Genomic DNA, 72089 nt, shown 5'->3' with positions numbered 1-72089 from the left:
GCATACCATCCCCTTTCCTCACCCTCACTGTTGGGGTCCCAGAGGGAAAGCACCTGTCCGCGACCTATCCAGACACTTTAAACAGCCAAAGAAGTGCATGCTCTCAGTAGGCACACGCCAGGTTAATGGCAACACACAGCTCAGCTCGCAGCTAATAAGATTTAAACACAGGCTAATGACTGCATGTTTTCACTTTAATCAACACACAAATCACCCTTTTATTATTATGTTTTTTTTCCCAATTTAATTTATAATTGAATTATGCTCAAGACCATAATTGTTGATATAATCCACCTCTCAAATTTCTAGCTCAGTTTATGCGTCACCCTAACCTTTTTCTGAGCTGTGGAGAGGGGGCTTAGTTGCACAGTGGGTGAGTTAGTGCATTCATCTGCTGAGAGCTAGATTCCCATGTGGATCTAATCACATGAGAAATGAGTTTGACAACCTAACTCTAGTAGATGTTTGGCCCAGTTGCAAATGCCTTGTCTACACTGGGAAAATGTACCATATTAGCCCTGGTCTACACTACAGAATTACTTTGTTATAACTACATTGCTCAGGGTTGTAAATGATCCACTCCTTGAGCGACATAGTCATACCGACCTCAGCGCTGGGGTGTAGACAACACTATGTCAGCGATTCTCTCCCACCAACATAGCTACTGCCTCTCACGGAGGTGGATTAACTAAGCCTACAGGAGAAGCTCTATCCTGTCAGCTTAGAGTATTTTCATTATAGTGCTACAGCAGCAGTGCTTTAAATGTAGACCTGCCCTTAGAAACACACCTGAATAATTGTGATGCTAAATGCAATTTTGCCCTTGGTGTGCACAAAGACAGCCATGCTTGAAAATATGTTAGCTTGTCAAGGCACATTAGGGTTAGCCATGACCAGCTTATGTATTTAAACATACTTGTCTGCTAAATCCCATTTAACAACACATTAGTTAAAATGTGTTAATTAACAAGTTTAACATGGAAGATTGCAGCAGCATAGACGTGATGCAGGGCATGATTGAGGTGCATTGGCAGAGCTGTGTGGGGAGCCCAGGACTGGCATAGCAATGGAAGTTATAAATGTAAATACCTTTGAGAATCTGGGCCTATATCTCCACAAACTAAATGGGGGTAGTTTTATTTTCCAAAGTCAGGCCTTATCTGGGTGGCAGAGTTGGAGCTTGATGCAAAAGGCTGGTTCCCTTGTCAAGAAGCTGACATCTCTTCCTTTTCAGCTGCAGTGAGTCCCTGTGGTCACAAGCCTCACTGTCTCAGTCTCCCCGTTCAGGGATGGCCTGCCAGACAGTTAGTCCTCTCATAGGTAATTTGTGGCAGAGAGCAACTCAAGAGCTGTGTCCTCTGCTGATGCTGCAACCCAACACCCTGCAGCCAGCTCTCCCGTATAACCCCCACTCTTCCTCCTCTTGGGCTCAGCTCACAGGTCTGGGCAGTCCTAGCCATGCCCAGGATCTCTGGCGCCTGCAGCTGGTCGCCCTGCTTGTCAGTCAGGCTTCTGGTCCAACACCGCCAGCCAATGTGCATCCCTCCATTACAGGCAAGACAGGCCATGTCAGTTCCAGTCTGTTTCTGTGCTGCTCTCTGAGGGAGCTGCTTGCATCAAGTCCTCAAACTGGCAAGAGGTTCCCCATAAGCATTTTGTCACCCTTTCATACCTGCCAAACTGCAATAATTTCCCTCTCAAACTGACCAAGACCAACACACTCTGTACATGCCTATCTTTATCCTTGTACCATGCTGTGGCATACATGCACTCTAGTCAGCAACAGAGGTCACACCTAAGCCTTTCTGCCCTGAAAACGAAGGTTTTGTTCATGTGAACTAACGGAGAGCTACTTTAACCATGAGTAAGTAGCTGGCAGTTAGAATTGCTAGGTTCAGCCACTATAGGGACACGCACAAATCCTGTGTAACTTATCCTGAACAAAACAATCCTGGTGCAATGCTGGGATGCTGCATCTCACAGCGCTTGTGTCTTCCATACTCAACGTAAATTCATGGCTCCTTCATTATCCTGATCCCAAGTTAGGCTTCCAGGGTATGGGACAGACCCATCAAAGTTAAGCATGCTCCCTGGTGACTGCAATGAAGATTGTAGCCATATACCCCCATCATGCTGGCTGGCAGAAGCCTCTCATATTTCAAAATGGTTTTATGTTAAGGCTACCCAATGGGGGCTCAGATACTGTGCTGAATGACCCAGATGCCAAGGTGATGGGTGCCTTTATTGAAGCCATAGACAGAAAGCTGCTATCTCCCAAATGTCTGTTTGGGAGAGCAGGGAGGGTGCCAGGGGAAGACAATAAAAATACAGTCTATTCGCCCGACTGTGGGATATATCTGTCTTGTAAAACATTTGGCTACAGATAAGGTTCAAATTCTGGCACGATCAGTTCAGCCCTTCATCCTATCTGGTAGATAAACTGCAGGGCAGTTTACTGTGTGAGGGTCTTTGGAGGAGACCTTTTAAAACAAAAGTCAACTCCTGTCTGCACTGTGGGGATAGTTATAATTCCATGACACTATAAGAGAGTCGGTTACCCTGACATCTTTGGCCTCTCTCCCCTTGACATCTAGTGGGTTTGTGTTCTGCTTGGCTGGTGTACTCTGCCCCAGAGGCAGCGGAATTTCAGCAGAATTGTTTATTAATAGCTTTGGGATCCTTTGGAAGAAAGATACTAATTGCAGGTAAAGCCTCATTATGCCGAATGTGCAGTGGGTTAGGAAAACCGGTTCACCTCCTGCCTGGCTGCAGGTGATGGTTCCGCAAGCATCCTCCAAGAGGCCAGGCCCTGCTGGCTCTGCAGCAGCTCCACTTTGGCCATTATAATAAGTGTTATCTTTACAAATCTATTAGCTTTACCAGTCCCATTAAATGGCCATTAGACTGCCCATTAGCAGCTGCTGTTGATAGTTTCATGCAGAGGCCTCAGCATGGGATCTCTCACTGCTTAGGGCAGGAGGAAGAGAGTGGGATGGAACGCTTGGAGTAGTCACTGAAGGAGAGAGAGAGAGAGAGAGAGAGAGAGATCACCATTCCATACTGCGCTCCCCTAGAGATTGCCAAAGCGGGAGCTACCATATTCACATCCTTGCCCTGATAGGGCAGGGACAATGCAGGACACAATTTGAAATAAACTAACTTTGCCAACCACCCAGCAGGTTTTCCGGACACAGTTCCAGGGTCCAGTCCTGTTCTATGAATCTTCAGGGCTGTCAATCCTGCCCCTCCCGTCTTCACCAAAAAAAAAAAAAAATCACTGCAAAATATTTAAAAACAAACCAACCACACATGCAATTATTGGGCTAGGAAGAGTCAGGCAAAAAGCATTAGAAGCTTCTAAGAGCCGGCACTCTGTATTGCAGGCTTTGCAAGATGCCAGGCAACTGGGTCAACAGCTGCAGCTATGCGTGGTGCTCTTTGGAGCCCTGGGATTGGTCCAGGGACACACAGCCCCAGCCAGCATCAGAACAGCTTTCATTGGGAGAACAAACCCTGCAATTACCCCAGCCTTGCTCTGCTCCATGAAATTGCCTCTTTGCATTTCTGATCTAGAGTGACCAGATGTCCTGATTTTATAGGGACAGTCCCGATTTGTGGGTCTTTTTCTTATATAGGCTTCTATTACCGCCCCCCCCATCCCCATCCCGATTTTTCACATTTGCGGTCTGGTCACTCTATTCAGATCACCTGGAATTAGCCCTAGCCTCTCTGCTGTACCCCTTGAAGAAACCACTAAGCTCTCCGGGCAAGCTTTTCTCCTCATAGCTATGGCCGAATGGCAAGGTTGCACTGTTAAGGGGCAGGAGGCCAGGGCTGGAGTGGGAGGCAAGTGGGCAGTGGTAAGAGGTGCAAGGGGGACAAGAATTTTTAAAAACAGTTTTATTTTTATAGAAGAGGAATTTGAAGAATATTTAAATCTCTTATGAAGATTTATAGATCTGCATAAATATTTGTATACTAATAAGAATGGCCATACTGGGCCAGACCAATAGTCCATCTAATCCAGTGTCCTGCCTTTTGACAGTGGCCAGGGCCAGACGCTTCAGAGGTAATGAACATAACAGGGAAATTTATTGAATGATCCATCTGCTGTTGTCCAGTCCCAGCTTCTGGCAGTCAGAAATGTAGGGATGCCCAGAGCCTGGGGTTTAATCCCTGACTATCTTGACTAATAGCTATTGATGGACCTGCCCTCCATGAACTTATCTAATTCATTTGAGGCCAGTTATAGTTTTGGCCTTCACAACATCCCCTGGTAATGAGTTCTACAAGTTGACTCCGCATTGTGCGAAGAAATACTTCCTTGTGTTTGTTTTAAACCTTTTTTCATTGGGTGACCATTGGTTGTTATGTTGTGTGAGGGGGTAAACACCACTTCCTAAGGCACTGCATTTAGCCATATGGAGTGGAAATCCATCAACCTCATTAAGAAACTTGCACAAGTACAGACAGATATCATCTTCCTTTCCAAATGCAAATGGATGGACATCATACCAAACGGACTGAAGGTGAAAAATCCATTGCTATCTACATACTGCACAGACCACAGAGAGAGATTATGCCATACTCTATCAAAGAAACTGAGGAACCACCTGATCAGCATCCTATACAGCAAACAGGAAAACATCAAAAAAGAGCTCTCCAACCTGGAGACTTTCATAAATAACCAACCTTCCACACAAATGGACTTTACTAAAATAAGAAAGGAGATCTACATTACGCACTTCACCTCTCTATAAAGGAAAAAGGACCGTAAGCTGTCTAAAATCCTACCTGCCACATGGGGCCACAACAGTGGTACCCCTAACTCACCCAGCAATATCATCAATCTATCCAGCTACACACTCAACCCGGTAGAAGAGTCTGTCCTATCTCAGGGACTCTCTTTCAGCCCTGCCACCCCCACAAAGATGATACAGTTCTGCGGTGATCTGGAAGCCTACTTTTGCCGTCTCCGACTCAAAGAATTATTTCAGATAACACTGAACAGCGTACTGATACACAGATACCCTCCCACCAACAGCACAAGAAGAAGAACTCCACATGGACCCCTCCTGAGGGTCAAAATGACAGTCTGAACCTATACATAGAATGCTTCTGCCAACGTGCACAGGCAGAAATTGTGGAAAAACTACATCGCTTGCCTCATAACCTAAGTCATGCAGAACACAATGCCATCCACAGCCTCAGAAACAACCCTGATATTATAACCAAAGAGGCTGATAAAGGAGGTGCTGTTGCCATCATGAACAGGTCTGACTACCAAAAGGAGGCTGCCAGACAACTCTCCAATACCAAATTCTACAGGCCACTTTCCTCAGATACCACTGAGGAATATACTAAGAAACTGCATCATCTACTCAGGACACTCCCTACACTAACACAGGAACAAATCAACATATCCTTAGAGCCCCAACCAGAGTTGTTCTATCTACTACCCAAGATCCACAAACCTGGAAATCCTGGATGCCCCATCATCTCTGGAATTGGCACTCTCACTGAAGGACTGTCTGGATATGTGGACTCTCTACTCAGATCCTACACCACCAGCACTCCCAGCTATCTCTGTGACACCACTGATTTCCTGAGAAAACTACAGTGCATTGGTGATCATCTAGAGAACACCATCCTAGCCACCGTGGATGTGGAGGCTCTCTACACAAACATCCCCCACACAGATGGAATACAAGTTGTCAGGAACTGTATCCCTGATGATGCCACAGCACAACTGGTTGCTGAGCTCTGTGACTTTATCCTCATGCACAATTATGTCAAATTTGGTGACAATATATACTTCCAGACCACTGGCACCGCTATGGGCACCCGCATGGCCCCACAATATGCCAACATTTTTATGGCTGACCTGGAACAACGCTTCCTCAGCTCTCGTCAACTCACGCCCCTTCTCTACCTACACTACATTGATGACATCTTCATCATCTGGACCCATGGGAAGGAGACCCTGGAAGAATTCCACCACGATTTCAACAGCTTCCACCCCACCATCAACCTCAGCCTGGACCAATCTACATGGGGGGTCCACTTCCTAGACACCACAGTACAAATAAGTGACAGTCACGTTAACACCACTCTATACTGAAAATCCACCGACCGCTATGCCTACCTTCATGCCTCCAGCTTCCATCCCAGACACATCACATGATACATCATCTACAGCCAACCACTGAGGTATAACCGAATTTGCTCCAACCCCTCAGACAAAGACCAACACCTACAAGATCTTCACCAGGCATTCTCAAAACTACGATACCTGCACGAGGAAATAAGGAAACAAATCAACAGAGCCAGACATGTACCCAGAAGCCTCCTGCTGCAAGACAAGCCCAAGAAAGAAACCAACAGAACTCCACTGGCCATCACCTACAGTCCTCAGCTAAAACCTCTCCAATGCATCATCAGTGATCTACAACCCATCCTGGACAATGATGCCTCACTTTCACAGGCCTTGGGTGGCAGGCCAGTCCTCACCCACAGACAACCTGCCAACCTTAAGCATATTCTCACCAACAACCACACACCGCACAGTAGTAACTCTAACTCAAGAACCAATCCATGCAACAAACCTCAATGCCAACTCTGCCCACATATTTACACCAGCGACACCATCACAGGACCTAACCAGATCAGCCACACCATCACCGGTTCATTCACCTGCATGTCCACCAATGTAATATATGCCATCATATGCCAGCAATGCCCCTCTGCTATGTACATCGGCCAAACCTCATGTGGAAAATGTTCCATACCTGTAATCATTTGTGGTGCCCTTCTCTGTACCTTTTCCAGTTCTTTTTTGAGATGGGGTGACTAGAATTGCACATGGTATTCAAGGTGTGAGCATACTATGATTTATATAGTGGCATTAAAGATATTGTGTGTCTTTTTTTATCCCTTTTCTAACGATTCCTAACATTGTCAGCTTTGTTAACTGTTGCTGCATATTGAGCAGATGATTTCAGAGAACTATCCATGATGACTCCAAAATCTTTCTTAAGTGGTAACAGCTAATTTAGACCCCATCATTTTGTATGTACAGTTGGAATTATGTTTTCCATTGTGCATTACTTTGCATTTATTAACACTGAATTTTGTCTGCCATTTTGTTTCCCAGTCACCCAGTTTAGCTAAATCCTTTTGTAGCTTTTTGCAGTCAGTTTTGGATTTAACTATCCTCAGTTATTTTGTGTCATCTGCATACCTTTGCCACCTCATAGTTTACCCCTTTTTCCAGATCATTTATGAATATGTTGAATAGCACTGGTCCCAGTACAGATCAATGGGAACCCCACCGTTTACCACTGTCAAAACTGGCCACTTATTCCTACCCATTTATTTCCTATCTTTTAAGTAATTAATGCTTACTTTGCCTAAGCGCCTTTGATGTGGGACCTGATCACAGGCTTTCAGAAAGTCCAGGTATGCTAGATCCACTGGATCACCCTTGTCTCCATCAAAGAATTCTGATAAGTGAGGCTGATTTCCCTTTACATTAGTTGTGTGAACTCTTCCCCAACATATTATGTTTACCTCTATCTCTGATAATCCTGTTCTTTACTATAGTTTCAGCCAATTTGCCTGGTATGGAAGTTGGGCTTTGTTAGGGTTCTCTCCCCACTCTGAACTCTGGGGTACAGACGTGGGGACCTGCATGAAAGACCCTTTGGTTTTTAGGACACTAAAAATTAATCAGGTTCTTAAAAGAAGACTTTATTATAAAGAAAAATAAGTAAAACAATTACACCTGCAAAATCAGGATGGAAGGTAATTTTACAGGGTAATAAAAGATTTAAAACACAGAGGACTCTCCTTTAGACTCAACTTCACAGTTACAAAAAACAGGAATAAAACTACCTCTTAGCATAGAGAAAGTTCATAAGCTAAAACAAAAGATAATTTAATGCATTTCCTTGCCTTTACTTACAATTTCTGTAATTTTAGATGTATTATTCAGATATCTTTTTTAGGAGCTGGTTTACCTGCTTGGTCTCTCTCTTTGTCCCAAAAGGGAACCAACAAAGAGCATGAACAAAACCTCCCTCCCTCCAGATTTGAAAGATTCCCCCCCCCCAATTGGTTCTTCTGGTCAGGTGCCAACTAGGTTAATTGAACTGATTAACCCCTTACAGGTAAGTGATTTTGTACCTCTGGCCAGGACGGATTTTATGTTGCTGCATACCACATCACACGATCCACTGTCTACAGCCAAGCTCTAGGATACAACCTCATTTGCTCCAATCCCTCAGACAGACAAACACCTACAAGATCTTTATCAAGCGTTCTTAAAACTACAGTATCCACTTGATGAAGTGAAGAAACAGATTGACGGAGCCAGAACTGTACCCAGAAGTCACCTACTCCAGGACAGGCCCAAAGAAGAAAGAAACAGAACGCCACTAGGCATAACCTTCAGCCCCCAACTAAAACCTCTCCAGTGCATCATCAAGGATCTACAACCTATCCTGAAGGACGATCCCTCACTCTCACAGATCTTGGGAGACAGGCCAGTCCTTCCTTACAGACAGCCCCCCAACCTGAAGCAAATACTCACCAGCAACCACCACACAACAAAAAACACTAACCCAGGAACCTATCCTTGCAATAAAGCCCGTTGCCAACTCTGTCCACATATCTATTCAAGGGACATCATAGGACCTAATCACATCAGCCACACCATCAGAGGCTTGTTCACCTGCACATCTACCAGTGTGATATATGCCATCATGTGCCAGCAATGCCCCTCTGCCATGTACATTGGCCAATCCGGACAGTCTTTACGCAAAAGAATAAATGGACACAAATCAGACATCAAGAATTATAATATTCAAAAACCAGTCGGAGAACACGTCAACCTCCCTGGACACTCAAGTACAGACCTATAAGTCACAATACTCCAACAAAAAAAACTTCAAAACCAGACTCCAATGAGAAACTACTGAATTGGAATTAATTTTCAAACTGGACATCATTAAATTAGGCTTGAATAAAGACTAGGAGTGGATGGGTCATTACACAAAGTAAAACTATTTCCCCATGCTAATTTTTTCCCCTAGGGTTACTCACACCTTCTTATCAACTGTTGGAAATGGGCCATCCTGTTTATCACTACAAAAGGTTTTTTTCCTCCTGCTGATAATAGCCCACCTTAACTGATTAGTGTCATTATAGTTGGTATGACAACACCCATTTTTTCATGTTCTGTGTGCGTGTATATATATATATATTCCTACTGTATTTTCCACTGCATGCATCTGATGAAGTGGGTTTTAGCCCACGAAAGCTTATGCTCAAATAAATGTGTTAGTCTCTAAGGTGCCACAAGTACTCCTCGTTCTTTTTGCTGATACACATTAACACGGCTACCACTCTGAAACCTGCATACATAAAGGTTGTTACCCTCCCTTTTATAGTTATGACATACACCCCAAATCACAGAAGGTGATGGACAGTCTATTCCACACTGGCTGTGATTTCTTCCTGGAGCTCTAGGAGAAAACGGAGTTAATAAGACACAAGCATCTTTAGACATACTACTGATTATATAAAAATCTAACAATATTTTCCACATTTTAAGGACGATTTTAACCAGTTGATTCTGGGAAACTTTTATGAGAGAGTGCATTAGCCACTTTGTTAGAAGCTTTTGAAATGTGTTGTATTTTAAAATTAAAATCTTGGAGAGCTAAACTCCACTGAAGAAGTTTTTTGTTATTTTTCTTGACAGTATGAAACCACTTCAGTGCAGCATGGTTGGTTTGCAGGTGGAAACACCGTCCCCAAACGTATGGGCATAGCTTTTCCAGAGCATACACAATAGCATAACATTCCTTTTTGGTGATTGGCCAGTGGCTTTCCCTCTCAGACAGTTTTGTGCTGAGAAACACAACAGGATGGAATTTTTGATCCGGTCCTTCGTGCATTAAAACTGCTTCCACACCATGCTCGGACACAGCTGTGGTTACTAGGAAAGTCTGGGGCCCTTAGATTCATAGATTCTAGGACTGGAAGAGACCTCAAGAGGTCATCGAGTCCAGTCCCCTGCCCTCATGGCACGAACAAATACTGTCTAGACCATCCCTGATAGACATTTACCTAACCTACTCTTAGCACAGGGTCAGACATGAGTGTTGCTTTAAGCTGGTTAAAGACCTTCTGACACTTTTTAGTTCACTGAACTGCATTTGGCTGTTTTTTTGATCAGGTGGGACAGTGATTTGGCTATAGTGCAGTACAAATCGCCTGTAATAGCTGGCCAAGCCTAAGAAGGATTGGATCTGTTTCTTTGACTTTGGGACAGGACACTTTTGGATAGCATTTACTTTGACCTGTAGGGGGTTAATAGTTTCTTTACCAACCTGGTGTCCAAGGTACGTTACTTTGTTTAGGCCTATTTGACACTTTTTAGCCTTAACAGTTAGTCCTGCCTCCTTTATGCGCCTGAAGACTTTTCGTAGATGCTCCAGGTGTTTTGCCCATGAATTAGAAAATATGGCCGCATCGTTAAGGTAGGTGACTGCAGATTCTCACAATCCTGCTAGGAGACTATTTACAAGTTTCTGGAAGGTGGCGGGTGCATTTCGCAGCCTGAAAGGGAGCACATTAAATTTATACAGACCCTTATGGATGATGAAGTCTGACCTTTCCTTGGCAGATTCGTCCAGTGGTACTTGCCAGTACCCCTTCGTTAAGTCTAAGGTAGAGATGAACTGGGCATGTCCCAGTTTCTCCAATAGCTCATTGTGCATGGCATTGGGTAGTTGTCAGGACGAGTTACAGCATTTAGCTTACGGTAGTCCACGCAAAAGTGTATTACCCCTATCTGGTTTCGGAACTAGAACCACTGGAGATGCCCATGCACTGTTAGAGTGGCGGATTACCCGCAACTGTAGCATGTCCTGGATCTACCGTTCTATAGCAGTTTTGGCTTGAGGAGCCACTTGGTAAGGTTGGTCTTTAATTGGGCAGGCATTACCTGTGTCAATGGAGTGGTATGCCTGTTCGGTCCATCCTGGGGTGGCTGAGAACATTGGTGCGAAGCTAGTGCATAGCTCCTTAATCTGCTGTTGCTGCATACGTCCAAGGGTCATGGAGAGATTCACCTCTTCCATGCCACCATCACTTTTGCCTTCATAGTAGACACCTTCAGGCCACTCAGCGTCATCTCCTCCCTGTGCTGCAAACTGAAGAACTTTTAACTTTTTGGAATAAAAGGGCTTTAGAGAATGAACATGGTACACTTTAGGCTTTAGGTTGGGGATGCTATGAGATAGTTAACAGCTCCCAAGCGCTGTTGAACCGTAAATGGCCCTTTCCACGACGCTTCCATCTTATGGGCCTGGAGCGCCTTCAAGACCATGACCTGGTCCCCTACTTTGAAGGAACGCTCTCTGGCATGTTTTTTATAACAGGCCTTTTGCTCTTCCTGAGCCATCTTTTAGGTTTTTTTCTAGCTAGGGCTAAAGAGTCTTGGAGGGTGTTTTGTAGGTAGTTTACAAAGTCCAGAATATTAGTTCCTGGAAAAGGCATAAAACCCTTCCCTTGCTGCTTCACCAACTGTAACGGTCCCTTTACCTTGCAGCCATACACAAGTTCAAATGGTGAAAACCCTAAACTGGGATGTGGTACAGCCCTGTAGGCAAAGAGCAACTGCTGCAACACTAGGTCCCAGTTGTTGGAGTGTTCATTTATGAATTAATGTATCATGGCCCCCAAAGTTCCATTAAACCTGTCCACCAGGCCATTTGTTTGATGGCGGTAAGTGGTGGCAAATAAGTGGTTCACCCCATAAGCTTTCCAAAGGCTTTTCATGGTTTCTGACAGGAAATTAGTTCCCAAATCCATAAGGATGTCAGAGGGCCAACCTACCCTGGCAAAAATGTCTGTTAATGCCTGGCATACATTTTTAGCCCTGGTGTTGCTTAGAGCTACAGCTTCTGGCTATTGGGTGGCAAAATCCATGAAAGTCAGTATGTACTGCTTTCCTCTGGGGGTCTTTTTTGGGAAAGGACCCAGAATATCCACAGCTACTTACTGAAATGGAACCTCAATTATGGGGAGTGGCTGGAGAGGGGCTTTGACCTGGTCTTGGGATTTTCCCACTTTTTGGCACACCTCACAAGACCGGACATAGATAGAAAACATCCTTGCCCATTCCCTCCCAGTGGAAGGACTTCTCCAAACAGTCTTTGGTCCTGTTCACCCCAGGATGGCCACTAGGATGATCGTGGGCTAAGCTTAAGAGCTTTACCCGGTACTTAGTTGGAATTACCAACTGTCTTTGAGGATGCCAGTCCTCCTGGTGTTCACTAGAAAGAGTTGACTTGTATACAAGTCCTCTTTCTACAACAAACTGGGATTGATTAGAAGAGCTGAGAGGTGGTGGGTCACTCTGGCCCGCTGCCCAAGCTCACTGGAGGCTTTTATCTGCTTTGCCTGGAACTGTTCCCTTGATGCTGGAGACATCAGTTCCTCACTGGATTGTGGACTTGGGCTTGGTTCCTCTGGAAGCGATGTAGGTGATGGGGCTGTTTTCATTGACTGTGAACCATTCTCTGCTGGTGCACTATGTTGTATTTCAGGCACCAGCTGAGCCTCTTGCACAGGTTTAGCTGCTGCTGCCATTGCAGGCTTGGTGGTGCCCTCTGGTGTTGGAGTTGCAGATGAGGTTGCAAGTGCTGGATTCAGTGCTGGTAATGGTTCTGGTGCTGGTTGCACCACCAGTTCCGGTTTTGGGACTGGCTCTGGCTGGGTCTCTATGACTGGATTCACTACAGCTGTCTCAGATGTTGGCATGGGGTCCAGTTCCACCACCTCAGTCTGGTCTCTGGTCACACAGACTGGGCCCTGGTAGACAGCTCAGGAACAGAGCTAGATGTGAAGTCTTGCTTAGCCTGGCTGCGGGTGACCCTTCCCACCCTTTTGGCTAGCTTCACATGGTTGGCCAAGTCTTTCCCCAGCAGCATGGGAATGGGAATAATAATGGGAATTATTAATATAATAATAATTTTGTTATCAATGTGGTCATCTTTTGATCTTCATGGATTGCATGGAGAGTGCAGAGTCTCTCAAAGGTGATGAAATATTCGGCAATATCACTGGATTCATCATACTGTGGACATAGTCCCTCCCATTTGTGGATTTTTGGGGACATGGAGCCAGCTGCTGAAGGGTTCCATCATTTCCACTCCATCACCTCCAGTTCATGCTTCCTCTTTCCTTACCCTTCTGAGCATGCTGCCTCTCTTTCCTTCTCCTCCAGTTTATGCTGCCTCTCTTTCCCTTTCCTCCCTAGGAGATTTTTCTCTGGCCACTTGCACATCAATCTCCATTCATTTGAAGTTCAGTTGTCTTTCATGTTCCTTCTGTCTTTCCGCAGCTTCCAGTCTGGTTAATTCCAGTTTTATCTGGACCTCACTTTTTGTCATCCTAGCCTTCCTGCGCTTAGCCTAGACCAACCCGAGAGCTAGAAGAAAAAAAAAGGGGGGGACCTCCCTGGTTTTCAAGCAAATAAAAGGAAAAAAAAGTGTCCTTTTAAAATCCTGTGGTCTGTGCTTCTGGTTCAAAATGATCCCATCGCGCAGCCACCATGTCAGGGTTCCCTCCCCACTCTGAACTCTGGGGTATAGATGTGGGGACCCACATGAAAGACTCCCTAAGCTTCTAGGTACCAGCTTAGGTTAAAAACTTCCCCAAGGCACAAATCCTTTCCTTGTCCTTAGACGGTATTTCTGCCACCACCAAGTGGTTTAGACAAAGATTCAGGAAAAGGACCTCCAAAATATCCCCCCCAAGACCTTTCACCCCCTTTCCAATCAGGTTCTTAAAAGATGACTTTATTATACAGAAAAAAAGTAAAAGGATCACACCTGCAAAATCAGGATGGAAGGTAACTTTACAGGGTAATAAAAGATTTAAAACACAGAGGACTCCCCTCTGGGCTCAACTTCACAGTTTCAAAAAACAGGAATAAAACTCCCTCTTCACATAGGGAAAATTCACAAGCTAAAACAAAAGATAATCTAACTAATTTCCTTGCCTTTACTTACAATTTCTGTAATTTTAGATGTATTATTCAGGTATCCTTTTAGGAGCTGGTTTATCTATTTGGTCTCTTTGTCCCAAGAGGGAACCAACAAAGAGAGCACAAAGAAAACCTTCCCCCTCCACCCAATTTGAAAGTATCTTCTTTTCCCGTTGGTCCTTCTGGTCAGGTGCCAACTAGGTTAATTGAACTGATTAGCCCCTTACAGGTGAGTGATTCTGTACCTCTGGCCAGGAGGGATTTTATGTTACTGCATACATATATTTATATTTATGACAGGCTTACTGGACTATAATTACCAGGATTGGCTCTGGACCTTTTTTAAAAAAAAATCAGTGTCACATTAGCTATCCTCGTCATCCAGTACAGAAGCTGATATAAATGATAGATTACATACCAGTTAGTAGTTGTGGAGTTACATATTTGAGTTCCTTCCTACTGCAGGCAGATGTTGAGCAGACTTATACTGCACCTCTTTGCCAGTGTCCCTCACTCCTGCCCTGAAGCCCCCTGCTTTTCCAGTCCTGGGCTTCCCACACACAGCTCTTCCAATGCCCCTCTCTGACCTTCAGTTCTCATAGTCTCTCACCCTTCCTGTTAACATACATTGGTAGAGCTCTGTCAATGCACCTCAGTCCTGACCCTTGGTTAGGGTTGCCAGATGTCTGGTTTTTGACCAGAACACCCAGTTGAAAAGGGACCCCGTCAGCTCTGTCAGCACTGCTGACCAGGTCATTAAAAGTCCAGTTGGTGGGGCTGTCAGGTTCCCTACCTGTCTCCACGTGGTTCCTGGAAGCAGCGACATGTCCCTCAGCTCCTAGGCAGAGAAGCGGCCACGGGTGCTCTGTGTACTGCCCCCACCCTGAGTGCCGGCTCCACAGCTCCCATGTGTTGCCTGGAGCCCACACCCCACTCCCCCTCCTGCACCCCAACCCCAGCCCTGAGCCCTCTCCCACACCCAAACTCCCTCCCAGAGCTTGTACCCCTCCTGAACCCCAACCCTCTGCCCCAGCCCTGAACCCCCTCCCACACTCCAAACCCCTCGGTCGCACACCAGAGCCCACACCCCCATCCAGAGCCCTCACCCCATCCCATACCCCAATCGCCCTGCCTGGTGAAAATGAATGAGAAAGGGTGGAGGAGAGTGAGCAGGGGCAGGGCCTCGGCGAAGAGGCAGGGCAAGGGTGTTCAGTTTTGTGTTATTAGGAAGTTGGCAACCCTACCCTTGATCCTTCTAGTTACACCAGTTCCCAATATTCTCTCAGTCTGAGCAGAGTCAGCCAATCATGCAGGATTGTGTTTAGCCGAGTCCGGTTATTGTGATGCTGAGAAATGAGGAAGAGATTGAGGCCATCAAACTCATTTTCATTGTCCATTGTAACTCCAGAAGGGAAAGCTAATGGATTTAGATTGGTTGCTAACATGGAAGCCTCATCAAAGAGGCTTTTCCCCTAAGGGCATTCAGTGCAATTCACTGACTGATTGAAGGCTTCAGACACTGAGTGTGGATTTGTGCTTGAGCTGGACAAGGCATTCAAGGGAAAATCTAGCCTGTGCTTTCAGGTCTGCTGAACTGCCCCAGAATACAGCAAACTCAGAATTAGCAGGCAAACCAGCAAACTTAAAGGCTGGGAAATGCTCAGCCATGAGCACAAACTTCATTTCCCCCACCTTCCCCAAATGCAGGCAGCAGGATGGGGGATGGGGTGGGGAAGACATTTCCCCATGACTCACCAAACAGGGCCTAAACTGCAGCAGAAGTCTTTCCCTGTGGGAGAGATACAGAGATAGCCCTTCCCCATATCAGGCAGAGGGGGCATCAGGGGTTTTAAAGAGTCTAGGTGTAGTATATAGACAACACATGGAGTTTGATTCCCCTCCCTGCAATTCCATTTCTGCTCTGTCAGAAACCCAGATGAGCTACAGACCTGTGGGTGCTTGTCAGCATGCCTGCTGCTGCCATGCCAGCCCATCTTCTGTTGGCATTCACTCTGGTGGTTCACTTTTGTCTGCAGCACAAGTAGTCAATCACATGGAGAACCTAATTATGTGGTAACGAACCCAGGTGTCCTACTTCTCTCACTGTAAAAGGACATCTGCTGGGACTCCAAGAGCACTTTGCAGTGACTGACTAACAATGGCTTTAATGTATGGCCATCAAGCGCATTCAGAGAATCGGGACTAGAATGTGGCTGGGAAAGTCAGGGCTCTCAGCAGTTTTGCACAAGGGTGAGACATCCAGTGCCTGAATCGAACCGTCAGACTGTAACTCTGGCCCTGAGGCACCTAGGCAGCTCAGATACAGTGAACCCCCATGGAAATGTTGTGCTTCACATGGGACAAAAGAGACAGGACTGGGGAAGCTTTATGGAGGCTGCTGGGCATGAAATGATCCCGTGGACCATGGTTCTCCCTAATTCCATATGGATTGGGCAGTACACCCACAATCATGTCCTGGCCTGGGCTAAACAGTCATGAAAGGACTGCTGAGCTGACAACTCTGCTAAAGGCAGCTGCCCTGTGGCCAAATCCTGCAATCCTTGCTTAGTTCTGAGTAGAGCAAATCATTCACAAGCAATAATCTCTTGGCTGAATTTCATTTGCCTTTCTGTCTGAGCAAATAGATTGGAATTTTCCCAAATCAGTCCCTTCAAACGTTCTCAAAATGCATTTGTTCTATGGCTTGTATGACCAATCACAACCAAGCAATGAGGAGTTGTTTCTCCTTCCATCTCATAAGGCAGTCAGGTTTCTGGTGAGAATACTCAGAGAAAGAGAATTTACGGTTCACTCTACATAGATATTTGCATGTGTGAATGTAAAATTCATTTCCCTAGAGAATGTCTGAGTAAAAATCCATCACACAAGCATAAAAGGCTCTGTATCCTGTCTCTGAAAGTGGCCAGTGTCAAAAGAACCAGGGAGAGGCACAAACCTCCCTCCCTGAATCATACAGGATTGTACTACGAGAGGGGAGGGCACGTTCTTCCTGACCAGAGCTAGAGATCAGTGAAAGCCCTGAAGCAGGAGGATTAATTATACTAACATGTATTGTAATAAGCATAACTGCAGAAGCTGTTCCTATTCATAGTACTGTCTACTTCCATCTGCTTGGAATTTACCAAACCCTATCACTGTAAGTGAACAGGATACAAATCCTGTTAATAAATCCAGAGCTCCCTCTCTTACCCCATGAAAATGCTTCCTCCTTATCTCACTGACAAAAAGGCCTTGAAAGTAGAAGTACAATGAGGAACACTTTGTGCATCTCTCTCCCTCAGGCAAGGAAGGAATTTTGGAAAGTGCTTCAATAAGATGTTTGAATGCCTTCTTGTTTAAATTGCCCCACATTTGCTAGTGTTTAAACAACATTAAGCCACATCCTAGGCTTTTCTCCTTTCTTTTCAAATGAGTATGTAAATTTCATGCTCAGGAAGCTAAGTGACTAGATAAATAGATAGATAAGATAGATAAAAATGATTAGAGTGAACATATCAATGGAAGGGCTCCCCACCCCCACCCCATCAGCTATTCCGGCTCTGTCGCTACACTAGCCACATGTGATAAAGTCTTATTTCATAGCCATAAATGTCACCAGCTTGAATCAGCAGCTGTTTTGAACTCCAAACTCTTTGAAACCAATGGGAGTTGTGTGCATGAAAAAAAACTGCAGGATAATCAGGCCCCATCAGCTCAGTAATGGCACAACACAGCAATGTATTTAAATATTTGGATTATTTGTTAGGTGCCAACACCATGCAGATATCACTCACCCTGAAAGATAGACAACATCCCCTGAGGGGGACATTGCATGTTGATAAAATAGCCATGTGACTAATACCAGTGTTGAGTGCATGTGAGAACACATTAAGTCCCTTCCATACCAATGCTTAACAAATGTTCATAAATTAAGGCGGACATTTTCAAACATGGCTCACAATTTGGGGGTCTGATGCTGGTAGACCACGTGCCAGCTCATGCCATGGTCTCTAGGCCTCAAGTGAACACTATCAAATGCACAGCTGGAAGCCAGTCTGACTCACCTATTTCAGAGGCTGGGAAGCTGGGCAAGTCACTATGCATCAAAGGTCACAAAGCCATAAAAACGGCCATACTGAGGCAGACCAATGGTCTATCTAGCCTGGTATCCTGTCTTCCGACAGTGGCCAATGCCAGGTGCTTCAGAGGGAATGAACAGAACAGGGCAATTATTTAATTATCCATCACCTGTCATCCAGTCCCAGCTTCTAGCAGTCAGAGGTTTAGGGACACCCAGAGCATGGGGTTGCATCCCTGAGCAGCTTGGCTAATAGCCATTGATGGACCTAGCCTCCATGAATTTAATTCTTTTTTGAACCCAGTTACACTTTTGGCCTTTTTTGGGGTCACACAGTGAGTCAGTGACTGAGCCAAGCATAGAACTTAAGTCTCCCGTGGCCTAATCCTGTGCTGTACTCACAAAACCATCCTATGCCCTGTGATACTTGCCTATCCATGATGCTAGTTATACATCTTATTCTTGGAGTGAGAAAACCATCCATGAGTACCAAAGTAAATATCCAGTATGCAGAGAAGAACTTGACCTTTCTATTGTTATCAGTTGCAAGTAGATTTTGAGATCTATATGGTCTTTTACCACTGGAGCTCTCTGTATCCAAAAGGAAGTATTTTATTAGAACAATTAGTGTCTGGGACTCCCTGTGGCTTCCACTTGGTCAACAACAAAGCAAAGCACAAATGGAGAGACAATTCTCCAGGGAACTGAAAGGAACCAGTGGGATATTTTTAAGCTTCTTCAGGCCATGGTAGTTCTTTCTATGGTGGCATCCCTGGTGATTGGTACAACACCTCCCTTCTTTTCAGGCACTGGATAAAAGGGAGCCTGTGATGGTTCCCCTCTCTCTAGTTCTCCGCTCAGCCCCAGTGCAAGTCAGAGCAGTCAGCTGAAAGTAGCCAGAATGTGGTGCCCTCCAGATACTCCTCCTCCCCTCCCTGTTGCTACTCCCCTCACTCTGCATGGGGCCAACCATGCCAGCACTATCTCTACTGGGAACTCCCCACACCAAGGGAATCCTTGTAGAAAGAGGAGGGGGCAGAGGCTGTGTCTCACTGTCCATGTCCATTTTTCATTTCATGTCCCCCCACATTATCTGTCCTGTCCCTCTCCTCCCTGAACTTGCAGTCCAGGTCCCTTCTCCTCCGCATGCTTCCCTTCTCCCCATGACATACTATGCATCTCCTTTGTTCTTTTCTTCTGCTGCTGGTGGCTGGCAGCCTCAGTCCCCAAGGATGTTTCCTCTTGGCTATATAATTAAATCTTTGTATGCAGTGTCCATTGATTAGTAGGGGGCTAGCCGAGCTGAAAGTTTCCACCTACCAGATTGTAAAAAGGTTTAGTGGCATTTCTGGCAAAATTAGCCTGAAACCCTTTGACAGTATCACACCTCTGCATTTGCTCCTGTTCAGTAGACAGCTGATGTAGAATCACTTGACACCCAGCTTTGGAAAAACCTCACACAAACAGGAGCTATTGTGTCCTCCAGCAAAACATAAATCCTGATTAGGATTCTGAAAATTCAAGCTGGCGATTTTCCTCCAGTCTGCGTTACACATGCCAAATCAAATACCTATGGGATCTTGCTGGACGACACTCAATCTTTCAGTGTACTATTGACTACATGACAAATAAGATTTCTTCCAAATCGAACATTTCTCCTGAAGATTTAAACACTGTCTTTGTCACAATTGGCAGCGTCTTGTAGAACACTCAATTCATTTGCTACACCTCATCTGGGCTTCCAGGCTCTGGGCTTTAATACGTCAGGAAATACTTGCAAACCTTTGAAGTGCTCTGCATGCAGAAACAGCAGCAGTGCTGCTGCAAGGTACAGCTTGGTGGCTGCTGCTGGCAACCTCATGCAAAAAAACATGGGAGGCAGTGTGTGAAGAATGAAGCTTTGCAAGAGCACCTACATGATTTAGGAGCACAACTCCCATTGGCTTTCAATAGGACGTGTGCTCTTAACTTTGAGTTGCTGTAACAGGGTGGGGCTCACTCATCTCTGACGAGTGCCCCCAGCCAAGTGCATGTGCCTGCACTCTCTCTGGTTACAGAGTCTCTCCGGTGACTCAACCCTCAGGCAGAGTTACACAGTCTGTATGTGCAACACAAGCGAAACAAAACCCTTCCAGGGTACACAATCCAACAGTACCCCACAGTTGGAATATCTCTTGCTGCACCCCTCCTGGGCTCAGTCCCTTAAACATTCCCACAGTCTTTGAACAGGGCCCTTAAAATCGCTGCCCAAGCCTGGCTACCCCAGGGCTCAGGCAGCAGGGTTTGGGCAGTGATTTAAAGGACCCAGGGCTCCCCACAGCAGCCAGAACCCTGGGCCCTTTAAATCGCCGCCCGAACCCAGCTGCCAGAGCCCTGGGGTAGCAGTGTCAGGGCAACGTTGGCAATTTAAAGGGAATGGAGCTCTGCTGCGGTAGTGGCAGCCAGAGCCCCATGCCCTTTAAATTGCCTCTGAGCCCCGGGGCTTCCAGCTACCTCTACAGCTGGTAGCTCTGGCGGTGATTTAGAGGCCCTGGGACTCCCAGCCACAGCCAGAGCCCTGGAGCCTTTAAATCTTGATTTAAAGGCCCCACCTCTTCTGGTTGAGGCCGCCCACCTGCTCAGGACTACGGGTACATCTTTTAACTTATTTTCACCCCTGCCCTAGTCCCACCAGGCATGAGCACCACTGGTGCTCCTCTGCCTCCCAGCAGCAACCAACTCCTGCATGGGACGGCAGTTCCTTTTGTTTGGGCCTGCTGGGCCCTGATTAGTGCTCCCTGCAGCATCTCTTTGATTGGCTTTCTGGGGAACTTGGAGGACTCAGCTCCACTGCTCCTTTTTTGGGATGGGGTATGGTAGTACTTGATGGCATGTATTGGTTTAGGTTGCATATGTAAGGCCTGGTCTCCATTTAAAAGTTAGGTCAACTTAACTATGTTGGTCAGGCGTGTGAAAAAATCTACACTCATGGTGCTGAAACTGTGCTGACCTAAGTCCTGATGGAGGCGCAGCTATGTCAACAGAAGAATGCTTCTATCAGCGTAGACGCAACTTCCATCAATCTAGCTACCAGTGCTCGGTGATGTGGTGTTCCTACACCAATGGAAACCCCCCTTCTATTGGTGTAGGCTGTGTCTATACTATGGGATTAGGCTGTCATAGCTACAGCAATGTCACTGTAGACATACCCTAAATTAGCAGTGAAGGTTGAGTGAGGACCTACATAAGGTTAGGTCCTAGCTGATTTGGCACTAATTTGTTTAAAGACAAGAGGCTGATCATTCCACCTAGCCACATCCCCCACAGAGGATGTCAGATCACAACCACCAAGGCTGTTAGGTCATAAGCAGTGGAGGAATTGACCCAAAAGTTAGGGAGAACAAAGGGATGGCTCCCCAGATGAACACAGTTCCTGTCTCCCAAAATTGCCCCACCAGCACCATATCCTACATTCATACCACAAAAAGCAAGTGTGTCTGGGGTCCTCAGAGATTATCCATACTTGAAAATTTAGTTGTGCTTTAACATGGGCTAATTAACACATGATAACTCAGCCAACTGCACGTTCTAATGTAGACACTACACAAACGCTTGCTGCTGGACAGAAATGTTGGCTTCTAGTCACATTAACATGACTAATGACAATTGTGTCCTGTCTACATTAGATGTGTCAATCTTGTTAATTAACATATGTGAAAACAACTAAAAAGTCAAGTGTAGTGTCACAGGCTGGCTGGCCCTTTAAGGCAAGCTGGGTTCAGACTTGCTTGTGGCCTAGCAACCCAGTGATAATTAGTGACCCTAGCTGAAGGTGGTAGGGAGGTTTCATTATAATAAGTGACCCCAGCTGCGGGGAGGGAATTAGGGAGGACTATGAATACAGAGCTGAGCACTCCTAATGCCAGTTAGAGCTAAGAGCAGTAGGGGAATATAGCTAGAGTATTGGGGCTGAGTGCCTGAGTGATGCAGTCTGGTGAGTGTTCAAGGAATAGCATGAACGTCTAGAGATTACAGAGGCTGGGTAACCCCATGAGCTGGGAGAGGGGAGGAACAGACTAGATGAACTTAAAGGGGCTGAGATTCAGTGTTTAGCTGGAGACGATTGAAGACAGACCTCAGAAAAGGGATGCTGTGCCTGCTGGGAGAGTGGGAGGAGAAAGAAGGTGTTTTAAAACTGTAAAGCAGCCAGACCTTAGAAAGGAGGTGCTGTGCCCCCAGTGAGATGCTGTATGTTAATAAACTAGTGCCTGAGAAGGGGGTGCTAAGAGAGGACTCAGAGCTTGGCTGTGTATTGAGGAGCTCTGGCGAGGAGGGAAACTGAGGATGGGTGCTGCAGAACCACCCAAGACCAGTAGGGGCCATTGCAACATGTCTCAAGTCTATGTGCAAGACCCTGTTCTTCCCAGCACTACGTCTCTTTTAGTGCTTGTGTCCCCCTGCCCTGCCTACTCTTGTGTGTTCCCTGTCTGAGCACACTGTGTGTCCCAGTCATGTTTTGTCTCCCCTTTGGGTCCAGTCTAACAGCTGGGTCTGTCCCTATCCTCCCAACAGTAACTTCTCCCCTGCATACACACAGGACCGGTGCAAGGATGTTTCGTGCCCTAGGCGAAACTTCCACCTTGCGCCCACCCCCGTTCCCGAGCCCCCACCCTGAGGCGCCCCCCCACCGCGGCACCTCTGCCCCCCCGTGGCAGCTCCCCACCCTCTGCCCTGAGGCACCCCCCCCGGCCCCAGCTCACCCCTGCTACGAGCATGAGCATCCCGAGCACGCCATCGCTGCTTGACTTCTCCCACTTCCCAGGCTTGCGGCGCCAATCAGCTTAGGTGCCGCAAGCCTGGGAGGTAGGAGAAGTGAAGCAGCGATGGCGTGCTTGGGGAGGAGGCAGGGCAGGGGTGAGCTAGGGTGGAGAATTCCCCTGCGTGCCCCCCCCACCTGCTGCAGGTGGCCCTCCCCGCGCTCCTCTGCCCCAGCTCCCTCCGCCTAAATGCCGGCGGCGACCGGGGTGGCCGAAGATCCGGCTGCCGCGGTCGCTGCCAAAGAAAACGCCGCCCCCCCAAATCCTAGCGTCGCCTAAATGGTTGCACCGGCCCTGCATACACACAGGAAAGGGAGTTGGCTGGTTGTTCGTCTATAAAGGAACTGCTCTGTGCAACAGAAAGGAGCCTATTCACAGTACTGCAGGCTGAGAGCTTGCTGCTTCATTCAACCCCAACACAAGTTACAACAGGGCAGGGGAAAAAATACCCCCTGACTAAACAGGATGGAAGGAAGGGGGTGGAGCATGTCATCATGCCATTATATTCTGGATAACCCAGTTAACCCCTTGATGACTATTCTAGGATAGTCTTCTTGTGGGTCTTCCTTGCCTCCAGCTAGCTGTGCTGACAAGAGGGGGATGTTGAACTCTTTCTTCTGGCTACCCTGCCTGGCAGAGCCTAATGCTACTACCTCTGCATGTCAACTGATGAGCAGAGCTCTTACTTCTGCTAATCAGCTGTTAGCCCCAGAGGCAGCGAGGGGATGAGGTAGGGCTCAGCTGCTACTCTGGGGCCTGGGACTGCCCTCCTCTACAGGCTCAAAGTTGTGGGGGGGTTCATTGTAGTCCCCCAATCACACATACCTTAAAGTAGGGAAATGTCCTGCACCTACTTACAATTGCACCTATGGCCCTAAGTAACCCCTGGAATCCTTTATTTTTGTTCTCAGAAGGTGCCCATCACCATATCATCTGAGCTAATGTTTTAGATTCCTGATGCCTCTTCCTTGGTGTATCCTTTCACCCCACTTCTCTATACCAGCCCATCTTTTTTTCTTTCTCTCTGTTCAGTTCCAAGCCTGGCCAGCCTTAATATTGACTCAGTTCTGTTATAGGCTATACTTGGCACCACAGGCGGAAGCAGCATCTCTCCGGGAATGAGAGCACACCAGTGGGAAGGAACCAGAATGAGAGAGCCAGATGTTCTCCTAAGCCCATTGAGTGAGTCAGGATTCAGAGGCTGAGAGAGCGAGCTGTCTGTGTGTCCTGCCTGCAGCATCTGAGACAGAAGCTTCTGTTCTTTTCCATCCCTCCTGGGTGTACTTGTCATGTCTGCCTTGAAAGCAGTGCTAATCTTAACAAAAATGCCTGTGGAGCTGCTATTCCACATTTCACAGGCTTTCCCATTCCTCCATGAAAGCTATTTTGAGGGCAGATCTGATGGAGGCTATGGCACCAGCTGAAGGTTTGCCTGTTGTGAGCATGAGATTTGGGGCTTGATTTTCCTCACTTACACTGTTGTAGATCAGCATTAACCCAGTGGAGTTGCATCAGTCTGAGCCAGAGGAAAATTGACCCAAGCAGTTGAGCCTATTCTTTCTTTATGAGACAGTGTATGTGTGGGGAGGAGGGGGAATGAGCAGTGGAAGGAAGGAGAACTGGAAAGGAGAGATAGTAATATGTATCTAGAAGAGCAAGAGATGAGTGTCAATCCTATTTTCTTTCTCTGAGTGACCTTGGCACCAAGCGCCCTGATCTTCGCTGACCTCGACTCTTATCGTTCCAGGCTTGATGTGACCTTCCTGCTTTCCAGGCTTAAGCTTCTTATTCTATCAGTCACCATTCCCCCCCACCCCCTTTTCTTTTGTCATATTTTAATGAGCGAAGCGCTTATGCAAATAGGAGGAGGAAGCAATTTCCCTGAAAGGGGAAGGAAATTTACCAGGCAACCACACAGACCAATTCTGATTTCATTTACATTAGTGTCCCAACATTGGCTTCCATCAAGTTACTCCTGTCTTACACCAAACCTGAGAACAGAATCTGGTCCTTTGCCTCCCCTGACACTGTTCTTCCATGATTGGCCCTGCACCTTATCTTGGGATGGGGCAAAAAATCAGAGGTCCCAATTCATTACCTGACATGCACTTGGTATACTTATCTGCCCATACAAAAGAGGTGGAAAATGCTCCCAAATCAGAGTGGTAGGTCTTTGCACAGGTGTATAGCTAAATGATGGCACAAGGTGCAAGGCAGTCAAGAACCAAGCTCACCATTAGCTAACTGAAACTGGAAGGGGAATTTTAGGTGGCCAGAATCCAACTCCCCAGACTGGAATTGGTTCAGAATATGGGGTTACTTGAAGGCTTTTTTTAATTTATGTGCCTTCTAATTATAACACTTGGCATTTGATAACACTGTACAAACGTTAACTCTTTTTAGGATCTAGAAAGAAGGTCTGAAAGGACTTTTTTTTTAAGATTACACTCCCTTCCCGTTGTCTTGCGTTCTGACCTATGCACCATTTTTGTACCAATTTAATGTATTTATTTTATTTATTTAAGGGGGTGATTTTAAGAGATAAATTGTTACGCTGGTAAAAGCCCTAGAGTGGACGCCATTATACTAGTATGAAGGTGCTTGATATGGATATCAGGAGTAGCTATACCCACATAAGCACCTTTATACAGATATAATTGAGCCCATAGCATGGAGTTGAATAGCTGTAACCGTACCAGCACAGTTAAAGCCATACAACTTTCTAGTGTAGACAAGCTTTTAGTAATCTCAAGGGTGTCAAATTTAGTCTCCCCTGGTTTTGTTAGTTGCAGTGATGTCCACTGAGAGCTCTGACACTTTACTGGAAGGGTGGGTGTGCAATCCTGAAGACTGATGTACATTTTGGGTAAAGGAAACCTGTCATTGCAATTACACATGTGTGGACAGGCCAAGTGAAAATCGAAGGGTGAGGTTTTTGTGCTGAGCCTCTAAGGGTCTGTCCACACCGCAGCTGAGTGAGAGGTGTGGATGCAGTGCATGCAGACATACCCAAATTAGCTTTGCTCTAGCTACAGGCAGAATACAGGGGGGTTAAGGTACCTTTAAACCACTTTTGTGTCCTCCTGACTGTGAGCTACCCTGGAGGCTGGAGTGGCCCCAGCATAATTTAGATGGTTGGGGGTGCGAGATGTTACCTAAATTATGGCAGCTTCTTGGAGACGCCTGGTGGGCTGCAGCACTGCCCAAAATCTCCACAGGACTGTGTTGTGCAGCCCAGCCCCTGACAGGCCCCTCCCATCCCTGACATGCCCCCAGGGCTTGAGAGGGAGTCCTTGGGAAGCAGCTTTGTGGTCGCCTTCCTCAGTTCCTGTGCCGGGGAAATTCTTTGCCAGCCAGAACTGGAGCTTTTGGACAGGGGCATTGGAACCAGTTTTCTCGTAGAGGTGCTGAAAAGCATTGAACAAAACTGCAAACCCCATCTATGATGGGCCCTGTACTTCAAACCGGGGATGCTGCCACACCCCCAGTGCCCCTGCTCTTAGAGCCCCTTTACATTGTGCTGGCATTTTTATCTGGGGTTGAGGATCTCACCCAAAGAGTTTTAACAGGCTAACTAAAATTCCCTGGCCCTCTCAGTTCAACCTTCACTTTTGTGACCCTTATGATACCAGTTCTCCAGTCACCATCAAGTCTTCCAGGGCAGAGACCTGAATTTCTAATGTCAACAACAACAAACAAGCCAAAAATACATTTACTTTCAAATGTTATTTTACGTCACTAAGAGAAAGCAAACAGGATATGAGCCCAATTTGATTTCCTGTTCAGGTCACCTATAACACCCCTCTTGTTGTGAAAAGTACCCTAGGATCTTTAATTAGTTACAGCTTAAGTTGTGCCCAGGGAATAGATGCACCTGTGTGTAAATAGGTGACACTACAAGCTAACTTTGCACTCCTTCCTCACCTGGGTAGTGTTTTTTCATCAGTGGGGAGTGTGCTCATCACTATGAGCCCTGCACCATTGGGCCTCACACTGGTACTTGGGAGCAGGCAATTGCTAAATATGAGAAATAGCTAAGGCCTAAAACGTATCAGCAGGACCCTCTGCTAGCAGCTGGTGTGTGGTTACTCCCTACAGCAGCAGTTCCCAACCAGGGATCCACAGCCCCCTGGGGGACACAAACCGTTTTCAGGGGGGCTGTCGAGCAGGGCCAGTGTCAGACTTGCTGGGGCCCAGGGCTGAAGCCCCAAACCCCAGTACTTAGGCTGAAGCCAAAGCCTGATCAACTGAGCTTCATGGGCCCCCCTGTTGCATGGAGCCCCAGGCAATTGCCCTGCTTGCTACCCCCAGACGCTGGCCCTGGCTTTTATATGCAGAAAACCAGTTGTTGTGGCACAGGTGGGCTGTGGAGTTTTTATAGCATGTTGGCGGGGGGGTTGGAATGAAGTAGGTTGAGAACCCCTGCCCCACAGTCTCAGTCTGAGTCCCCTGACTCAGATGATAGTAGGGATTTCAAGCACTTCCCTCCAGCAGGGTGAAGAGATCTGTCCAAAGTGTCAGAAAAGCTGATAAGCCTTTTGATTTTTTTCCCCCGGGTCTTATATGAACCCACCCATGCTGACCTGGAAGTGGGCCACCATCCCTTGGGGGTGATGGCATTAGAAATGAGAGCACACTGACTGCTAGCTCGTATCGACAACCTAGCTTCCTTCCATACATTCCTCTCCCAGGAGATTGAAATGCATGCTACCTAAAGATAGCCCATCCCCCAGCTCAAACCAACAACCAGGCACTCCTGACCCTCTCCAGCTGCTCTCTTGATGTGCATTTGCGTGTGTCTGCTCTAGATGACCTGTGTAAAACTCCACCGGTTTTACTGCTCTGGCACATTAATAGAGCCCTGCAAATCCGCAGAGATCTGCTTCATATCCGTGGACCATTTTTGCAGATAGTGAATCGGATGCAGATACAACCGCGCAGGGCTCTACTCACTGGTGGTGTCTGGCCCACGGCGTCCGGCTTGCACAGCCCAGGGGGTGCAGTGTGCTTCGGGCCGGCGGCAGCAGCCAGTGGCTGAGGCTGGGCAGCAGGCCATAGTCGAGGCTGTCCAGCATGCCCTCGCCACGCTGCTTCCTGTCCTGCAGCTCGGGCCCCTCGGCCAGCGCCAGCATCCCCACCATGGCCAGGCCCTGCAGCATTGGCCATGTGCCCAGTCCCAAGCCTGGCCTGCTAGCTCCTGGGCAGCAGGGCCCGCCCCTGGCCATGGGGTTTGGAGTGGGTGGGGCCCCAGTGCCCCACCTCTCTGCCCCGCTGTGATGCAACATGCACTGATGCTGGCATGTGCCGTTGCTCACGAGCCCTGGGAGCAGCACGTGATGCAACGGCCTTTCTCCCAGTCCCCCTCCATGCTGCCCCTTCTCCTCAAGACACCACCCCCGCGCTGCCCCTTACCCCCAATCCCCACCCTCAGGCTGCCTCTTCCCTGCAAGACCCCACCCCCTCACTTGCTCCCTTCCCTCTCCCGCACCATCGTTAGCCCTTGCTTGACGGCTTGCTGCTGCTGCTGCAGGTGCCGATACAGGTACAAGTCAGCTAGTGGAAGGGCCGTCCTTAGGATTTATGTGACCCTACGCACTATTATTAAACTAGTGCCCTTATGCCCGACTTGGGGCACAGCCACCAGCCTCGCCCGCAGACCCCCAGAAGGCCCCCCGCCCCCACTGCTGACACACACCGAGCTTCGTACGCAGCAGACGCTGTGGCAGCCTGGGCTCGCAGCCCTGGGTGGGGAGGGATGAGGCAGCAAAGGACACCGAAATGCCTGGCCTGCCTCACGGCGGCAGAGAATCACAGTTTCCCGCAGAGACCCCCGTACCCTCTCCCTCATGCAGAATGAGCTGCGCCGGCGCATTCGGCTCTGTGAATACAGCCCCTGCCTAAGGAGACTGCAGCATGCGCTTGGTGTGCGGGAGCCAACCCGCTCTTATCTGCTGTCCTGGTGGTGCCCCAAATTTTCGGTTGCCCTATGCACCCATATGTGCTGTGTATGCGTAAGGACGGCCCTGGCTAGTGGATCACAGGTCGGATCATGGGTTCATTCTGGTGGATGTGGATCCACATTTTAGTATCCGTGCAGGGCTCTATAGATTAACTGTGCTATAAAGTAATCTGAGGTGAGTGCATATGCATTTATATAGTTATATGCACTTCGTTAACCTTTGGGTAAACATTTTCTGTAAATAGGGGACAGAGTGGAGACAGAGGCACATAGGCAAAGGGTCCCCCTGTTCTTTTAAGATAACTATCCCCTCATACCTGACAAACTCACTACATCAAACACAAGTCTTGCAGGATATTTATCCATAAAGAGTGATGTGTAAGGTATCTACAGAAAGCTCATAACTTATCAAGATTTATAATCGTTGTGAGATGTATGTATGGGTAATATTTAAGGAATAATGTATTGCTATTGAAAGTATGCTTTATGGACTTGGAGTAAAAATTAGTCACCAGGGGATAATATGTCTCAGTGATGGCCCATTCAGGCAGGAGGGAGTTGTCACTCTCGCCCTGCTGAGCCAGCGATGCAGTGCAAGGCTCAATTGTCTAGCCTTGCTCCATTCCAAGACTTTCAAGGGAAAACCATTCAAGACAACAGCAAACAATCGAAACCTCTTGAAGATACAAAGGAACATTACAACAAGACAGCGGTTCACCCTGTCTAGGAAGAGAAACAAAGTACTGTTTCACTATAACACAGAGGAATGGAAGTTGTTCTATATCCTTTCACTGCAGAGACATCTTGAAAAGTGAAGTGTTTTCATGAAAAATTGGATGCTGCTTCCTATGTTGCCAGGCAGCTCTCCAGCGGACAGAACTTGGGGATGGGGGTGGGGGTGAGAAAGCTACTTTATTAGATAGGAAAGGTAACTATTACCGAGTGTAGACTCAGGTTTGCATGTTAAGATTTTGTTTTGTATTGTAGACATTTGTTTCTGCCACCCTCTCTTGTTTCTAGTTAAATCTTTATTCTTTCTTTAACAAACCCTTTCTTTTGTGTTGTTATAAGTGTTCCCAAGTGCTGTGTTTATAGGAGCGGTGGTTTAAGGTTAAGCTGGAGCACACTGCTCCTTTGGGGGTAGGGGATCTAGGATTTCTGTGAGTAGCCAGTGTCAAGGGCTGGATATCACAGAGGAATGTTTCAAAGGAGTGTGGGGACGGGGGTGCACCTCTTGTTAAGCTGCAAGGTGAAGACAGGGCTAGCATAGCTCAGAGTGCTTGAGTGGTTAACAGGCTGGTGGTGGTAGGGAGTTAACACCCAACCACCACAAGTAAGGCTACCTCTCACTAGAGCAGTGGTTCTCAAAGTTTTGTACTGGTGACCCCTTTCACATAGCAAACCTCTGAATGTGACCCCCCCTTATAAATTCAAAACACTTTTAAATATATTTAACACCATTATAAATGCTGGAGGCAAAGCAGGGTTTGGGGTGGAGGTTGACAGCTCGTGACTCCCCATGTAATAACCTCGCGACCCCCTGAGGGGTCCTGACCCTCAGTGTGAGAACCCCTGTGCTAGAGGCAGGCAAATCACAGCCCTGGGTACTCTGGGATCCATCACACAGAGCTTTGAAAAGAAAACAGAGGTTTGTTTCGCAGGGCCAAATGTCATGGTTGCCAGCCTGGAGAGAGGCATCGATCACCGCAGATGGGCTGAGTGACTGTGGGTAGTAGGGAATAAAGGACAATGTGAGGGGGCCCTGTGGGAGCTCTGCATGAGTGTGGTGGTTGTAAAGCACCTTCTTTGAGCTTGTTTGGTGTTGGTGTTTCTACAGCTTCGTGTGCTCCCCATAGGTATCCCCTCACCCCATGGGACTAGGCAGGTGCAGGGGCATTTCATTCCAAGTGTCCCCCTGGGGCCTCACTTCACTGCTCTTACCCTGCAAGTGTGAAAAGAACGGGACATACAGATTGGGATGGCCATTCCCCTCCACAACCCTCATGGCACCAGCAAAATAACTATTGTTCCACCTTACTCCTCTCCTTCACCTCCACCTGCTTCTATGACTAAATTTCTCCCTTTCTCCAGCTGGATTCCCCTCTGTCCCAGGACTATGTCAGCCATGTTCACACTCACTGTTTACTCAGCCCAGCACTACTCACAGTTCTGCAAAATCACCTCAGTCCTGTCCCTCAGTGACCCTTCTAGCCAGGAGAGGACAAAGAGGACTCCCTTCTCTGAGCTAATTCCATCCCCTTGCCACAGGGCTGTTTGATCCTCCCGTGAGAAAGGAATGATGGTGCTTGTATGAGCAAGTGTCTTAACTCATTATCCCAGTTTTCAATCAAACTCCACATATTGGGTCAGATCCTCGGCTGGTCTAAACGTGTGTCACTGAAGTCAGTGGAGATATACCATTTTACACCAGTTAAGGATATGGTCCATACCTTTTAAAGCTGTATCCCCACACCTACCTCCCAGGCAGCTGAGCACAGGTAGTGTTGTCTAGTGGTCAGAACAGAGGCCTGGGAGCCAGGAGCCATGTGTTCTATTCACTGTATGAACCCAGACAAGTCCTTGCTGCTCTCTGGGTCTCAGTTTTTCTACCTTTACAGTGTTACTTACGCCTTGGGTGAAGCCTGCTACAGAACGCAAAGTGATACATGCTTTCATTCTGCTTCCATCTTGCCACCACACTCCCTTCGTGTTGCCACCCCACCAACATGGAGAACCACCCCATCACTGATGGGATGGACATCTAGACCTTCTCGAGAGAGCCACTCCTGTTGCTCTACAGGCAAGGCAGGACCCCTGGGCTTAAGGGTGGTAAACAGAGGGGCAGATGAGTTGTTCCCTTTCACTTCCCACTTGACTCAAGTATTTGCATCACATCTGTGATCTAACCAAACTGCCCAGGGCGTCCAGGGCCAGATTCTCTGATCTCAGTCACACTGGTGTAAATGAGGAAGAGAAGAGAAAAAGAGGTGGAAGAAGGGAGAGAAAGAGTTTTATTGGGAAAGCAGGTTCCAACTACATGGCTAGTAACCAAGGCCATGCCTATACTACGGGGACTACCGCGGCACAGCTAAAGCTCTGCAGCTCTGCCCCACAGAACCCTGTAGTATAGACCCAGCCTGCAGTGACAGAAGGGTTTTTTTAATGTCACTGTAGGAATACCACCTCCCAAAGTGATGGTGACTAGGTTGATGGAAGCATTCTTCTGTCATAGAATCATAGAATCTCAGGGTTGGAAGGGACCTCAGGAGGTCATCTAGTCCAACCCCCTGCTCAAAGCAGGACCAAACCCAACTAAATCATCCCAGCCAGGGCTTTGTCAAGCCTGACCTTAAAACCCTCTGTCGACACAGTGGCATGTATAGCAGGGGTTAGGTTGGCATAGCTACATCGGGGTGTGAATTTTTCACAGCCCTGAGCCCTGTAATTATGTCAACCTGAGTTTTAAGTGTAGACCAGGCCTGAGTCAGGTGGAACACAAAGCAGACAGCTCAGCATATGTCTCTGACTGAGCTGGGGAAGGGCTACAGAGCAAGCTAGCTCGAAGGCTGAGGGGTGCTCAGAAGCAGACGACTGCTGAGATCTTGGTATCTGCTTTGACTAGTTCAGACTATCTAGCACATCTGACATGCACAAACACATTGGATTTTTTCAGCTTTCACACCTCTCCCAGCCACAGATCACATTTCGATATCGAATATTTCCTTTGGTCTTCCTGTGCAGTGATGGGGATGGTCCTGTGAACCCCTCTTCTCTTTGTGACAGGGCAGAGAAGAGTGGGTGGGGAAAGAGAATGACAGCTACAGATTGGAGAAGCAGTGGTAGGAGGTCCCTCACTAAAGGAGGGTTGGGAGAAGCAGGTACTTAGCCCATAACACAGCGGTCCCCAAACTTTTCCAGGTTGCCTCCCCCCTTACCCTTGTCTTCCTCCCTCTCCCCCCTGCCCCAAGCCAGGGCCGGAGCATGGCCACAGCTTCTGGGGAGGAAAGGGTGGAGGCAGACAGGGGGAAGGGGGCCAAGGCTGGGGCCGCAGCTAGGGGCGGGTCTGGGGCCGGGGCCAGGGCCGGATGTGGAGCCATAACTGGGGGCCGAGGGTTGGGGCAGGGCCGGAGCAGAGCTGTGAGCAGAGTGGGGCTGGATGGCAGTCCCTCCCCACCCCCCATGGGGGCTTGCCCAGGCCCCACTGGGGCCCCCAAACATTCTCCTGCACCCTCCTAGGGGAGTGTAACCCACAGCCTGGGGACCTCTACCATACGAGGTAATCATTTTGGCTTCAGCTAAGCATCTGGAGTTTCAGCCTAATTGAGATTCACTTGTTCTTCTGCCTCACTCACTCCTTCACTTTATCCACAATGCCAAACTGAACTATACCAGTATAAACCCTCTTTGCACCAGTGCAGCCTACCTCCATGAAGGGTTTGTACCACTGTAACTCAGTCAATGCCGATACATCAGCACCCATTTTCTTAATGTAGCCACTACCCAATTCTTCACTGCCTTGCACCTGGTGTGTAATTAACTCCTGTGCACAGTGGATTTAAAATACCACCATTTGGAGTTGGTCACGTTTTACATTCATTTTGCACAGGTGTAAGTGACACACAAGATGCAAGGCAGTGGAGGATCAGGCCCAATGCGTACATTACATCACTGTGACCTCAGTTAGGCCCAGAGACTTTTAAGGCATTTTTGCCAGCTTTTACCAGGCTTAGTCCTGGGTGAATTTTGCTTGACAGGCCCGTGGTCTGTATCTGGTCTATGCTACTATGTTCGTAAGAGTCTTACATGTTAATGTCAGAAGGGATCGTTCTGATCATCTAGTCTGACCTCCAGTATAACACAGCCCAGAGAACCTCACCCAGTGATTCCTATATCAAGCTCATAACTGTTTGAGTTGGTCCATATCTTTAGAGCAACATCCAGTCTTCATGTATAGACTTCCAGTGATGGAGAATCCACCATCTCCCTAGGTAAATGTTAGAATAGTCCATGTAACTACTCAGTCCTGGACTTTTCTAGCACTGCTTTTTGCATGATTTTGCAATCAGAGGCTCCTTTAGCCCTGACAGACCACAGCTACCTGTGAATGGAATATATTATGCAAGAGCAGGGTAATGGGGAAGGAAGGGAGGGGAAGGGCCAATTAAAACTAGAAACCCTGGAACAATTAAAATCAGGTGATTGACAGAGCCGGCGAGACGAGTTGACTGCAGGAAGATAACCTGTTTGTGAATGCGTTCCATTTTATCTCCCACCAATTAAATTAAGTTCTCTTTGGCCTCCAGATTTAAAAAAAAAACAACAAAAAAAACCCCTAAATAAACATTGTTATGCTGCATACATCTTAATACTTCTAATCTTCTGACTAGCAGAGCAAAAAATTAATATCCTCCTGTCTCGGTAAGAAGGAAACCAGAGATGCCATTGGAAGGAGGAAGCAGGAAAAGATGAGCAACCAACCTCCCAGAGTATTTAGGTACAAATGTGTGTGACTGCAGATACGGAGGCCAAATACACCCCTCAGTTACATAGATGCCAAATACACCCCTCAGTTACAAATAATGGTGGGGGGAAGAGGTGGTGTTATGTCACCTTTTCACTCCTTTCCCTCGAATCCTGTGGACAGCTAGGTTGTTTGGCCCTGGTGTGACTAAGAGCAGCCTCAGGGCTGCTGTAAATTACCAGCTCCTGGTGATGGCTCCCTAGAGGCCATTCTTCTGGTATACAACTGCCAAAGTGCAAGGTGAGCTGGACATGTCACCCAAACTCTACTGGGATTCCCCCTACACTGCAGACAGCAAGAGTGAGTGGAATAGAGTTGGCTAGTCTAGCTTTATACCACCCACGTATATATTCCCCCATACAAAAGGAATCCCCAGCTAGCTGTATCAGATAGCTCCCCCCTCCCCTTGTGCTGCCAGAGCATTGCAAAAAGGAAGGAGTGGGACTGAGGATCTGGCCCACAGTGGATCAATTCAGAGTAACTCCACTGAAGTCTGTAGAGTAACTCCAGGTTGACACTGGTATAAATGAGACCAGAAGGAGGCCTTTAATGTACATGGGCCTAATGAGCCTGTTTCTGATCTCCTTCCCACTCACATAAAATCTGGAGTAATGCCACAGAACTCTGTAGAGTTACACTGGTGTAAAGCTATGAAAGCACAACAGAATCAGATGTAAGGGGCTTGATTTCCTTGTCTTGTGCCTAATGGACTCTCTTACACCTGTGCAAAACGGGTGTAGAAGACTGCCAGGTGAGAGCAGTGGGGTTTTACACCTTATTTGCACTGATGTAAAATGGTTCAAGGCTGAGGAGGATGAGGCTCAAAGTGTATAAATACAGAAGCTGATGCTGGGTGCCCCAAACACAGGCAATCCTTAAAGTCAGAGCTGTTCCTAATTCCCTCTGTTTCCATCATCTGTAGATGTGCTACCAAGTGAGCATTCAGCAGGACTCGCTGCGGAGCCCACACATATCCACAGATGGAAGAGAGGAGGTGGCTGATGAATTTTACATGATCCGAGAGAGACAGGGCATGTGCTGCTCTCCCTCACAGTGGAGAGCAAACACAGGCGGTTCTTTAAAAAACATCAGCAAATTCCTCCCCAGCCTGCTTCCCCCAGCCCCACCTTGCTTCCTCACAGCCTATTTGAAGTTCTTTGGAGTCATCTGTGGCATGTGTGATCAGCTGTGCACTCAGTGCTTTCTCTAAGGTGCAGCTAGCTCACCTCAAAACAGCTCCGCTTTCATTCCTGGGGCCCTGCCTGGGACTTGGAGACCACAAACAAGATGGCTTTCCACCTTCCCTCCCATCCCTGCCCAGGTTTCCCATTCTGAGTCACAACTTGTGCCATAGAAAAACATTGTCAAACATGCTTTGGAGTAGCTGCCTGGCTCCTGCTCCATCTCTGCTGCAAAGACATATGTTCACCACATGAAACAGCATTTCAGTCTCTTGGGGCCTGATTCTCCATTGCTTTGTGTCCTGTGTAGTGAGAATGGCAGGGTTTTACACTCACAATACACAGGTATAAATGATTTACATAAGGGGCCTGATTCTTAGCTACCTTACGGCCCCTGTAAGCTGCTCTGCCACCATAAAGGGGACTTAAAGTGAACAGAAAGAGCCCCCTGAGAACACTGCCTGTGCAGAGGGCAAGCCTGGCCTATGGAGAGCCGTAAGGGCATGAAGCCCTGGCCCAGAGGCAGATGAGGCGCACAGTTGAAGTGCATTGCCCTAAGGGGACTGAGCATGCCTTCAGAATACAGGAAGCACAAAGCTTCAGGCCACTTTACATTCCCCTGCTTCAAATGCCGGAAAGGAGTATCTGCCAGTTGGGCCCATGGTGCCAGGCTGTGGAGAAGCATGTCTGCAGTCTTGACTGCTGTACATCAGTGGCCTGCTCCCTGTAGTGAGAGGGAAAAAGTTCTGTGGACTTGCAGGTAAAACCCAGGACACAAGGAGGCAGGGGATCTGGATTCTAATCCAGCCTTTGCTGCACTCACTGGGTAAACTTGGGCAAATCACTTCCTCATTCTGTGCCTCATTTTTCTTATGGGGAAAATAAGAAGAATATACCACTCCTCTACCTTGCATGGGGGTTGCAAGGCTGAATCCATTAATGAACAGTATGGTTACCGATGGGCCTTTGGCAGCTGGCATAGTTTAGAGCAGCCTCGAGGTTTCTGTAAACTACACAGGGTGTGTGTGTGTGTGTGTGTGTGCTGGAGTGGTACTGGGACTGTGGAGCACAAACAGCAATTTTGTGTGCAGTGATATGAACCATGCCGTGATGTCCTCATCACTGCCTTTGGAACACTGTCTTAAAGAGCTCACTGGCAGGACAGTTTACCTGATATTCAGCTTAAGTGGTCCTTTGTTTAATTTCATCCCATATCCTTAACTAGACTTTCTTGGACCAGACTGCCACTACCGCTGCATCTCTTATGAGCCTCTTTCTGCATTTCTGGTTGCACATTCTTCCCTACCCTTTGATTTATTTTTTTGTTCAAGTATTTTTTTTCCATTGAAATATAAATCTGGTCCTGAGCCACAGAAATTGGTGTTGGATCCAAAGTTTCTCAAAGTTCAGGAATATTTTAATCCAAAGTTTTGGTTCAAGCACTTTTGTGTTAACACACACACAAACATGCACAAATAAAAACATCCTGTGTGGGATTTGTAGTAGCATTTAGCACTGGCCTAATTTTGTGCTAGTCGAAACAAATGATAAAACTCTGACCGACTTGAATGGAAGCAGAGATAAATCAATATTGAGCCCCTTTGAAAATCTCATTCAATATGCAAAAAAATCTACATTAATAAATTGTTGAGGTGTTGGTTTTAATTTAGGAACAAAGAGGTGCCATCGGGATAAAAAAATCACCATGTGATTAATTACTAAAACCAACAGAATTTTAAAAAAAGCTAATTTGCTTTTCACCATTTCTGTATGTTGTTTAGTATCAGAGGGGTAGCCGTGTTAGTCTGGATCTGTAAAAGCAACAAAGAATCCTGTGGCACCTTATAGACTAACAGACGTTTTGCAGCATGAGCTTGCATCCGAAGAAGTGGGTATTCACCCACGAAAGCTCATGCTGCAAAACGTCTGTTAGTCTATAAGGTGCCACAGGATTCTTTGTTGCTTGTATGTTGTTTGTTTATTTTCTGCACACCACTCAGCTTGGATAGTGGAACTATACTGGTCGTTTTTGTCAGGCTTTTCCATACACATAGAGTAGCCACGTACTTGCAGTTTGAATGACTTTTAGCTTACCTTAAGGAAAACAGCAAAACAAAAAAGCACAAAGGTAAATTCTCAGTGAGAGAGAGCAGAGTGTGTGTCTCCTCCCTGACATGCTGCACCACTCTGCCTTACAAAATGGCAGCTGTCACTGCAGACAAATGCCTTGGAAGTTTACAGTGTGCTATAGAAAACATAATTTCATAGTAGTTAAACAGCTACATACTGCCCAATCCCTGCACCTGATTGATCTGCTCTCAGTGTACAACCCTAGGTAGGGTGACCGTATTTCCCTATGCTGAATACAGGACACCTGGTAAAATTACTTGTATTCAAGCAAGTTCAACGGCAATCAATTGTACAAATGTTCAAATTAACATCAAGTTCATTGAGCCCCTGTTTAAAAGAAATACTGCATAGTTGGATTCTTTTTATTTACCTTATCTTTAAGGCTTTGGGGTTCCCAGGAGTGACACAGACACCCTATCCCCCCCCCCCACACACACACATGAGGAGGGGTGACACATACACTCTTCCATACACCTCTCTCACACAGGGGAGGGGGTGTGGCCGACCGACCCCACCCTCCCTGCCCAGCACTCTCTGCCCTCCATGCCTGGCTGGGCCCCCAGGAGGGACCCACCTCTCCTGGTACCTGGCACCACATCTTCCCGAGGCAACATGTTAGGGATCATGCAGGGTCATATGTCCCCCTCCCCATATTTCTGCCAGGGCTCACACCAGAATGTGGCCAGCAGCAGCCTTTTGGCACTGTGCGGGAGGGAAGGGACTGGAGCTGCTTCTGGCCACAGGGGAGGTGAGGAGTGAAGAGATGACCTGGCCTGTGTCTTTGCAGAGCTCATCTCTTGCCATCCCCCACCTCTCCTGTGTGGCTGGAAGCAGCTTGTCCCTTCCTGTTCTCACAGTGTGGAAAGGCAGCTAACACCTCCAGGCTGCTGCTGGCCACCGACATAACCCAACCGCCTCCAGTCCTCTGGCTACAGTGTGGGCAGGAAGGGGTTAAACCCTAAGGACGCATTGTGCACCAGGGCCCGGGGAATTTGACTGCAGGGGCATCAGCGAACCCGACCAGAGAAATGGCTCAACAGAGGAGGGCGTCCAGGAGACGGAGCAGCCCTGCGCTGCCTGGGGGCAGCACCCGGGGTTGGGGGGCGAAGAGGATTCTACGCTCCTGCCTCAAGGGCTGCTGTGGACCCTACAGGTTCGGGGTGTGAACAAGCTGTAAATCGTATCCCCTCTCCGCCACGCCAGAGCTTAGCTGAGGGGGGGAGAGGCTTCCCCATGCCAGCGCTGTGCAGGGCTTTGGCACATGCAGGGCTTGGCTCCTCCTGGCCAGCGCCCTGGGCCAGTGGGTCTTGGCCTTTCTCAGGGCACTGGCCCAGCCAGAGGCACTGGGGGAAGGAAGGAGCCTGCTGGCCAGGCTGTTGGTGAGCTCAGCACGCCAACCGGAGGCTGGTTCTCTGCACAGTGCTGGAAGGTGCCTCATCGAGGAGGGATATGGAGGAGCCACAGGGCTGGGGGGTGAAGGGGCAAAGCAGGGACAGGAGAGTGAGAGGGGGAAGCATGTAAAGGGCTGATGGGTGGGTGGCAGAGGCAACACGTAACCAGCTGGCGCCTGCCCGCACTCACCAACCACTGCAACTCGCAGAGCGCAGCCAGTGCCAGAAATGAGACATGGGGAGGGGCCCCACTGGACAAGAGATGGCACATAGCCGGGTTGCACAGACGGAACAGCAAGGAGAGTGGCACGCTGCATCTTTGCACACCTACTCCCATCATCGACCACTGGACCCCCCACTCGCCACTGGTGGGTGGGCAGCTGGTGAGCAGGGATCCAACCAGCAGTACTGATGGGGGGTGGGGAGGGGAGACAGAAAATACGGGACAATTTGCCTGTTTTTTAAGAAAAAGTCGGGATACATGCAAGAGGGCTTAAATATGGGACTGTCCCTTTAAAAAATGGGACATCTGGTCACCCTAACTCTAGGTGGGGGTGGGGGTGTCAGGGAAAGGGAAATGGCCATATGACACTTTTCCACAAAACTCCTGATCCTTGGGCCAACCGGGGTCAGTTCAGTTCCTGGAGTAAGCAGGACTCATGAGGTCTGATACAGGTCCCTAGGAGGCCATTATGCTGTCTGTGGATTGCTAAAGCACAGCAGCACTCTCCCTCAGTACACCCCCAACGCTGATGTGTGGGGCAGTAAGGGGTGGCACAAAGCTGGCTATGCAAGCTTTACACCAGCTGGGGATTTTGTGGGAGAGTCATCAGTTGCCTCTTTAGGGGCAAAGGGACTATATACAGGCCAGGATCTGACCTTTTTCCAGTCACTTTCCCTTTCATGTGGTTATGCCCTCGCTCAGTGCTGATGGAATGTGATTTTAAAACAAAACAAACAAACACGTTTCTTCTAACTTTTTTGGATGTCATTTCTATTCAGATGTGGTTTTATAACCCCCAGCCCACCTCTCTTTTCCTGTATTTTGTAAGAGATCCCACATGTGGGGCCTAAGCTAGTTTGAGGGCCTCCAGGACCCCCATCCTGCCAACTGCATTACACATCTGTGCCTGTAAAGTCAAGGGGGCCTTGAGCAGATGCAGGAGTTCATCTGTGTGGATATATAGTTGCACGATTGGGTCCCAGGTTTCCACAGCAAATGCCTCTCATCACCCTTGTGCACATATATATGAATCCCAATAGATCATTTCTGTGACATGATTACAAAACATACAGGATACATAGAAACAGGAACATGCTGTATATATGTGCATCTAAGGATCTAGGAAACATTTGCATTATTTGCCAAGTAGCATGTTCTATTGCTCAGACCTGCAGAAATTCTTACCTATTCTGTTATTCAAGCCTTTACCTTCCCCTAGCATTCATCTAGTTTGTTGGGCCTCTCATTTACCATTAGGCTCTCCCAGTTAAGACACTGGATAGGTTTTTCATATGCTGCCTCCTCCATTTCCATTTTGAAATCTGTTTATTTTTCTTCAGTAAATATGGCTGCATTTCAAAAAAGTCATTTCAGAACAAATAAAAGGGGCTAAATGCGGAGCAGGTGCTATCAGAATTTAAACAGGAGAGCGAGTGCAAGGTGTGAATTGATTTGGGGCTGCCCTCCTCAGGAGGGTGTAGCAGTCTCACCTGGAGTTGGAAACGCATCTTTGTTCTGTCCAGTTGCAGCTCAGTGAAGAGTATAAGAGTGCTCCCTAGGGAACAAGTGCTTTAGGAGCTGCTGGCCAGACAGCAGGATGGGAATAATAAAACAGCTAGGGACTTCTTGGGGAAGTCTAGTTTGGTTGTTCTGTAGCTTCCTTTCTTTAGCCTGGGGGGCTCCTAGTGTCTTTAAAGATGCAGTATTAGTGGGGGACCATAGCCTACTAGACTGTGGCTGGAAGAGCTTGCAGTTAACCCTTCCTACAAATCATCCTGAGATGATTTCCCTTCTGAGTGCTCTGGGTAAGTGAATTACATAGAATGAGGCTGCCTCTTATCTGGCTAGAAGATAAACACTGGGTGAATAAGTGTAAAATTGAGGGAGCTTTATGCTTACTTTCTGCCTTTAGTGCAGCCCATTGGGTCCCCAAGGCATCTGCCCCTTGTAGAAGAGTTTGTAACTATGCAAAGTGGGTGTGAAAATAACCAACAGGAAAGCAGGTCAGCTCCTCAGCTGATGTAAATTGGTGTAATTCTGCTAAGCTCAAATGAGCTGATTTATACCAGTGGAGACTCTGGCTCATAAAGTCAAAAGGGTAGCTAGCATTTTACACTTGCTGCCCTGTGACTCCAGTGGAGACCTGCTGCAAAGAGAATTCAAGCCCACAATGCACAGGTGCAAGGCTGTGGAGTATGTTGGCCTATTGCTGTTGCCTTTAAGGGGTTGTACTCCATCCCCACCTTGCAGGTGTCATGGTGACTAATACTGTTGCATCTGATGAAGTGGGTTTTTACTTGTGAAAACTTATGCCTGGAAAATATGTTACCTTTTTAAGGTTCCACTAGGCTCCTTGTTTTGTTTTAATACTGTTGAGGCTCTCTGCTAGAAGAGCATAAGCCAAGCTACCTACCTCTTCACACTCATGTAGTGCTTCTATGCTAGCTGCTTCCACAAACCTGAGCTGTACTGCACTATTTCAAAGGGTATTAGCACCAAGTCAGAGATGTATGTACTGAAGAGCTGATAAGTAAAGTGACTTGCCTAAGGTAACAATTGGGGTGTGTGGAGGGGCAGTGTATCCAAGCTAGCATGAGCCTTAAGAAGCTCCAGATTCTTGCTCTGTGCTTAATCACTAAGCCCTGGCTCTCTCCAAAGGTTTCCTGTTTGGTCACAAATGGGTGGAGTCTGGACTAGAACTGTAGCTATTCTATATCTTATGAGCTTGCATAGGCTAGAATGCAGGAGGGCACTGGACCCTTTCTTTACTTCATTAGTATTGAAGAATTTGCTCTCTGCAGGGCTACTTACTGAGGCAGCCTTCTGTGAGGGGCAGTACCACTTTCTCTCTTCCATATTGTTCAAGAATTGAGTCCAACATGTATGTAAATCTGTCCTTCCTGTTTGCTCACTGAGCAGTCATGGGTAGCTCAGCTGTTGGGATATATTTGTCCCATTAGGATTCTCTCTTGCCTGCTGACTCTAGCCTTCCTTCCTAGATTTGGAAGGACGGCCTCATCCTCTGTCCAACTCTACATGTGGTGTCCTCATCTCTCGGAAACAGGATGGTTCAATGATTGTCACTGCTCCCTACGCTGGGTGTTTCTTCGTCAAGAAGGTAGGGCCGCTTCCATCTGTAAGGAATAGCAAAGGGATGCACAACAGTTTCCAGGAGATCCTATCTTCTGGATATTGAGAACAGTGTTTAGTCTCTTTTGTGGGGGGTGGGGAGGAGTAAGGGTTGTGGGACGAGGAGGAAGAATGTGGCTGCAATCACTTCAACAATCCCAAATGGAGGCTTAAACCCAAAGGCAAACCTTCCCAACGAGAGAAGGGGAGAGTTTTCTCTTAATTAATCACGGTCTTCCAGTGTCTTCAAGTTAAGCTTCTCCAAGACCTACCAACTTCCTTCTCCCACTTAAGGTGCTCTCTACCATGCTATTGTTTCTTCGTTGATTGCAATGATCTCTAGAGAGTGGACAAGTGTGAAGTTGCTATGACTAGAATTTTACTCCTCACTTGTAAAAGTTGGTGGTAATGTTTTTTAATAAGCTTAAAACTCTCCATCTGGATGAGACTCCTTAATAGGAAGGAAAATCTCAAAACACAAACAAATGCCCTGTTTCTGATTTCTGCATGTTAGCTAATGGCAACAGTCACTCTTGACTTAAATTCCACAGTATAAATGAGACTTGACTCCCACCTGAAGTCTATGGGAGGGAGCAGTGACTCTGAATTAAGCAGAGACTGCTTGTCCTTTCCATCTGTGGAAAATTAGATGAATTCCATAATGTCTGTGGCAGGAGCCATGTGAGAACTGGACCCAACATATAAGGTGGCTCTCGGCTACTCCTGCAGTAGGCAAGAAGGCTCCTCTGTCTTCTTTTTTTTTTTTTTTAAATTAGAAGATTGTATACCACAACTCTGAGCAGCTGTGTTGAAAGTTTGTGTGCTCCTCCATTTGGGTGATCGGAAGGATGGTGGTGAGGGTGGAAAGACCAATACTATGTCTTATCAGCTGTTGGTTAGTGGTGGCTGACGTTTAGACCATCAAAGTAATTGTCAATATGTAATTGCCATAATGGTCATATTGTATGTGAAGTAATTGCAACTTTAGGAGCCAGCATTCAGAAGTTCTACCTGTTAGGTCTCACTGAGAAATGGAACACACTTCTGGATTGCTAAGCACACTCAAACATGTTCATGGTCATCCTAAGTCTGAAAGCCACTCTGCTGAGACTGGGCTTTGATATGGTTGGTTAACAAACCATACTACTTAAATGGGTAGGCAGTTTGTGATTTGGGGGGCGGGGGAATGCCCACACTTTCTTGTTTGAGATAGGACAAGGGGTGGAAAAGCTCTAATAATCTTAGTTTGGTTTCCATCCACTCTTCCTGCAGAACGGTTATTTCCTCATGACTATCAGGATTGAAGGACTAGATGACACTGGGACAGTATCTTTCCATGAAGAAGAACTGAGATGCCCAATCCATTTGCCAGGTACAATTCTAGGTTCCGATGTCCCAGCCTGCAATTGTACAAGCTGTTCTGGGAGGGGGAGGCAAAACTATGTGCCTTTAGTGTGCCAGTTCACCATGTCAGATGGTGTTGGGTGCTCTTTAGAGAGTCAAGTGGCTGCAGTGTCTCGTATCGCTAGAATACACAGGAGGTCAGACTGATGCATAGTAAACACAGGCTGCCCCAGTGCCTAGAAGAGACACTCTCCTATATGGTTCTAAGTGGGTTGGTTTAACTTCAATGTTTCTCCTCTCTCCAGCTCTAGATGCTCCAAGTAACAGTGTGTGCACAGCTGTTCTGCACCCGAACAGGCTGCCTTGTGCCACACCTCCTGTCTCTCAGGAAGAATGTGAGGGGAAAGGCTGCTGCTACAGCCTTGGTGACCCAGTTGCTCCATGTTACTATGGCAACACAGGTGGGTTGGAATTGAAACTGCACATCTTGGTGAGACCAAGGGGAATCTGAGCATCATAACCAGGTGTTTAGAGTAGTTGGGAATACCACCTTCAGGGCTTGTGAGCTACCATGAGGCTGCTCCACTGGAATTTGGCTAGCACCATCTCCTTTAGGGCCAGAAGGGACCATCATGATCATCTAGTCTGACTTCCTGCACACTGCAGGGCACAGAACGCACTCACTCCCTTAACCTCTGGCTGACTTACTGAAGTCCTCAAATCTTTAAATCAATACTTCAAGTAACACAGAATCCATCATTGTTAGTTTAAACCAGCAAGTGCCTGTGCCCCCATGCTGCAGACAGGTTTTTAAAACCCCTAGGATCTCTGCCAAGCTGATGCAGGGAAAATTCCTTCCTGACACCACATGGCAATTGGCTGACTGGGGGTTCTCAAACTTCATGCCCTGCAACCCACTTTTTGACAATGAAAATTACTACATGACCCAGGAGGGGGAACTGGAGGCTCAGGCTTCATCACCCTGGACATGAGGGCAAAGGCCAAGGGCTTCACCTCCTAGCAGGGGGCCTGCAACCTGAGTCCTGCCACCGGGACTGAAGCCCTCTTGCTTCCTGCCCTGGGTGGTGGGGCTCAGGCTTCAGCTTTGGCCCTGGGCCCCAGCAAGTCTAAAGCCAGCCCTGGCGACCCAACTAAAATAAGGTTGTGACACACTTAGTGGTTCTCAAACTGGGTCAGGACCTCAGAGTTAGACCTAGTGCATGTGAGTAGACCCGCTAAACCAGTGGCTCTCAACCTGTGGCCTGTGAGCTGCTTGCAGCCCAATCTGCACAGAGTTTCAGCCCATGTGACCTCCTCCTTGCCATAGTGGTGGTATTGTATGCAGCCCACAATGGTAAATGGGTTGAGAACCCCTGCACTAAACAGACACCTGGGAAAGAATTTTCTGCAATAACTCTAAGCCCTCCAATCTAGTGTTCTACCTCCAACAGCTAGAGGTGAAACATCTGCAATTGCTATTAGCCATAGATCTTAAACCATTGTAGGTAGTCCTCATACCATCCCCTCCATAAACTTACCAAGCTCAGTCTTGAAGCCAGTTAGGGTTGGGTTTTTCTCCCACCCCTACTATTCCCCTTGGAAGGCTGTTCCATATCTTCACTCCTCTGAAAGCTGGAAACCTCTGCCTAATTCCATCTAAACTGGTTGATGGACAGTTTATACCCACTTAGTCTTTTGCCAACATTGACCTTAACTTGAATAAATCAACCATCTCCCCCTGCTATTTATCCCTCTGATTTCTCTAGAAATATTAGTCTCCCCTCAGCCTTCATTTTGTTAGGCTAAATAAAGTTCCGTAAGTCTCCTCCCATAAGGCAAGTTTTCCATCCCTCTGGTCATCCTAGAAACTGTTCTCTCTACCTGCTCCAGTTTGAATTCATCTTAAACATGGGAGACCAGAACTGCCACTGTATTCCAGATGAGGCCTCATCAATGCCTTGTATAATGGCAATAACTTCCCTCTCTCTACTAGAAATACCTCACTGGATGCATCCTAGGATTCAATTAATTTTTTCTTTTCACAGCCATATCACACTGGCAGCTCATGGTTGAGCACAGGCTGACTAATACACCTGGGGGGGGGAGGTCTCCTCCTTTGTTGCTTCCAAGTGATAGTCCACAGTTTATAGTAAAAATTCTTGTTAGTCCCAACTTCTGCTTTGCACTACTAAATTTAATCCTGTTTCTATTCCTCTACTATTCACTGCCCTCTAGGTTGGCTGTTCACCTTTCAGCATAACTTGTAGCTTCCCCTTTAACCAATTGCTTGCCCATATTTTGATCGTCCATTTAAATTGGAGAAGGAGATTAATTTCACAGGTAGAACTGTGTTGCATGCTAAATTGGGATAGCTGTCTCAACATCCAGATCTAGTCTAATGGCTTGTGTTCAAGAACCAGAACACTAAACCCACAATGTCCCCGAGCCCTATAGGCACCCAATGTCACTTGGTGCCTGAGGCTTTTTCCAAAAGTAAATTCCCTAGGTGCTTCCTTCCTTCCAGCTCAGGGGTTCTCGGACTCTTATACTGGTGACTCCTTTCACATAGCAAGCCTCTGAGTGTGACCCCTCATACATTAAACACTTTTAAAAAAATATATTTAACACCATTATAAATACTGAAGGCAAAGCAGGGATTGGGTTGGAGGCTGAGTTCATGACCCCCCCATGTTATAGCCTCAACCCTGTGAGGGGTCCTGACCCCCAGTTTGAGACCCTGTTCTAAGATGAGGCAGCAGTGTGCATATCCAGGTTCCCAGTGGCCAGTCTCTCACCAGAACCCTAGAATGGTACACAAACCAGGGCAAGACAGGTATTTGGCCCTCTAACTTACCCATGTGGGGGCTGACCTGGTAGTGACTCCCCTCTGAGTGTGCCTATCAGATCAGGCCCCATTAAAGTCTGGCTGGAGGTGGTGGTGCTGCCCACCAAGCTCTTACCCCACTGGCTAGAGCACTCACCTGGGATATGGGAGAGCCAGGTTCAATTGCCTCTACCTGGCAGAGGTAGAGGATTTGCACAGGGGTTTCTGAACTCAGAGTGCTTTAACCTCTGAGCAGTGTGATATTCTAATGGAGGCTCCCTCAGCCTCTTTCATTGAAGCTGTTCCACTGTGTATAAATGGAAATCCAGCCTTCCTGCAGCCTGGACTTAGTGACTCACTCCTGAGAAGTGGGCAGGGCTTAGCAAATTCACACTCCCATGGGTTAGCTTGGGCAGCTCCCTGCCTAGCATGCTCATTGTTGTGGATTGCATTCTTAGGTGCCTAGCAATCCTCAGTCACCATATAGGGAGCTGAAGCACCTAGCTTGGCTTTGTGAATCTGTTTCTGTGATGTGGGCTTTTTCTAGGCTTCCGAATGTTTGATGCCATGAAGTTCAACACTGAAATATCAAAGTCCAGCTGTGAATTCCACAACCCAAAAGCAACCATTAGAAACTTGTGGAGAACCACCAAGTTTACAAACTGATGTGGAAGAACATCCCATGTTTCAGAAAATGAAGTGATTCTGGATGAAATGCTAGCCCTCTTGCATGCAAACACCATCAGAGGGCATAGAGCTGTCCTTCCTCCACACCTAAAGTCTCAGACCATAATCCATGCTTTGCTGACTTTCATAACTGTTGCTGCTGGTGAACTTTCCCAACTAACTTTGGAGGGCCTGTCTGAGTGGCCTGACACCTAGCAAGCAATCAAGGAATGCCTGCTGACTTAAACTACCTCCAGAGCTGTCCCTAGTCATTGTGGTGCCCTATGCAGCCCCCCTGTGGGGGAGGACAGGAGGCTTCCCCCAAGTCTCCATGGAGGGGCATCTTTGGGCCTCTGCAGGGGGACTGTGCCCAAGGTCTTTGGGGGGCAGGAGCAAGCTGGGGGGAGGGGCAGGGGGGAAACCACCCCCAGCACAAGCTAGTGCACTGGAGCAGGTTGGGGCTGGGCCACTCCACTTCCTGCCACCTGGTGAGTGCAGGGAATGCCTGACCCCTGCTGCAGTCCCCCCAGGGCATAGCTCAGTGGGGTGGGGGTAGAGCAGGGGAAGCTTTTCTGGGCTGCTGAGCTGGCCAGGGGATCCAGCTGGAGCAGCATGCAGCTGCACAGGACACCAGGAAACTTGGGGCAATTCGGTGCCGCAAATTTCTTGGTGCCCTATGCAGCTGCATAGTTTACATATGGGTAAGGACCACCTGGACTACCTCTACACAGCCAGGGTCAGGCTTATAAATATCAGATCCTAAACCTAGTGAGACTTGTCTAAAACTCCTGGCAGGCTCCATTCCCTCATGGGAAGGATTAAATTAATCTCCTCACTGATGAACCCTTGAGAAGGGCTAGAAATGAGAGCATTGGAGCTGGCCTTGGTAACTTTGGGAGGAGGGAAACAGTTTCTGATCTACCCAAAGTAAACCTGCCATCACACAACTAGGCACACCTGTAGGTGTCACATGACTAGCAAGATGACACTAATAGAAAAATTGCCAAGGTGAGGTTTGGTGCATATCTTGCCCAGGCCTCAGTTAAAACTGGTGGCTCCTTGTGGGAGGTGTACAACTGCATAAGAGAACACAATCCCTGCTCTGAAGAGCTGTGTGTGGGGACCATCATACTTATTCTCCCAACACCAACTGCAGAAATAGAGGCCATTGTTTGTTGACCAGCTTGCATCCTTTCCCAACTGAAAAGGATCAACATTTCAAGAGCAAAGACTCTCCCTCTACATTTTTGGGCACCATCTGTTTTGGGAAAGCTAAGGCTGGCTCTGCTTGGTACTACAGAGAATCTGTTTGAAGAGAGGCTTACTGAGGGACAAGATAGACTCCATACTGCAAATGCTGCTAACGAAGCCTTTCTGCTTCTCATCTTTCAGTGACAGCACAGTGTACAACTGATGGCCAGTTCTCTATAGCGGTCTCTAGAGATGTGACTTTGCCACCACTGATCTTGGACTCTGTGCATTTGGTCAGTGGGCATGGCAGCAGCTGTATCCCTGTGGCCAAGAGTAATACCTTTGTCCTGTACAGATTTCCACTCTCTGCTTGTGGAACCACTTTCCAGGTAAGAGGGCAGCAGGAAAGGGGGAAGAGTCTTCCCTGACCACCATGACTTCTCCTCTCTGGGTGCTGGTCTTAGATCCTGACAAGCAGCAGCAGAGTGGAATAAACTAGTTTCTTCAAGAGCGTGTATGGCTATTTGTAATTCAATTAGAAAAGTGAAAAGGTGGACACCTAAAAGTGTCTGTGGGTGAATGAGAAGTAGCCACTTCTGAGAATGAAAGGGAATGGCTCTGCTTACCCTCATAACTGAGCATCTAGGGGAGCAAATCACCCCTTATCTCTGGCTCAGGCTGCTCTCACCACTAACTTGCATCTCTGCTTTAGGCAAGAGCCAAAAGGAATTCTTGAGTATCCAGCTCTGCCAAGTTCTTCCCATTTGGGACAATACCCCTCAAGTCCTTGCAATGACTAATGCTAATCCCCTTCTGTACAGGGAGCTGGAGACCAGGGTGTCTATGAGAATCAGCTCGTGGCAGACAGGGATGTGAGAAGCTGGAGCACTGGGTCAGTCACCCGGGACAGCACCTTCAGGTACTTCTGCCTGTTAAGCTCTGGGGAGGCCTGTATGGGAAGGATGTTGTAGATTCTTCTGCCCCTCTGATGTACAGAGCACTGCTAACCTGACAAGACTCTGCCCTTCAGAACAATATTAGCAAAAATCTGCAGGTGGAGTGGATCTCAGCCTGCACGTTTAGGAAGGGACTTCCTAGCCACAACACTCCCATCTGCATTCCTCTGCAGAGGGCTACTACTAATCCCCTGGATACAGGGTTTGGGGGAAACCCCATATGGACACTGTCTTGATGATTCAGCTTAAACCCTTCCCAAGTGACCAGCTTAACAGAAGCTACTTTTGGACAGAAATAAGTCCCTATGGAGGGAATAACAATATAACTAGACTGGTGTAAATAATGCTTGGCATTGCATCAAACCTTTTGTGTAGAGTCCCCCTTAGGCAGACTATAGAGGAGGTGGGAGGAACAGGACCAACACCCTGGTGTGTGCGCAGCTGACTGGCTGCTGGGATGGGCTTGGGATGACCAAGTAGCCTGCCTCACCTCCCAGGATGACTAAAACTATGGCAGGGAGGAGGGACTAGGACTTACAAACCTTCCCATATCTCCTCCTGATGCATTTGATCTCACTTGTAGCTGTAACTCTTCTAACTTAGAGGAGACTCCTGAAATTGCTTGTGAACCTTTCCTTATATATGACTAGTTGATGCTCTAGTCTGAGCCTGATGATCAGGTGACTCCCTCATGGGGCAGGGAGATGTGTAGTGTGGCTAGTGCAGCATGGGACTAGCTGGCTGCTAAGGGGAATGAAACACTCACTTGACTCTTCCTGTGCACACCAGGCTCCATGTCAGCTGCAGCTACTCCACTGGGGACTTCCTCCCACTCAACGTGCAAGTCTTCACCTTGCCACCACCTCCTCCAGCCACTCAGTATGGCCCCCTCACTCTGGAGCTGAGGATTGCCACAGGTAATGGTGACATCAGCCTTAGAGGCTAAAATGCTTGGGCCCACCATGCCTGGGTACTCTTTCTAGAGAACTTATTGCCAACAACCAGCTTGGAGGTGGGGGGGCGGGAAAACCAAGTTCTCAATCCCATAGGAGACAGGTGGTGACTCTATAGGGAGCCACTGCTGTCTCAAGTCTTAGAGTACTGAGGTGGCAACACTAAGTACATGAAGCAGGGAGATGCAGGTCCAAGGTAATGTTACTACCAATTTTCCCAGGGTCTGAAGATCCAAAAACTAGCATGGTTTTGTGATCACCTGATGTCCAAGTGATTGCAAATTCTGCTGTGAGTTGCAATAGCAGATGCTTTCTCTTTACTGACTGTAAAAGGTCATCTCTTCTCCAGTTTACTGGAGTTCTTGCCCTTATGGAAAAATATTCCATAGCTAGCCACTACTGAGGCATCTAGTGTTACTTACGGTCAGACAGGATTCTGGATTAGTTTGAGCACTGGTCTGATCTGAAATAGCAATTCCTGTGCAAAGCTCCCCATATCTGAGTGTTTATAGAATCATGAGTTACCACAGTGGACCCTAACGAGACAGAATTCTGTCCTGATGCTCTCGCTCTCACTTAACAGACTAACTCTCTTGCCCTACAGACCAACAGTATAATAGATACTATGTCAACCGTGACTATCCTGTGGTGAAACTTCTGCGGGATCCAGTCTACATGGAGGTCCAAATCCTGCAAAGAACAGACCCAAGCCTAGTTTTGGTTCTGCACCAATGCTGGGCCACCCCAAGCACTAATCCCATGCAGCAGCCACAGTGGCCCATTCTGGTGGATGGGTAAGTGACTGGTTCAAGAAATGTATGGGGCTGTGGAAGGCTACTAGTGGGCTCCTGTCTCACTGCAGCTTCTTTCTCAGGTGTCCATACACAGGTGACAACTACCAAACAGAGCTTATCCCTGTGGGAGCTGCTTCAGGGCTGCAATTTCCATCACATTACCAGCGCTTCATCATCAGCACTTTTACCTTTGTGGATTTTGCCTCCCAGAAGGCACTCAGTGGACCGGTAAGCACCATGTAGTTCCAAGTGCCTTGTTTCAGAGCCTGTGTAAGGCTTGTTGGTCATGCTTGGAAAGACCCCCATACTGAAGTTAAAACATGGTAGAATCATGTTTAATCTATTACCCTTCCCTGATAACACTACAGAATTAATTAAAAAGGCTTCTTCACTGGTCTTTCAGCATTAATCTTGGGTCCTGCACCTCCTTCCCAGCACTGCAAGGTCTACCAAGCTCTGAACAGAAATTAAAGGTGGCTGTGGTGGCTTCTGCCTATCCAGATGTCCTAATTAGCAATGAGCTGAGACTCCTAGTTTAGCAGCCAGTCTCCTTCACTCCAGACACTGAACTAGTATTTGGATCCAAATACCTTGCTGTTCCAACCCCTCATGTTAAATATTTAGAACAGTCTTTACTTCCTCAACCCTTCAGTAGGTTCTGGTCTCCCAGGGCAATTAGGGGAGACTTGGCTGCTTACTTTGCAGAGCATTAATTTATGGGTACTAGCTAAAAATTCAGCTGGAGGTTTTCTTCAGTCTCCCTCTGCATCTTCTCTTGCAGGTCTACTTTCACTGCAGTGCTTCAGCCTGTGTTCCATCTGTAATGGAATCCTGTGTAGCTCGCTGCCCTGAGACACGAGGTAAGAGCTACATGCCTGACTTCAGGATAGGTCCAGAGGCACCAATGCTTGCACAACCATCTCTGAGGATGGAGGGCTTCAAAGGTCTTGTGCCTTTATTTCCCAAGGTCATTGTGGGCTGGAAATAACTTAGTTGAGCAACATGGCTTTTTTAACTTCCCCTAGTGAGAGGGGAAGACTGATGTTCTGGGTCCAAGGAGAAATGCCAAGGTTACTTCCTTGGAAGGAAGGGGGCATCTATGGGGACTGGGTAGCTCAGTGGTTTGTGCATTGGCCTGCTAAACCCAGGGTTGTGAGTTCAAGCCTTAAGGGGGCCACTTAGGGATTAGGGCAAAAAATTGGTCCTGCTAGTGAAGGCAGGGACTGGACTTGATGACCTTTCAAGGTCCCTTCCAGTTCTAGGAAATTGGTATATATCTTAATAATAATAATAATTTATTATATTACTGTCTCGGGGGTATAACTGATCTCCCTCCAAAATGAGGAGCTTCAGGAGAGGTTAAGACTAAATCTGACACAGGTCACTTAATGCCAAGTGTTGGCATTGCACTCTAAAAGGCTCCCTGCCCTGGAGATACTAAAACAATACACAGAAGAGCTAGTTGGCAGTGAGAAATACTTGGAGGCTCATTCTTGGTATTGCAGTGATGGGTTTTGAGGATGACTGAGTCACAGTCTGAACAAACACGGAAAGCCATGCCCTAGATATGGGCAGCATGGAAAACCTGCATAAGGTGAGAAACAGGATGAGAGGCAAGGCCTGAGACCTAGAGTAGGATGGGGGTGTACAGGGTCTTGCTAACAAGGGTGAAAACCATCACTCTTGGATACAAACATCTCCTTGTCTCCAAACAGCAAGAAGAACTCCTGATAAGCTGGCTTCAGAAAATGCTCCAAGGAACTTGGTGACCACAGAAGGACCTGTGGACTTCCAGAACACTGAAGCAGATCAGACCCTTGGACAGAAAGGTAGTAAATGGAGGTGCTGGTTGTCCCAGCTTATTCAGTGCCTCTACTGGAGTGCTACACATACCTAGAATTGGGGCATGACTTTGGGGATGAGTTGAGGCTGTCCAGATGTGTGGAAATTGTGGCACTAAAATGGTGATGCTCCTTCCCTTTGGGGACCCAATCACTAGACCTCTCATGCTTACTGCAGACTTTTTAATTGTAACGAACCTGCTAAACATCTAGCTTGGAAGACAAGTGCTGTAAGGGAAAACTAGGACCTGGATTATACTGTTCTGACTCCTAGAGTAGAACAAAAGCCTGAGTGTCAATATGACACACCCTGATGTGTCTTCATGGAACAACCAGTCTCAGTTTTGGGGTTCACCAATGGAGTATTGGCCTGCTGAGTAACACAACTTTCCATTCCTTTCTGCTAATGCTCAGACTACCTATAATGACCTAGATTAGGGTTGGAAGAGACCTCAGGAGGTCATCTAGTCATCCAACCCCCTGCTCAAAGCAGGACCAACCCAACTAAATCACTTACACCACAGGAGAAATGGACTATAGATGCTCTCATAGTGAAGCACCTCACCACCTTGCAAGGGTTGAATCCCCTCCCTTTGTGCCACAGGGAAGGAGCTGGTGGCCTTAAATCTGAGGGTCCACAAGCCTTTCCTTGGGTGGGACTAGCAAACTGGGACTCTGTCTGTTAAAACTCAGCTTTGGGGGAGTTGAGAGCAGTGCAATAGCTAAGAAGCTTGCAAGCTGTTCTCTACACTGTTAAGTTAGCACCCTTCTGTTTTATAATTTACTTAGCATTAATGCCTCTTCCACCTTCTAGATTCTAGTGGCATCAGTACAGATTAAACTAACTGCAATACTATACCCAGGCACTTCCAGCAATGGAAATAGAGTAGGAATCTAGTTACCATTTGGTGGATAAACTAACCCTTTTGGTGGTGGATTATTCATAGAGATCACCTTTGCCCAAACTATTATTTGACCATCTTCTCCTTTTCACAGGCTCCCAATGGACTGGAGATCTCCTGTCCCAGGAATGGGAGCGAGTGACAGTGGTTGTAGCAGGAGCCGGCACTATTGCTCTGGTTTTCATTGGCGTAAAGTATTGGCAAAGGCAAACACTTAAACAAAAGAATAGAACCCCTGAATAAAAGTATATGAAGGAATTGTGGCTTGGATCTGATTCTTACTGGGGGAAGAAAGAGGGTCCTTCATGTTTGGCCCTGTTGTAAGGGACACCTGTAACTCTGTGCAGAAGTGCTGGTCTCTTTCCACTGAATTGTGGACTCTGTACTAGTGCACACACCTCTTCATGGGTTTGGTTAGGGTGCAGCATGCTCCACTGTCAGCACTTCCTAGCCTTAAGTCCTGCATACTGAGGGGGCTTTCAAACCTGCAGGGATATAGAGCAAAATAAACATGTTTCCCTCTGTGGCAGGCAGAATAGAACTGTCCAAGGAGTGGCAGCTTGACATACTTCATGTGTCTTACCTGGAACAAGAAGTCTCATACTTTCAAAGAGTTCTCATCTTGCCCCATACTAAAGGTTTTCTATCTTCTCCCTCTTCTTCACCCCACCAGTTGGACATGCTTGACTTGGACTAAGTTGCTGTTGGACTTCTTGGATTGCTCAAGTAAATAGTGAACTTTCTACACCCTAACTGAAAGGACAAACAGCCCCCTCTTCACCCAGATGCCCATGTGGGAAAAGCCAGTCATGCTGTCCCAGGACTTGTCAGAACCAGGCTGTGCAAGCTCAGGCCTGGAGAACTTCCATGGTCCTGTATCAAAGTGAGAAGCAGCCTGGAGGAAGTGGAGAATGCACTCAATAACTATGCAGTGGGGCAGTGGAAGCTTGGAGTTCTTAATTATTGCCAGCTTCTCAGCTTTGGGGTAACTGCACCTCTAACCACCAGCCTCCTCTTCTCATGGGGGTTTTGGGGTTTTTAGCCTTCAATTCTCAGAGCAGGGGTTTAAGGCTGTACAGCTCTGAGCCTCAGCATGCCAGTCTACCTAAAGGCTGCTGTCTGTACTTTGCTCAGAGCCCTTCTAGCGAAAGCAGTGTCTTGCCAGCAGTTACAAGTTACCATATTGTGCACTCTTACTACAGATGTTTATTCACTAAATAAATATACAAAGCCATGTTTAGTATGGTATAGGTCACTGCGTATAAGAATGATCAATCAGTCCTATGGGTCCCTACTAAGTGCAAGCCTACTGGGAGGACCCTAGGCCCCAAAGCCCTATCCACTTGTTGAATCGAGAGGAAGATGCTGAATCTATATAAAGTCAGACTTCATAAGAATAAATTCTTTGTTGTTTAGCCTCCTGAACATGAGTAAAACAAGTTCCTCCCTCTTACCATGTCTCTGAAAACTGGCCACCATAGGGCATCAGCATAGCCAGACTCTTGCATTTTGATACCCTGGTGAAATACACAGGCTATATTGTTGCAAAGGGCTGTACGTATTCTGCAAGCTTTCAGCTGGACCACCCCAAGATGATGATGTGCCTGTGTTCATCATATCTGTCACTGGGGCTAGTCTAGTCAGCCTGCTATGACCTGTTGATGGTGTTGCCTGACTTTCTGAATAGAAGTAAAGCACTTTTCTCCCCAGGGCTGTAAGTTCAGAGTAGGAGAGAGAATAAGGAATAGTAATGACCAAAGATCAACCCATTATCTCAGCAAAATGAGATGCTGTCTGCAGCTGATCAGGCAGCTCTTCATTTTATCCTTGACTGGCTTGAGCATTGATGTAGCTAATAACGCTGACCCCCAAGATTAGCCTTCAGTCTAATGATGCTAATGCTATTGAGGAGTTAACTTTACTCCAATAGTACTAGAGGGGTTTTAGACTAAAATGCTACTGCAATTATTGACTTCTAGTCTGACTCAACGTGTGACAATCATATTTAAAACTAGCTCTTGTAGTTCATTTTTCAGAGTGAAAGGGGAGGTCCTAGAGACTTGAATCACCGTGTTCAGGCCACTTTGCTGCTTGCCTCTTCCAGCTCCCTATTGGGCTAAGAACTTATACAGCCTCTGACCTCTGTTGCCTCTGTATATGCCAAAATCCCCAGGCACTGGTGCTATTGTTGCTTAAGACAAGCAGCTGAAGTTGCTTAAAAGTCTAAATGTAACTCTGCATTTAGGTGACAGACTGCTCATAGTTCAGAGTTAAGGCTTTCTGTTCCTTGTCTGCATGTAAGTTCGCAACAAAGAGAGGTGCTATAGCTACACATGGGTAAACTTATGCTAATAAACACCATGGACTTGGAAAGAGCTAATGACTTGAGCTAAGACACCTGCCATTGCTCTGGCAGAAGAATTAAACTAGTACAGGAATACACAGGCTGGATAACCTCAGACCCTGCCAACCCTAGCTGAGGAGACACTGGAGACCTATTAAAGGCAATTAAAGGGACACACAAGCCAGTGTACAGCTGCAGTTAAAGAGAAGGCAGGCTTTTTTTCCCCCCAACTAAAAGATTGGGTACAGTTTCCTAGCTCTTCTGCTGTGCTCTGTTTGCTCTTAGTTATGTTACAGTCTAAAGGATGTGTGCTAGGAGTTTCAGGCTCTAGTCCTGCCTCTACTCTGCATTACCATGATCTGCTCTGTCTCAACCTACCCCTCAGTAAAGAACAAAGAGCATATAGTCTTACAGCAGCCCAAGTCTATTAATGCTGGCTGGAAGGTGTTCTAGCAGTGGCAGTCACTGAGTAGCTGAACTTTTAAGTTGGAGCAAAGCAGAGAGCCTCTTTGCAACTGGCCAGCCCAGGAGAAAGGGCAATACCAGCACCTTTGTTCCCCGTGTCTCTAATTGTCTGACAGCACAATGCAATAGTCCAATAGAGTCTAGTTAATAAACAGCTGTTGCTTCACAAGCTCTGAAGCACATGTGGTGCTCATGCTGCACCATGTAAATGGATCATATGCAGCAGGTTAAGGACCTCTCCTCCTATGGAGATAATCCATTATTTTTTTTAACTGTGTACCTATGGGCTTTTCACTTTGTTACACCATGAGGGTATAGGTATACCTTATACAGTAAAGGGAGCAGCTTTGAACTGCTGATGGGGTACAGCACAAATAGAAGCACTAGGGACACAAATGTCCATACTTGTACTGGGGCTGAATAGCTCATTATGCACTTAACTGTCACCTCAGTGCCATTAATATGGAACAGCCACTTCATAGCTGGACAGATTAAATTATAATCCTGATGTAAGAAGTGACTCTAGTATATAGTGTTGGCTGCTGCTTCCATATGCTGCCATCTTACATTTCAGATCATACTGCTACCATACAGGGTGACACCTACCATAGCTTCAGCTAGCTCCTCCAGGCCCATGCTCCCTTTCTAGTCAGTGGGTGAAACCATCTTCCCTGCTCTGAGCATTAGCCATTATTTTATGGCGGGTGGGAGGTGGTGCAAACTAGCTAATTGTCTAAAGCCACAGGGTGGTATCTGGCTAGCAGTCACACAGTCATGCTCTGACTGCAGCATGGGGCACTGTAGCACAAGTTAGCTACCCTTCACACTTATAGCCACAATGTTCAGTCACTTATCTGACTGCCTGAGGACCTTTTGGAGCTTTCCAGAATGGGATTCTACTTCCTATAGGGATGCCTGGCTGCATTCTAATGTAATTGCTGAAATCTCCAATAAGTTGTTTGAGAATAGCCCTAGTAAGATGTTGAAAAAGCCATCTGGTCATCTAGTTAACATCAGCTGGTTGGTAACAAGCTGTAGGAGCTGATCAGTCAGGCGGTAGCTGTGATGCAAAATATTCATTTGGGGGCAGGTGAAAACTTGTCTAATGAAGTTGTATTAGGAGCTGCTGCCTTTTTATATGGGGGGAAATATACTTAAACTCTAAATTAATTTTTTGTATGGGAATATTTTGAGATCCTCAGCTGGCAGCAGCTAAGGAAGGGCAAAACACTTTACAAACATTAATGGATTAAGCCTCACAATCTCAGAGTCATCATATCCCCACTTTACAGATGAGGAAACTGAGGCACAGAGGTGAAATGGCTTAGCCACGGTTGCATAGCAAGCCCCAGCTTTGTCACTGAATGGAACTGAAGACTCCTGACTCCCAGTCACCTGCTGTAACCACTAGTCATGGTGCCTTATTTGTTCATATTTATTCAATGAATTTGCAAAAGCTCCACGGTCAATTACTAGAATTAATTATCTGATGGCTATGATGCTGTTAGCAGGATCTATTCCATCTCAGGGATATAGTTTTGGTATCTCAAAAGGTAGCATTTTGTGCCATTTTGAGTGTTAATCAGTAGGATTTTAAAGGCATAAATAGTTGCATGAATTACTTCTGTTCTAAGTTTAAAAGCTACATCCAGCGTGTAACTCTAGCCAAGTCATTGTTATTATGGTATAATTACACATTGGATTGGTGTCCCTACCGAGTTGGGTGAAAAGAGTGAGAGGAGCCCAACAGGAAAAATTAGGATGTTTGTTCACCAATGCGAGAAGCTTAGGTAACAAAATGGAGGAACTGGAGCTCCTGGTCCGGGAATTGAAACCGGATATCGTAGGAATAACCGAAACATGGTGGAACGGTAGCCATGACTGGAGTACAGGTATGGAAGGGTATGTGCTGTTTAGGAAAGACTGATGCAAAGGTAAAGGTGGGGGAGTAGCACTGTATATCAATAATGAGGTGAAATGTAATGAGATAACTAGCAATGCAATGGATAATACAGAGTCTGTTTGGGCAATGGTCACATTGGGGAAGAAAATTACCAGAGCCTCACCCGGGATAGTGATTGGGGTGTGCTATAGACCGCCAGGATCTAGCTTGGAGACGGATAGAGAGCTCTTTAATGTTTTTAAGGAGGTAAACACTAATAGGAACTGCTTGATCATGGGGGACTTTAACTTCCCGGATATAGATTGGGAAACAAATGCTAGTAATAATAATAGGGCTCAGCTTTTCCTAGACGTGATAGCTAATGAATTCCTTCATCAAGTGGTTGCTGAACCGACGAGGGGGGATGCCATTTTAGATTTGATTTTGGTGGGTAACGAGGACCTTGTTGAGGAAATTGTTGTAGGGGACAACCTTGGCTCAAGTGATCATGAGCCAATTCGTTTCCAAATAAATGGGAGGATAATCAATAGTGCATTTGAGACTAGGGTGTACGATTTCAAAAGGGCTAACTTTACTAAATTAAGGCGACTAGTTAGGGAAGTGGACTGGGCTAACATATTTAGGGATCTAAGGGCAGATGACGCCTGGGGTTACTTCAGGTTGAAGTTGCAGGAGTTGTCAGAGGCATATATCCCGAGAAGGGGGAAACGGCTCGTAGGTAGCAGTTTTAGACCGAGCTGGATGAGCAAGCGTCTTAGAGGGGTCATTAAGAAAAAGCAGAAAGTGTACCAGGAGTGGAAAATGGGAGGGATCAGCAAGGAAACCTACCTTATTGAGGTCAGAGGGTGCAGGGAAGCTGTGAGAAAGGCAAAGCGACGAGTGGAGATGGACCTAGCGAAGGGGATTAAAACCAATAGCAAACGGTTTTTTAGCCATATAAATAGGAAGAAAACCAAGAAAGAAGAAGTGGGACCGCTTAAAACTTTAAACGGAGTGGAGATTAGGGATAATCTTGGAATGGCACAATATCTGAACGAATACTTTGCCTCGGTCTTTAATGAGGCTAATGAAGGGCTAAGGAATAGTGATAGAGGGACCGATGGGAATGAAGATATGGGGGTAGACATTACGGTATCTGAGGTAGAAGCCAAACTTGAACAGCTTAACGGAAGTAAATCGGGGGGCCCGGATAATCTTCATCCTAGAATATTAAGGGAATTGGCGAGGGATATTGCTAGCCCGTTAGCGATAATCTTTAATAAATCACTAAATTCGGGGATTGTACCGACTGACTGGAGATTAGCTAATGTAGTTCCTATATTCAAGAAGGGAAAAAAGTGACCCGGGAATTATAGGCCTGTTAGTCTAACATCTGTAGTATGCAAAGTCATGGAAAAAATCTTAAAAGAGAGAGTGGTTCCGGAGCATGAGGCCGATGGCAACTGGGATAGATTACAGCATGGATTTACGAAAGGTAGATTGTGCCAAACCAACCTGATCTCCTCCTTTGAGAAAGTAACAGATTTTTTAGACAAGGGAAATGCGGTGGATCTAATATATCTGGATTTCAGTAAGGCGTTTGATACGGTACCGCATGAAGAATTACTGGTTAAATTGGAAAAGATGGGGATCGAAATGAAAATCCAGAGGTGGATAAGGAGCTGGTTAAAGGGGAGACTGCAGAGGGTAGTATTGAAGGGGGAACTGTCCGGTTGGAGGGGGGTTACCAGTGGAGTTCCTCAAGGCTCGGTTTTGGGTCCGATTTTATTCAATCTATTTATTGCTGATCTGGGAACCACGAGTAGGAGTGGGCTGATAAAGTTTGCGGATGACACCAAGTTGGGGGGTATTGCCAATTCGGAAGAGGATCGGGATATTCTCCAGGGAGATTTAGATGACCTTGTAAACTGGAGTATTAGTAACAGGATGAAATTCAATAGTGAGAAGTGTAAGGTTATGCATTTAGGGATGTCTAACAAGAACTTTAGTTATAAGCTGGGGACGCACCAGTTGGAAGTAACGGAGGAGGAGAAGGACCTAGGAGTCCTGGTTGATCGTAGGATGACTATGAGTAGGCAATGTGATGTGGCCGTTAAAAAAGCTAATGCGGTCTTGGGTTGCATTAGGCGAGGTATTTCTAGTAGGGATAAGGAGGTGCTAGTCCCATTATATAAGGCGTTGGTGAGACCTCATTTGGAGTATTGTGTGCAGTTTTGGTCTCCCATGTTTAAGAACGATGAATTCAAACTGGAACGGGTACAAAGAAGGGCCACTAGAATGATCCGAGGAATGGAAGGCCTTTCGTATGAAAGGAGACTTGAGGAGCTCGGTTTGTTTTCCTTAACCAAAAGAAGGATAAGAGGAGATATGATTACACTCTTTAAATATATCAGAGGGATAAATACCAGGGAAGGAGAGGAATTATTTCAGCTCAGTGCTAATGTGGACACGAGGACAAACGGATATAAATTGTCAGTCAGGAAATTCAGGCTTGAAATTAGACGAAGGTTTCTAACCATCAGGGGAGTGCAATACTGGAACAGCCTACCGAGGGAAACAGTGGGGGCGAAGGACCTTCATGACTTTAAGATTAAGCTAGATAAGTTTATGGAGGGGATGGTATGATAGGATAACGGGCTTAGTCAATAGGTCAATTAAGTGCCACACTGGTAAATAGTACTATGGGTCAATGGTATGATATAACCTTTTCCAGAGGGTTTGGCTGGAGAGTCTTGCCCACATGCTCGGGGTTCAGCTGACCGCCATATTTGGGGTCGGGAAGGAATTTTCCTCCAGGGAAGATTGGCAATGGCCCTGGAGGTTTTTCGCCTTCCTCCGAAGCATGGGGGGTCGCTTGCTAAGGAGTGGGTGGATCGGCTTATGTGGCCTGCATCTTGCAGGAGGTCAGACTAGATGATCATATTGGTCCCTTCTGATCTTGAATTCTATGATTCTATGATTCTATGATTATATCAGCAATGAATTTGACTCGTGGGGGCTTATAAGAACTGTATATTTTAATTTTTTTTAATTGAGAATCTCTAGTGCTAATGAATGTTTTAACTATCTTAACTGCCCTGGAGTTTTCTGTTTAGATCAGGAACTAGAGCGAATTTCAAATGTTTTGTATTGGTGACCCCTTTCACGTAGCAAGCCTCTGAGTGTGACCCCCCATTATAAGTTAAATATGGGCATGGGAGTAATTTAATGTAATGGGGGCTCAGGGCTGTCAGCCCCATAGAGCTGTCAGCTTTTGACCCCCATGTAACTACCTTGTGACCCCCAGTTTGAGAACCCCTAGATGTTCCTGCTGGGGCCAGTAAAGAGGCTTTTGCAGGGTGATTTGGACAAGCACTGGACCAATGACATGCCAAGCAGCAAGTGAGCTGGGGCGGGGACAGCCTGACTTTGCACAGAGAATTAGGTTTTGGAAGAGGGTGAGAGCACAACTCAGGGAGTTTTTGCACTGCTCTGAGCTGTGCTGCACAAATCAGGCATGTCCACCACCCACAGAGACAGATGTGATCTGGCACTAGCTGCTGAGAGCCAGGCAAGACCCTAGGAAGATTACGGACCAGTGCGCCCAGTTGAAGTCAAGAGAGGACCCTGCATCCAGGGGGGAATAACAAGAAAGGTATTTTATTTTAAGCTGGCCACTGCTACAGTGATGCAACACTATGTCATGGGCCACACAGCGTCAGGCCATCCATGTTAGGAAGGTACCAGGGAGGGATCTGGAGTTTGAGAGTATGGGGAGGTGGGGAATTGGTTTATCAATCAATGTTTATTACTAAACCTTAACTCCTTCCTTCCTCAGATCCTATTTTTCCTTTTCACAGTAAAGTCCCTCCCCGCCCCCTGCATTATAGTGTTAGTTTTGTTGTCATTCCTTTACTGGGATTTTGTTTTATTTACCTTATTATCCCCTGTGTATTGGAGTTCATGCTTCTTGCCAGCTTGTAGCAGGGCCATTGATTTCTCAAGGACAGCTCCCTCTCTGTATGTGGCACAGTGAGGACTAACTTTGAGTAGCATGAAGAAAAAGAACATAGGCCCCACCCTGTGTGAGAAAAGGGAGAATCTGCTTCAAATATTGATGACAGCAAGCACTAGGGAGAGAAGAAGGAGGAAGCATGAGCTACATTCTCTTGGGAGGGGCTGCAGCATTATAAGATCCCCTTTTGGGGGGCCAGTAAATACAGGATCCACACTTGTAATAAGAGACACTGTTAACGACTGCCTCATTCCTTCCTGCCTGGGAGATGAGCTCTCCAGGCAGTAGTACAATCTTTCCCACCAGATGGAGGGGAGGGAACTACAGCTCTTTGGGCTGGTATTTTCTCAGTCATTGGCTCTGCAAAAGGAGGGAGAGAGAGAGAATCTGAAAGAGTGGGGAACAGTGTATGTGCATGTGACATTAAACAGGGAGGAGCTGCAAGAGAGACCAGATAAATAACCCAAAGGGACCTAGAGAGATTAGAAACATGGACAGAAAATCGCGAGACGAGATTTAACTTGGCAAACAAGCTTACACAACTGAAGCCGAGTCTAGAACACACACACTTAACATGAAGAAGAAATGTGGGGTCTGACACTAAAATCTCTTATCCTGTGGAATCAGGTCCCTGGGAGGTGGTTGGAGCCTCTTTATTTGGGTCTTTTACAAACTAGACTGGACAAAGCACTAGCAAGTGTATCCAGTGAGAAACAATCCTGTAGTGGCCAAGGGCAGCTAGACTGGGTGAGCTAATAGTTCCTTTTCCTTTTGAAACTGCAAAGATTGTCTGAAGCTCCTTTAGTGCTCCTCTATGTACCCCAGGGAAGAGCAAGGCAGCAGTAGAGCTGTTGGGAATTGTTCAGTGAAACTGTTTTTCCACTGAAAAAAGGGCAATTTGTAGAAACCAGAAGTGTTTGTGAGAAAGGGTGAGGGTTTTGCTGAATTTCTCAATTCAAAGCAATTTTGGAAAAAAAAGATTTGAAATTCTTGAAATGCCCCATTTTGACATGTTTGAAAGAAAAAAAATCCAGTTTTCTGGTTCACAATGATGTTATTGTGAGATATGAGCTAAATGTAGTAAAAATATATTTTTTAAAAAGTTTAAAAATGAACTTTTGATTGACCCAAACTACAATTTTTTTCTGGTGTGTCTGAACAAGCATTTTTGAGATTTTGACTGTCCTGATTTGGGCCAAGAATATTTTTCAAAATCTGGAATGTTTTCCTAGGGTAGGATGTAGCTTTCTGCCCAGCTGTATTGTCACATCCCAAGGCCCCCTCCCTCATGGAGTCCCCTGGGAAGGCAGATCAGCATTGTATATTGCTAACGCTGTTGAAAGCATCGCAAAGCATTTTGGAGAGGGTCAAAGGATTGTGAGTGGGGAGTGGAAGTTTCCTTTGCAGGTATGAGAGGCCGAGGGGGGAGAAAAATAAGAGAGCAAAGAACGGGTTAACTCAACATTTCAGCTTGCTCAGTCAGAAGATAAGACGCTGGCCCCAGCTGCCCAAGGACACTGGTCACAGCCAAAACTTGGCTGACAGCCGAGAAAGACGGGGGCTTGAATGTGCCCGAGCAGCCGTGAGAAAAAAAAATCCAACTGTACAGACCTGCAAGACAGCAAGGCCAGCAAAGAAGAAAACGAAGTCCAGGGCCATGGAGGTTGAAAACACAGATGAGACGACAAGCGGAGGGGCCGAGCCTTGTGTCCCGGGAGCTGGGGTGTTTTGGAAAAGCTAAAGAAGCCACGGAAAGCTGGTTTAAACTGGCACAAAGGACACTAGGAGCAGAGGTCCCCTAACGGAGCACCTCCCCACCCCCAAGGAGCCAGGACTTAAAACCTTCCTGAGAGCTGGACCAATTTGGAGAGCAATAGCAGACCTGGACGGCCTGGGCCCAGGACAGCACTCTCATCCGTCCTTCCTCCCTCCCCCGCCCCCTTCTTCTGATGTTACACCCAGGCCTGGCCAGTCTTGGATAGCGTGTGTGTGAGTATGAAAGTGGGTTAGGGCTTGGGGTGCTAACGCTTTCTTTCTTCCCCCGAGTGCCATGGGAGCATTCCCAGCTCTCTCTGCTGTTGTTTTAGTATTTTATTAATAAAACTTTAAAGTTTAGATGCTTGATGTGTTCTGTCATCTCCTCCCCAAAAGATCCCGTGGCTTCAGCCTGATCACCTGATGCCTCAGGCAGATTGATAATAGAAATCAGTCACATTATGTAGAAGCATAAGAAGGTAAGGAAATAGGCTCATAGTTGGAAGCAGTTAATATTTGTATTCAGAGGACTGATAGGATTGAAATAATAGAAACAGTTCAATCCTCGTGCCCCCTGCCTGCCCAAGGCAAATATCATTTGAGTAACTGGTCACAGCAGCTGTCCCTTGTGTTTGCAGGTCGCTGGCTCACAGTGGTTCCTTTTTCAAACTGCTGGGTGGGAGGGGGGCTGCAGTATTGGTCTCTCATCTCCTCCTCCTCCCTAATGCTTTTGCTCTCTGCCTTGATTCCCTTTTGAAGGCTGATATTTTATTCAGCAGCCCCTGCTGTGCCAGAGCCCACAACAGAAGTTTCTCAAAAGCGCTCCATCAACAAAATGATAACAGCTGGTCTTTGAAACTCTGGGAGCCCTAGTCTGAGAGGTGGTGCTGGGGCATGGGAAGGGGAGGGAGGGAGCCCAGGAAATGCACTATTTGTTGGGAATAATGAGGCAAAAATGTGACACGGGGGGGGGGGCTTATTACAAATAATAGACAACTTCAAACAACAGCAGAGAGTCATTAAAAACAGCAACAGTTAAATAAATGCCTAATTAGCAGGTACCATGAAAATGGAATTTACTGCTCCAGAGCTTCTTGAGGGAGAGTCAATAAATTTACAGTTGGGATTTTTTTATCCCAGTCATACAGGAAAGTCTGAATGTGTCCAGCTCACTCTTGGCTTGGAGTCTATCCTAGGTGGCTCAAAATCAAAGCTCTGCCCTATGGGGGAGAGAGCGAAAGAATATGCCTGCCAGAGTCAGGTGTATTTGAGCTCAGCCCATTTTTGTCTGTATCTGTGAGTTGTGTGCAGTTCTCTGTGGACATATAGGAGGGAGAGGTATGAGTGAGTTAAGTGAGGTCTCTGTGTATGTGGTTTTGTGAGTCATGCAGGTCTACATGTGTATGGGAGGTGTGTGAGACCTCTCCCTGGACTAGTTTGACCAGATAGCAAGTGTGAAAAATCGGGACATGTGGCGGGGGTTAATAGGCGCCTACATAAGAAAAAGCCCCAAATATTGGGACTGTCCCTATAAAATTGGGACATCTGGTCACCCTACTATCGATCTGTGTTTGTGACTGAGCTGAATGCAGGCCCATGTATGTGGATAGGTGTATTTGAGCTGTGTGCAGGTCTCCTATGCCAAATGAGAGTGAAGTGTGCGGCCCAACTTTAACACCACAAGTGTCACAAAACACAATAGAAACTCTACAGCTACATAGCTGCAAAAATACCTCCAACACAACATATTAGAGCCAGTCAGGAATTTTCCATTGGAATGATTTTGTGATGGAAAATGGAATGTTATTCTGAATTAGTTTTAAAACAAAATACCTGCATTTCTTTATGGCAGTGATTCTCAAACTGGGGCCGCTGCTTGTGTAGGGAAAGCCCCTGGCGGGCCGGGCCAGGCTGGTTTGTTTACCTGCCCCGTCTGCAGGTCCGGCCGATGGCGGCTCCCACTAGCCGCAGTTCGCTGCTCCAGGCCAATGGGGGCTGCGGGAAGCGGCGGCCAGCAAATCCCTTGTCCCGTGCTGCTTCCCGCAGCCCCATTGGCCTGGAGCAGCGATCCGCAGCCAGTGGGAGCCGCGATCAGCCGAACCTGCAGATCTGGCAGGTAAACAAACCGGCCCAGCCCACCAGGGGCTTTCCCTACACAAGCGGCGGCCCCAGTTTGAGAACCACTACCCTATGGCTCACTGCCTTATGGGAGTTGTAGTTCCAGCACCTGTTCTCCCCTATGGGCCAGGCTCCCTGGACAACTACATGCCCTCTAGGGCAGTGCACTAATTTCCATCTGATTGAACTGTATGGGTGCACCATGGGAGTCATGTGACTACGTAGGACATTTAGTCTAGCCAGGGAGTGTAGCCTATAAGAGATTAAAAATACCAAAACAAAATGATTTGTTTGACCAGAAATTATTTTTTTTAACTTTTTTTGATTCACCAAAAATTAAAAAAAAAAAAGAATTTGGTTCCCTTTTGACTCAAACTGAATTTTAAAAAAAAATCAGACCTGCCAGCGAATGAAACAGAGAGACACTTTCTACTTCTGTGTCCAAAAGACAAGGAAATGCAAGAAAGAGATTTCCTCAGATTATAAGGATTGAGAAAGATTTTTCAACAAAATGCAATGACCAACAGCGTGATTGCGACAACAAGATGGCATCATGCCATTGAATCTGTGGCAAATGGACACAAGTGATAAAACCCCAACCACAGTCTGAAGACCTGTTTGGAAAAGACTGTTCTTCTCTCTGAGAGTTACTTTTACACTGTCATTACACGCATAGCTTAACATTCCAATAAATTATTATTGAACTGAATTATGCGTGAGGGAATGTGAGTTGTGTGCTGGTCTATGTATGAGAGAACATTATGTGCATGTGTGTCAATGTATGTGTGTGTGAGAGACCACGGGTGTGTAAATTATTTGCGTGTATGTGTGTGAAAAGGTGCTAGCTGTGTGTATATACATTGGAGACCGTGAGAGCTGTATGGGGATGTTTCATGCCTTTGAGAGGAATATGACTAAAGGCATTAACCCTTTAGCACAAGCTGTGAGGAATCAATAGGATTAGTCAGAGATTTTTTTAAAACCTCTGTTGCTTGGGCTTTTGTGTTAGCTGGACCTGTGGGTTATACAAGGCATCTCTAGCTCCAGAACTAGGCGCGGCTGGTGGAAGAGAGCACGACTATCTCATGTACTGAGGAGCTGCTGCAGGGTATTATCTTCACCACAGAAGGTATTATTCCTACAAGTGAAGCAATGAAAGGGAACAGGAACTGGATATTGAGGTCACCGAGAAGACTAGCATGCGGCACCACTTACATGCTAGGAGCAAATATTAAGGGATATACTAGGGTTTGACTAAGATTTTTAAGTACTGCTCTGAAACCACCACAAATCAGCTGAGCCTGGCAGGGCTGGGGAGAGGAATCTGTATTACACTGCTGAATGTCTTGTGGCCATAGCCCTATGATTCAACATTTCTAGAACAATTTCTGGGAGGCCAAAATGACTGGGACTCCAGAGCACGTATTACAAAAGGATTGCCAGAAATGAGCTAACAGCTCCACTCAGGCAATGCTGGGTCTCTGCTTTGCTGTAATGATCAGTACAAAAGGGGCTACCTGCTGAGACACCTTGAATACCTTGCAAGAGATTTTGCTTTAAGGAATGGTACAAAGTCAAGATGCTGCAGGCAGCAGGATGTGAGAGAGTGCGCAACATAATGAGGGATCAAATGGACAAACTCAGGGGGCTCTTGACAAAGAGCTCTTTTTGAAAGGCAGTGAAATAGTGCTGCAAAAGCAGGTACGTACTGTATAGAAGAGCAATGGAAATATAGTGGCACTGCACAAAATTCAGCATTTATGGTGTGCAGGGATTTGTATGAATCTTTTCAAGTGCTTAGATCTAGGTTCAGGCTATCATACAGTTAGAGGACAGCCAGGGCCGGTGCAAGGATGTTTCGCACCCTAGGCGAAACTTCCACCTTGCGCCATCCCCCGTTCCCGAGCCCCCGCCCTGAGCCCCCTCCCGCCCCACGGCAGCTCCCTTCGCCTTGAGGCGCCCCCCCGCCGCAGCTGCTCCCCATCCTCCACCCTGAGGCACCCCCCCCACCCCAGCTCACCCCTGCCCCGCCTCGTCCCCGAGCACACCGTCGCTGCTTCACTTCTCCCGCCTCCCAGGCTTGCGGTGCCAACCAGTTTAGGCATCACAAGCCTGGGAGGCGGGAGAAGTGAAGCAGCCATGGCATGCTCGGGGACGAGGCGGGGCAGGGGGGAGCTGCGGTGGGGAGTTTCCCTGCATGCCACCCCTGCCCTTACTTGCTGCAGGCAGCCCTCCCCGCGCTCCCCTGCCCCAGCTCCCTCCGCCTAAATGCCGGCGGCAACCGGGCCAGCCGAAGATCCAGCCGCCACGGTTGCTGCCGAAGAAAATGGCGCCCCCCAAATCCTAGTGCCCTAGGCGACTGCCTAGGTCGCCTAAATGGTTGCACCAGCCCTGATGACAGCATTTGGCAAACCACACACAGTTACTGCTTGCTCCGCTTAGGGGCCCTAAACCTCTGCTGCTTTCCTTGGACTCTTATTCAGAGGTTTGGGGAGAGACTCCAGGCCACACCCAGCTTGCCCCAGCTGGCTCTGGGGCAAGTCCCATCCATCCTGCCCGCTCTGGTCCAGCTGCCACTGGAGAAAAGGCATAACATATTGGCAAAGTGCGGTAGGTGTGTCTCTTGCTGAGGCTAACCTAAAGAGAAAAAAGACTGTAGTCTTCAGTCCAAGTTTTTGAAGCTATAGGTTCTCTGGGGTTCGATCCTTGCTGTTTACCCATTTGAGGGCTATCAGAGAAGCCATTTGAAAAATTAAGGTTTGTATTTGGACCCCCCCACCCCACTTCAGACATATTCAGGGAGGTTTAAAGGTCATGTCTACCCTAACAAGCTTACAGCGGCACAAATGTACTGATGCAGCTGCGCCGCTATAGGACTGCTTGTGTAGCCACTCTGTGTCGGCGAGAGAGAGCTCTCCCGTCGACATAATAAAACCACCTCCACAAGCCGCAATAGCTATGTGGCAGGATAAGCTCTCCTGCTGACATAGTGCTGTTCATACGCCACTTATGCTGGTGAACCTTATGGTGCTCAGGGGTGTGGTTTTTCACATCCCTCCGCGACATAAATTTTGCTGACATAAGTGGCAGTATAGAATGGCCTTAGACTCATCTTTTATTTGAAGGAAGCCTGAATCTTCAAACAAAACTAGCACAGGTTGGACACAAAGCCATAAACCAGGCTCAGGCTCTCTCAGAAAGTTGGTGATTCTCTCTGAGCTGTCTCTAAATTTCCATCTTGGAACAAAACCAGGTGAGTTTTGCATAATTCTGGCATATGCTGTGAAGTGAGGATGCTCTCAAGAACATGCTCTAGGGTATACTCCTGCTCCAGAGTAGAACGCAGCATTGGCACTGTACATTAATTTTAATCTGCCAACATGAAATTGCAGTGAACACTTGGAAGTTTAAAGCAAACTATTTTAAACTTACAGAGAAAATGGCAAAGTTTGTCAAAAAATGTGCATGAGAGTAAAGGCACGTGGAGGTGCAAGGGTTCTGATACCACAAAGAGCATTTAAAGGGGCTGTACAAATGCTACTGACATGAATACAAATACATATTCTCATGACGCTTTCTCTTCCCACAAGCATTCTGGCAAGGAAATCTTCCCTGGTGTGAATGTTAATGGGAAGCAAATAAAAGGGCCCATAAATCTCATGAAAGAGGATGGGTTGGCCTTAGTCAGATGAATGTTTACAAATACTGTTTTCCACTATTTTCCTACAAAAGACGTAGCAACTTGGGGCTTGAGTATGATGTAGACAGGAAGTATAATATGGTGGCTTGGGAACTGGCTTAGCACCTGAGAGCTCTAGATTCAAGTCCCTGCTCTGCTGCCAATCTCCTTTGTCACCTTGGGCAAGTCACTTAGCTGCTCTATGCCTCAGTTTCCCTTTGTAAAATGGGGATAATAGCACTTGTCTTCCTCACAGGCGGATGGTGATGATAAATTCTTTAAAGCTTGTGAGGTGCTCAGTTACTACAGTAATGGTGGCCACATAAATTACTAAAATAGATAGGTTAACAGGAGGCAAATCTGATGAGTTGTCTGATTTTTTTTTTTTTAATCTTCAGAGTGACTCCTATGATGTGGCTCATGAAACAGAGGCGCCGCAAGCTAATGTGGTCTGCTGTGTCTGTAACAGTTGGAATGGGCATAGCTCCGTACAAAATGGAACTCAATACACAATGGAATTCTATTATAAAGCTCAGTTAGGATGATGCCCCTCTTTTGGGATTATTATAGGCAAAGGATTGTAGTCCCATGAAACAGTGAACCTTCCAAATAGATATGTGCACAAGAGGAAAAGCTCTACCTTGCAAGGGCACAGACAGTTCTGCTAGGCATTTTAATACCAAGGTGGGTCTCTCAGGTTATAATTGACTCTAATTAGCACTCCCACAAACTGTGACATTCTTTACCTTCAGCCAAGTGGCTCTTAAATATTAGGTGTGAAATTCTTTCCTATCTTTGGAAAACATAAAAGAAAATCACTTTCCATCCGATGCCTCACTGATCACTGAGGCATAGACATCTGCACACATACAGAGATTATTTTGGGGGGAAGTGAGTTTTGATGTCTAGAGCCAAATGATCCCTAGAAGGGGTACTCAGTAAAACAGAATTCCACTGTATTATCCAGCTATAAATCATAGCAAGAGAAGAGATGAGTGTGTAGGAGTCACAGGTCATTGATTCCCTATTCTCCAGAATGAGGCTCCACAAAGAATTAAAAAGGTTTGTAAGAACTCAAAGACTGCAACATTCCCGCAAATTAATCTTATTCCTTTAACTACTATTAATTATTATATAATTATTATGTGTATAGTGCCATAGTCATGCAGAGCACTTTACATAGTGAATGAAGACACAAGGTGAAATTCTGGCCCAACTGAAACCAAAGACATGGATTTCAGCTAGAGCTGGCTGAAAAATAGGAGTTTTTCCACAGAAAATTAAGACTTTTTAGGCAAAAAATCAAAACATGAAATATTTTGACTGAAAACGGACATTTCGGCCAAAACCCCAAATAGTTTCATTTGGAATTACCATTACGGTTCCTCCTGGGAGTTATAGTTTGGGTGCTAATACTCCAATTCTCCTCTATAAGGTTGTGCTCCCTTGTTGGACTACATGTTCCATGATGCCCCATGTTCACCTCACTCAGAGCTGCTGGGGAGGGGGGGCAAATGGGGCAATTTGCCCCAGGCCCCGCAGGGCCCCCCCACGAGAATATAATATTCTGTAGTTTTGCAACTTTTTTTATGGAAGGGGCCCCCAAAATTACTTTGCCCCAGGCCCCCTGAATCCTCTGGGCGGCCCTGACCTCACTTGGTGAGCTACCATGGTGAATCATGGGAGATGTAGTCTGGCTGGGGAGCCTGCCTCAGAGATCATGGGGCGGGGTCGGCGGAAACCAAACTATACCTCCGATGAGGAAGCATGCTGGTATATCCAAACTGAAATATTTTGTTTTTTAGCTGCAAACTGAAAACTTTGGGTTTTGGTTTTTCTGTTTTCTTTTGTTTTTTTACAAAAAAAAAAAAAAATTGCCACAGACAGCTTATA

General features: G+C 47.0%; 1 protein-coding gene across 2 annotated transcripts; it reads left to right on the top strand.

Moving 5' to 3' along the window:
- The first annotated feature begins 40908 nt into the window (after positions 1–40908).
- LOC120396800 (zona pellucida sperm-binding protein 4-like) lies at positions 40909–54196 on the top strand. 2 transcript variants are annotated; one of them, XM_039521924.1, is made up of 12 exons: positions 40909–41143; positions 42338–42456; positions 43740–43839; positions 44117–44272; positions 48694–48881; positions 49314–49411; positions 50238–50365; positions 51006–51195; positions 51276–51423; positions 51977–52055; positions 52911–53024; positions 54033–54196. In XM_039521924.1, the coding sequence occupies exons 1-12, from the start codon at positions 40936–40938 to the stop codon at positions 54179–54181; spliced, it is 1677 nt and encodes a 558-aa protein (XP_039377858.1). In that variant the 5' UTR covers positions 40909–40935; the 3' UTR covers positions 54182–54196. The 2 variants fall into 2 exon arrangements, with proteins under 2 accessions (XP_039377858.1, XP_039377862.1); XM_039521928.1 differs by lacking the exon at positions 40909–41143 and adding an exon at positions 41496–41516.
- Positions 54197–72089: the final 17893 nt, after the last annotated feature.

This window comes from Mauremys reevesii, linkage group 1 (assembly GCF_016161935.1).
Source record: "Mauremys reevesii isolate NIE-2019 linkage group 1, ASM1616193v1, whole genome shotgun sequence".
Classification (NCBI taxonomy): domain Eukaryota; kingdom Metazoa; phylum Chordata; order Testudines; family Geoemydidae; genus Mauremys; species Mauremys reevesii.
Note: the sequence above shows the minus strand (reverse complement) of the source record. Positions and strands in the feature narration are given on the sequence as shown.

Coding starts and splice junctions, on each gene's coding strand:
- LOC120396800 (XM_039521924.1), top strand. CDS start 40,936: ATGGGAATAATAAAACAGCTAGGGACTTCTTGGGGAAGTCTAGTTTGG. Junction 43,840..44,116: donor ATGCCCAATCCATTTGCCAG/GTACAATTCTAG, acceptor TCCTCTCTCCAG/CTCTAGATGCTCCAAGTAAC. Junction 52,056..52,910: donor TCGCTGCCCTGAGACACGAG/GTAAGAGCTACA, acceptor GTCTCCAAACAG/CAAGAAGAACTCCTGATAAG.